At 35.8% G+C, this 70,359-nt stretch overlaps 8 protein-coding genes across 21 annotated transcripts in view; 3 read left to right on the forward strand and 5 right to left on the reverse strand.

Annotated features, from left to right (window-relative positions):
- Positions 1 to 6,772, forward strand: part of Sap47 (Synapse-associated protein 47kD) — a 130,112-nt gene extending 123,340 nt beyond the window's left edge. For 2 of the 3 annotated variants that reach the window (XM_078193484.1, XM_078193486.1), the window contains one exon: positions 5,131 to 6,772. In XM_078193484.1, coding sequence (XP_078049610.1) covers positions 5,131 to 5,309 — 179 coding nt within the window. In that variant the 3' untranslated portion in view covers positions 5,310 to 6,772. Of the gene's footprint in view, positions 1 to 612; positions 2,208 to 5,130 lie in introns of those variants that run through there. The other variant, XM_078193487.1, reaches the window with a different exon arrangement.
- A 7,286-nt stretch (positions 6,773 to 14,058) lies between these two features.
- Positions 14,059 to 18,256, reverse strand: LOC144476304 (protein DENND6A). Of its 2 annotated transcripts, none has more exons than XM_078193039.1 (9): positions 17,285 to 18,253; positions 16,911 to 17,203; positions 16,554 to 16,826; positions 16,294 to 16,479; positions 15,973 to 16,220; positions 15,711 to 15,901; positions 15,388 to 15,656; positions 15,112 to 15,324; positions 14,059 to 15,033 (listed from the first exon to the last, which is right to left on the reverse strand). In XM_078193039.1, exons 2-9 carry the CDS (start codon positions 17,058 to 17,060, stop codon positions 14,833 to 14,835), a joined length of 1,731 nt encoding a protein of 576 aa, XP_078049165.1. In that variant the 5' UTR covers positions 17,061 to 17,203; positions 17,285 to 18,253; the 3' UTR covers positions 14,059 to 14,832. The 2 variants fall into 2 exon arrangements, with proteins under 2 accessions (XP_078049165.1, XP_078049166.1); XM_078193040.1 differs by having other exon boundaries at positions 14,893 to 15,033; positions 15,170 to 15,324; positions 17,285 to 18,256.
- Positions 18,257 to 19,248: 992 nt separating this feature from the next.
- On the forward strand, positions 19,249 to 22,760 carry Ric (Ras-related protein interacting with calmodulin). The gene is made up of 5 exons (XM_078193450.1): positions 19,249 to 19,518; positions 19,593 to 19,649; positions 19,872 to 19,945; positions 20,021 to 20,212; positions 20,274 to 22,760. The coding sequence occupies exons 1-5, from the start codon at positions 19,377 to 19,379 to the stop codon at positions 20,520 to 20,522; spliced, it is 714 nt and encodes a 237-aa protein (XP_078049576.1). The 5' UTR covers positions 19,249 to 19,376; the 3' UTR covers positions 20,523 to 22,760.
- A 619-nt stretch (positions 22,761 to 23,379) lies between these two features.
- LOC144476466 (uncharacterized) lies at positions 23,380 to 27,631 on the reverse strand. Of its 7 annotated transcripts, XM_078193444.1 has the most exons (8): positions 26,503 to 26,717; positions 26,364 to 26,425; positions 26,029 to 26,212; positions 25,403 to 25,703; positions 25,246 to 25,318; positions 24,709 to 24,879; positions 23,758 to 23,835; positions 23,380 to 23,579 (listed from the first exon to the last, which is right to left on the reverse strand). In XM_078193444.1, exons 3-8 carry the CDS (start codon positions 26,193 to 26,195, stop codon positions 23,485 to 23,487), a joined length of 885 nt encoding a protein of 294 aa, XP_078049570.1. In that variant the 5' UTR covers positions 26,196 to 26,212; positions 26,364 to 26,425; positions 26,503 to 26,717; the 3' UTR covers positions 23,380 to 23,484. The 7 variants fall into 7 exon arrangements, with proteins under 7 accessions (XP_078049570.1, XP_078049573.1, XP_078049572.1 ...); XM_078193447.1 differs by lacking the exons at positions 26,364 to 26,425; positions 26,503 to 26,717 and adding an exon at positions 27,553 to 27,631; XM_078193446.1 differs by lacking the exons at positions 26,364 to 26,425; positions 26,503 to 26,717 and adding an exon at positions 26,906 to 26,924.
- A 6,281-nt stretch (positions 27,632 to 33,912) lies between these two features.
- On the reverse strand, positions 33,913 to 43,116 carry Hcf (Host cell factor). 5 transcript variants are annotated; one of them, XM_078193441.1, is made up of 10 exons: positions 43,034 to 43,116; positions 40,604 to 40,732; positions 39,987 to 40,532; positions 38,393 to 39,097; positions 38,176 to 38,327; positions 37,564 to 38,104; positions 35,234 to 37,482; positions 34,906 to 35,142; positions 34,236 to 34,620; positions 33,913 to 34,051 (listed from the first exon to the last, which is right to left on the reverse strand). In XM_078193441.1, exons 3-10 carry the CDS (start codon positions 40,144 to 40,146, stop codon positions 33,945 to 33,947), a joined length of 4,536 nt encoding a protein of 1,511 aa, XP_078049567.1. In that variant the 5' UTR covers positions 40,147 to 40,532; positions 40,604 to 40,732; positions 43,034 to 43,116; the 3' UTR covers positions 33,913 to 33,944. The 5 variants fall into 5 exon arrangements, with proteins under 5 accessions (XP_078049567.1, XP_078049566.1, XP_078049562.1 ...); XM_078193440.1 differs by having other exon boundaries at positions 35,234 to 38,104; positions 38,182 to 38,327; XM_078193436.1 differs by having other exon boundaries at positions 35,234 to 38,104.
- A 6,141-nt stretch (positions 43,117 to 49,257) lies between these two features.
- Positions 49,258 to 53,835, reverse strand: Alphacop (coatomer subunit alpha). Its single transcript, XM_078192703.1, has 5 exons — positions 53,645 to 53,835; positions 52,234 to 53,458; positions 51,222 to 52,169; positions 49,992 to 51,146; positions 49,258 to 49,913 (listed from the first exon to the last, which is right to left on the reverse strand). The coding sequence occupies exons 1-5, from the start codon at positions 53,722 to 53,724 to the stop codon at positions 49,677 to 49,679; spliced, it is 3,645 nt and encodes a 1,214-aa protein (XP_078048829.1). The 5' UTR covers positions 53,725 to 53,835; the 3' UTR covers positions 49,258 to 49,676.
- A 458-nt stretch (positions 53,836 to 54,293) lies between these two features.
- On the forward strand, positions 54,294 to 56,042 carry Creld (Cysteine rich with EGF like domains). Its single transcript, XM_078192066.1, has 4 exons — positions 54,294 to 54,695; positions 54,909 to 55,566; positions 55,629 to 55,724; positions 55,822 to 56,042. The coding sequence occupies exons 1-4, from the start codon at positions 54,528 to 54,530 to the stop codon at positions 56,040 to 56,042; spliced, it is 1,143 nt and encodes a 380-aa protein (XP_078048192.1). The 5' UTR covers positions 54,294 to 54,527.
- A 10,304-nt stretch (positions 56,043 to 66,346) lies between these two features.
- The window catches only part of LOC144476610 (uncharacterized), a 4,843-nt gene continuing 830 nt past the window's right edge, over positions 66,347 to 70,359 (reverse strand). Inside the window, exons 2-3 of the mRNA XM_078193730.1 lie at positions 69,909 to 70,359; positions 66,347 to 69,326 (exon numbers count right to left, since the gene is read on the reverse strand). The exon at positions 69,909 to 70,359 is cut by the window's right edge and continues 228 nt beyond it. Coding sequence (XP_078049856.1) covers positions 66,347 to 69,326; positions 69,909 to 70,359 — 3,431 coding nt within the window. The remainder of the gene's footprint in view (positions 69,327 to 69,908) is intronic.

The raw sequence follows: 70,359 nt of genomic DNA on the forward strand, positions 1-70,359 counted from the left end.
CGATTGTAAATGTGTCAAGAATGTTAATAAAAATTTCGCGAAACAAAATTTGGCAAGTTCGAGCGACCGAATTGGCAGAGCTACGCAGCAACCTAAACAATTTTAATTAAAAGAGTCGGTGCGTGGAAAAAGCTTCGAACATCGCCAGTGAAAGCGAATAGAGAAAGAAGTGGCAATGCACCGGATCGAGCGATCCATGCGCAAGACACGGTGTCCGAGCAAACATCCCCCCCGTGAGTATACACGTAAATTAACGTGACACTCGATCTCGATGTTCCACCTATTTTTTCACGCAACGTTTTAGTGTCTGTGTCACCGTAGTGTCTGTGTCACCCCCGTCTTCTCGAGCAGCTTGTCCAATTTCCTGTCTCAGTGTGCTTCTCTGTAGGAGACCGCGCCGCCTCTTATGATACCAACTTCCTCACCTACGCTAGCCCCGGGGAAACACACCCTACCTGTATAACTCTTGACCTACGTCGCTGACCCCGCTCCGCTATCTAGTTTAAATGTTACGAAACCCTGTTTGTTCCTCCCCGTTGTCTAACAAAAATCTTAATCGTCTGAACTGTGTGTGACTAAACGACCGCTTTTTCGTTCTATTTTTGTCAACAGCCTAAAGAAGAGGAGAGACTTCCCGATAAAAAAAAGCATTATCCAAAGCACACCCCTCAGAAAAAAAAAAAATAATACGACATGCTTCTTTCCCCGTCTCGAAAACCGACGTTGATTTCTCGGTTCTCGTCCACGATCTCCTCGAACCCTCTCCCTCGATTCTCTTTCGTTTCAGTTCTCTCTCTTGTTTCTTCTTTGTTTCCTCTGTGTGTTCTGTTCTATCGCTTTCGTGCGTGATCGACTAACAACCCCCCGTTGTTCGAACCGATACGAGGCGACACTCTGATACGAGACGAACGATAATACCGCTCCGTCGAGCTCACGGTTCGGTCTTGCCCGGCCGTGTGTTTCTTTTTTTTTCTCTTCTTCTTTGTTTTCCCCCCCTCCCCCTCGGTTCCGTTTTCGGGGCTTTCGTTTTCTGCCCGTATTCGGAATTACTCGTCCCTGACGTCGACGCGATCTCGCGGTAACCGACATCGATCACATCTATCCAAGAGGTAGGCGGCGATCGTTTCCATTCTTTGTTCGCTAAATATCGGTGTTATCGACGTGTTTGTTGTCGTCGTTGTCAGTGTGTACCATTTCGGTCGTGCGCGATCGATTTTTTCCGTGATAAAAACCAAGCGTAAAAACCAAAAAAATGCAAAAAACAACGTAAAGCAAAGTAAGAAGAAAGAGAAAATAACTGTCGTATACTTTTTCGGTGGTGTTTAAAATGGGTTTCCAGGGAGGGAGGGAAAGAGAGGAAGGGGTTTCCGCGAACGGAAACGGCGTGCGTTAGGTGTACTTACGTCGGATTTGAAACGTGATAACGCGGTACGAAAAAAAACGTAAACCGATAATAGCGCTAGGCGCCACGCGAGTAGTGAAACGAGATGGTAGCGGGAAAGAAAGAAGGAGAGCGAGAGATAGGGAAGCGGAGCGAGCGAGAGCATGCATGGACGGGAGCGTGAGGGTGGGAGAGAAAGGGAGAGAGAGAGAGAGAGAGCGTGAGAATACAAATAATTTCGTGTGAATGCGAGAGCGACCGTGTGCGCGCGTGCGTGAGAGAGAAGGCAATTTCCTCTAGTAAAACTCAAAGCAACAAGACGAGATCAAGATCGACTAAATGTCTGGATGTTTGTCCGTTTGTCTGTCGTCTGTCTGTCTTCATTACTATTGTCTCTTGTCGATTCTCTCCGTGTTGTAAACAGTTAAGGAACACTAACAAATTAAAAGAGAACAAAAAAAAAACAAGATGAAATAATAAGTAAACATTACTTCGAACTAATATCGTGATATAAATAACGGGCGAATAAGAAAATCGAAAAACCGTGAGAGAGAAAGTGGAAAATACAACAAAAATCATCGAGAAATAATAATTCGGAAGTACCATCGGCATAAAACGGCTCCTAGGTACATTTTTTTTTCTTCGAGGCAGAGAGATAACCATTGGCGCAGGGAAGACGAATCGAAAAACCGGAGAACGGTGATCGGCGCGAAAGAAACAGAGATCTACCTAGGCATTGCGTAAACCAAAAAAAAAAAACATTAAGAGTAAAAGAAACGTAAAAAAAAAAACGATAAAAAAATGCGAGTAAATAAACTAAATAAAATTCGTTGAATGACAATACGTGTTTTAAAAGAGAACAACAACAACAACAACCAAGAACACATGAATAAGATTAAACAATAATTGGGATCGAGGTGTAATTTCGTCTCGTCTCTCGTGGGTGTAGTCCTCGTAGTGATTTCCTTCCGATTTCAAGTATTAACAGATACCGAGTTACTCCATGGATTAAAACGAAGCGTTGTCGTTTACATGCTCGTCCACCCGAACGAACGTCGAGAACGATCGAGGAGCAGGAGAGAAATGGTGGGGAGGTGGAAGGGAAAAAGTCAGAGATACATCGGACCCAGACGGCACCGGGGGGAGGGGGATCGTAGAACGCGACGGGGGGGGGCGTTTTAATAGCGAAAATGAGCTCGACATCTGGAATTAGTTGACGCGAAGCCGCGTTTTCCATTTGGACGGACGCTCAAGCGGCGTACGTACGAACACGCGCGTGCATGTGCACACGCGCCGGTGCATTCGATGCGAGAGGAGCGAGAAATAAAAACGCGTAAAAGATAAACGCGCCGGCAACAGCAGAAAGCGTAATAAAACGATAGAGGGAAACCGTCGGACCGGCAGGTCGGCTTAAAATATAAATTACCAGTGTAAATAATAATTGTTTCCAAAGCGGTCGTCGAATATAACTTCTGTCTCTCCAGTGTTTCGAAATCATATCCCTTTGCAAAGAACTGAAAGCGATCTCAAATTTCGTATATCCTTCGCTTCAACTCGCCCGACAGTTCTTTATAAATCAGAGACGTATGCAATTGTTCGAATCGCCATTTATAGCCGCGCCGGTGTAACTTTTTGTTCCGTGCCGCAGAGGACGCGACTGGTCCGAGAACTAACATCGCGGAAAAAGCGATAATCAAATTTCGAAAGTAGCTATCCGCGGAGTTTGCAAGCAGTTCGGAAATAGCCCGGTTCTTCGGCCTGTGAATAATTTCAAGTAACTCTATTGTCGCGATAAACGATGCCCGCGAGCCACGGTCCATCGCCGGCCACTGCGTTGTTCAATACGCGAACGCGGCAACCGACCCCCGTTTCCGCGACTTTCATTCATCGGATCGCAATCGAGGCCTGGGAATCACTGGAATACAACAAACTAATAACGGGGGCGAGCGAAGGCGAGACAGAGACGGGGGACGACGGAGAAGGAGATCCGCGAGGGTGCGGGAGCGAGAGGGGCGCAACATTGTGGAACCTCGATAGGCATTCGCGAGGCTATCGAACGTCGACTCGACATGGAGAGCGCATGTAAAGACGAATCGATATGTGTGGGGGTGGCATTGGGCGAGCGAAAGAGAAAGAACGAGTGTCACGCTGCCAGCGGTAGGGAAGAAAAAAGGGAATAGCTTCTCCGAGCGTGGGTGGTGGGGATGCAGTTGCGCGTCGACGCGCGAAAATAATTCGTTCGCACCATCGCGTCGACGGGGAAACGGGCGCGCGCTCGCATTTTCGGACGACCCAGGGTTCGAGAGGGTAGATTCTGATCCCGGTCGACGCTCGGACCCCAGCGTTTCACTTAATACCTCGCCGAGAAACGCAATTACTTAAATCGCGCTCCCAGGCAGTACGGTTTCATCCCCCTTCGACTTCGATCGATCGATCCGACTTATCTCGTTGCCGATTGTTACGCTGGGAGTAGAGATAGCGGGCCGACTCCGACGGACAGGGTTGCTATCGACGTTGAAGTCACGGTTCACACCCAACCTATCTAGGACGCTATCGACTCAGATTCGAAAGTTTGGGCAGCAAATCCGATTACAAAATGTGTTTAGAAGCGTCATTGCTTGTTTAACCCTTGACCGGCGGCTATTTCTCGGCGCTCTCAGGCATAGATTATTTTTACGAAATTATTGCCATTGTTATTTCCCTTCTTTACGCCCCATGATCAAAAGAACCAACAATGTAACAAAAAATACAAAAAAAGAATACAAATGGACGAGCAAATGGAGGAACGGAAAAAAAAGATATAAAAAGATAAAAAACAAAAAGAAACAATGGGGCCGTAAAAAGGGCAATATAAAATGCAGTTCATGGCTGAAACAGTGCTGAAAACGAACGCGGGAATTAATTCAAAAACGCAAGCTTCCGAATAAGGCCGCCTATGCCTGAAAGACAGAATTACCGAGAATTATCGTTCTCTTTCTGTTGGAAATAATAGAAAAATGTTTGGCTTTTCGTTCATGTTCCGTCTGTGAGGGGTTAAGTCTACGTTCGAAGGCACTCGAAATATCAATTTCTTACCATTTAAACAAAATCCAGCTTGTCGCGGAGTAATCAATTCCAAACTTTCGAAACAGGACGTGGCGAGGGTCGCGAAAATATATTATAGGGGTGAAAGGGCGGCGCTAGTTAACCCCGGTCGAGTCTGTTTTTTCCCTGCCTGCCTTCCCCCGCCCCGCTCCCCTGATTCCATTTCAACCCACTTTTCTCGGTTCTCCGTCCTTGTGTGGTTTGAGTTTTTGTCCTCTGCCCTTCCCGCTTCGTCCAAGCTGACACTAACACAGAGACACGATTAAATTCTCTCACACATGCACAAACGTACTAATACACACACACACTTACACACAGTACCAGAGAACGCGGAGAAGACGCGTGCGTCGCAAGATCGATGCGAAGAAACAGGGACACCGAGGCTGAAACCTCGGCTAGTTCGGCGTGTGTACGATCCATGATTCTCGTTCGCCCGTTCGCACACTCTACACGAAAACACCGCATACAAACACACCCACACATCCAAAGCCAGAGACACACAGGCACACGCGCGTACAGAGCCGGAAACACGGCAGCAGAGACAGAGAGACAGAGACAGACACACATAGGACACGCGTCGATACGCGCCCCCGCGAATACAAGAACCGACACCCCCGCGTGGCCCGCTTGAAAATAGCTACAACGCTGCTTGTGAATCTCCGCAGAAGAAGATTGGGAACGCGAATTGGAAGCCGAGCTGAAGGATTACGAGGTAGTAACTAGCAACGAGGATAAACCCATCGTCGCGGCGATCGGCAAGGGTACGGCCGCGATGGATGCGGACGATTTGCAGAAGCAGATCGACGAGCTCCTAGCCAACGAGGACGACGAGGACCTTAAGTGAGCTGGAGAGATCCTCTTTGTGATCGGTTAGAGGCAGTCTCTCGTCGCGTTTCAATCGAGATCCTGGAGGGGAGGGTGCGAGGGGTCGCCGACCGGCTTTCTATGTTTTCTTATTTATCGAGTTTATCGAGACCGCGAGCGACAGGATCGTTTCTCGATCCTTTCCGTTCTTCTCTTCTTACCTCCTCTCCTCTTCGCGTCTTCATCGACACGATCGGGACAAGGCCGCGTCTAGAGAAGGCTAGAAGAGAAGCCCCGCTGCTCGGAGGATCGATGGCGTGCGAGGTCGTTGCAAAACTTGAGAGCAGTCCGAGCGAAAGAGTTTTCTTCGAGGTTGTTGCACGAGTTCCTTATCATATAGTTTACATATCTTATCCTAAGAGCTTCAAATTATAATCCGTGCGACTGCGTTTTGAGGTTCAGGGCGACCGAGTATGTGGCGCGATTATCTTGTTTGCACGATTTCGTGTGAAGAAGAGTCGTCGAGGATGTTGAGAATGTCTCCGTCGCGATGTTGTTTCAATTCGATGTAAAACGAAAACTTTAAGACATCGGGAAAATTGATGATGCTCGATACATTTGGAAGCTGCAGTCGAAGCAAGATAATTTACAATACTCAAGGTTATCGCGTCTTTTCCCAGGCGTCGAGATAATAGTCTTGATATTTTCCATTCGTCTAGACTTCTCGACACGTATAGTTCTTCCGCGAAACCCGGTCCTATCTCAATGTAGGACACAGTAGGGAAAGCTTTAAAAGTTTCGGAGCTTATGTCAGACATCAGTAGAACACTCTGAACTTTCATCTTATCTCTCGACTCCCCCGCAAAAGTTCTAGCCAGGAACGAACAACGGGTCGAGATTATTGATTTCCTTAATAATTTCGCTGCGTCTTGTAAAACGTTATTTCACAGTTATTCGCGGATATAGAGCTTTTAATCTTTTCTGTTCAGATGTAGATACTTGTCCAGATATTTGCAATCGTTTACTTTGAACATAATTAAGTTTGTAAAACGGTTAACCTTGATGTTAGATATCGCCGAGACTCAGCTTCGAAACCATTAATTAACAGTGTACACTGCGCGGATTGTGGTAATATCGCAAGGTATGCAATAATCGTTGTTCCATACACGAGAGATTCCAGCTCCGAACCGCTTAATGATCCACAATATGTGCACGACAACATCGGAGACAAATAGTAATTCGATTCCGGCTGAGAGGGAGAGGTAACCTTGAACAGCAAAACGCTCCTGCAACATCCACAAAGACCCCGAGAACTCGGTCAATAGCCTATTAAACGGTTAATCGGACAATCAAGTACTGATACGACCGCACGAGTCAAGAACGCGCGGCTGTTGAGCGGTGCAACATGGGAATAAGAGTTCGCAAAGGTGGGGAAAGAACGAGGGAAGCGAAGAATCCCAATGATAGTCTAGACTTGTCTCGGGAAGCCTCGAAGAAGGAGAAGATGAGAGGGGTGAGGTTAGGTGGTGGGAAAAAAAAAATAGAGTCTCCTGCTCGCTTCGTCTTCCTCGGCGTCTCGACATCACGCGCGTGCTTGCGATCCTTGAGCACGGCGAGGACGTCGAAGAAGGGGGAAATAATGGGAGAGAAAGACTGACAGGGGATGGAAGGGTCTTCGCGAGCCCGTTGGCCGTAGCCATAAATTTCGTTGCCGGTCGAATCTCTTGCTTCTCGAACCTCCGTCGATTCCATCCATCGATGATCTGTGGATCTATAGCGAACGGTGGACGGGTGTGCACACGAAATTAAAAAAGAACGAAAGAAAAAAAAAACCATACCACAAAGGGGGAAACCGAACTCTAACGCCACACTTATGTCAATTGTTAGAACGACTCGTTTTCAGTTACGGAAAACGATCTAAGAATCACAAGAGGAATGAAATGAAAAAAACATGTCAAATTCCAACGTTTCTCGTTTTTAATAATATCGATCGTTAATGATACTCTTGAAAACGACAACGCGAACGAATAATAACCATACTCGAAATGCACTGTGCTACGGAACACTGTGAGACTCGAAATCACGTAGAAAAAAGGGAAACGAATTGAGAAATTTTCAGCGGGTCTTCATCGGGTTTTTGAAGGATCGAGGACTTCTCCGACATTGTTACACTGCCGTGTGCCGAAGGACACCGTTTCGAACGGATCGACGTGTATCGTCGGCTTTATTTTTACAAACGCACTCGATGCTCGGACGCTTCACCACCCCCCGCGGCGGATCCGGGGTGCTTTGTCTTCGTTGCCGCGGACTTTGCCAAAGATTAACTCGACTCGAGCGATCGCGATCTGCCCCGCAACGTCCCGTGCATCCTCGGTGCACGCGGAGAAAGAAGTTTGTCAAAATCGATGGGAAATATTTATATAATTATATTGTTAACGTTGCGTCGTGGCTAGAGCTCTATATCCACCAAAGAAACGCTAAAGAGCTTCTTTAAGTTCTCCGAGTTTCTCGAAGCTTCTCCAGTCAACTTCGTGCTAAAAGAAAACAGTTAGAGAACGTTTTAAAGTACACATTTTGTTCCTGCAAAGAAGCTTCCCAACTGTGTCAACCTAGTTATCGATCCGTGTACATAGATGGCACCGAAATTGCACACTACCAAAGAATCAACGAACAGTTCAGAAATACTCTGAAATAATACGTTTAGTTAAAGACTACGCCAGAAAATGATCAGCAAGACGACTCTTTTTCTGCTTTTGGTGGATGTAAAGCTTTACGTTGTTCTTTCGTTAAACTCGCCAATTTGTTGTGCCGCGCTAATGTTGAGTATACGATTGGTGATCACCGGGTCCACGCAAAAAAGACCAGCACGAGTGACCGTGGCGACCGAATGACGACGATACAGGACGCCTGATGAAAAAGTCGGCGAATCGATGGCGTTAGAGACCGCGTTACAGTCGTTCCAGACAGCAGCAGCAACACTTCCTCGACATGATTTTCTCTGCGCGACATGCCGTCCAATAAGTTCCGTTGCTCAGGACGGAACTGGGTCAAAACAACAATTTGTGGATCGAGAGGAAACCCCGGCCACGATGAAACGTCGCCGCCTACGTACAAATGATCGTTGTTCAAAATTATCTGAATTAAAGTTCGAGCACAGAGCGTCGCAACCGCTTCGCCGTCGTTAACGTCGCCGGTCTTTTTTGCGTGCGCGCTGGCTTAGAAAAAAAAACGGTAACGAAATCCTTGATTGTTGATGTACAGAAGAAAGGGGTGAGAAATTGTTGCGCAAACGAAAGTCGAGAAACGCGGTTAATGGGGTAGCGACCCTTAACTCGAGGGTGGCTGAGGATGGGTTTACCGAAAGCCCGAGTACGACGTCAAGGAATAATTCACGCTAGATTTTCATTGTTGATTAGGGTTATTTTCGAATAAGACTTGCGCGAGTATTCGTAAAAGAAAACGAAGGAATCGTATAAATTAAAATGTTCAATTCTTGATGTTTCAAACAGAGTTTACTTTGTAATGGGATATTTAAACTTGAAATCACGATCAGAAACAAGCTTATAAATTGAATTTCTGACGGATTTAACGATTCGAATGAGTGTGTTTTTGTGATTCGGAAACGTTCAAGTAAAATTCACTCGATCATAGAATGAAACGCGTTCGATAAGCGTTCTATATCACAGCCATTTTTTTAGAGTTGTGAACCATCTTCAGCCAGCTGAAGGTTGAAAAAGAAAAGCCAAAAGAAACACCATTTGCAAGCGAAATCGTTGCACATCCCGTCGAGACGTTCGTTTTGCGTGCGCCGCTATGTTGAGTCCAGATCTTTCGTCAATTCTTCCCGAATATCGACTGTGAACAGTACTTACTTAGAGACGCATCATTCTCGTCCAACGGAGAACGCTATGACAACAAAAAAAAAAGAAACTAAACCGGAGGGAGGAGATCATTTCTCGAGAGAAACTTACTCTGAACTCAACGCGCTGGTTCACCGCGTGCGCGTCTTTTCACCCAAGCTCGCTGTGAAAGTGTTTTCATTCGCACTAGTCGTTAGGTGGATGTATACATGTTATAATAAATATAAATATATATATAAATATATATATTAATGTTAAGGTGTCGCAAATGATTCGGGCCTAAGTTCATCGGAGTCGATGGAAGACCGAGACACGCGTGTATGCCTACAACCGGTGAAGACAGGTGGGCAAAATTTGATTACAATAAATAACCAACTGATCCAAATTCACGAATGAAATTGGAAGCAAAATATCATTTCTCTTGTTTCATTCTCGCAAACGATTTTCGTTATTTGAATAAAAATTGATGTGAAATCATAAAAGATGTTCTACGATGCAAGAGATCAAACTCGAAAAAAAATGATAAAGAATGAAAATATGTTATTCGAAGATGTCGATCGGAATCAGAAATTTTGCCCATCTCCGAAGAAAGTACGGACAAGTGATTAAGAGTTATTTGCCGAGACGATAATCGTGTATTTCTCGAGGTCACTTAATGTCTGTGAGTTTAGTCGCGACCGTTGAGTCTTTCGTTGGCGACCTATTATCTGTTCTATAATTCTGTTCACTGGAAACCTCGTCTTGTATTTCTCTTGGTGGCGTAGCGACGCTGCCGAGCGAAACGACGAGAGAATAGATTTTTCTGTCCTCTTTGCCCCGACTGAGACGCGAGAAAGTACATTCTTCGACGAACAAAACGAGACCCCCGTCATCGTCGCCGACGATGGCCGGATGTACAGAAGAACCGAATCAGGATCTAGTAATGTCGACGAACGAACGTCTTTCTCTCTGATGAAATGAAACTTAACATCAAAACGATTCGAGACGAAACGAATGATTCCGTGGCCAAACGAGATCATTCTATACATATATGTATACATACATATTAAATATATGGTGTACTTCGGCAATCCCCCTATTTCGGAATGACCCTGTGAATTGTGTAATAAAGCTATCCTACGGTACAGTGCATTCACTCGTAAGGATTGAACATACACCCGATACGTATATATAAATGATATATATATATACATATATACATATGAAAATAAATAAAAAAAATATATATGTTGTTGACTCCATTGAAAGTATGATAATATATTAATGAATAACTACCGAGAGTGTAAGGGCGGAAACATTAAAATTCCGGAACTATTAAGAAATTAATTAATATAATTGCGGAATGTAACAATAAAGGTCGTGTACCTCATGAAAAATAAAAGTGAAAGAAAATATTATGGTGGAGCTATTGTATTCGTTGCACCCGGCAATTTCCTTTCCTGTTACGTGGCATCTATTCAACAGTCGCCTTCAAGGTAAGTCGAAAGGAATTGTATAAATAATTACAATTTATAAAGAATACTTTTTAAAACCTTATTTGCAAAGTTCTTATAACATGTCTTACGTTTTTATAATAGTTTCTCAAAATAGTACAAGCAAGCCTATGTCGATTCAGTTTGTAAAACTTGCTTCGTTTTGGAGAAAATCCAATCTGTGAATTTTTTGAGTTCGTAAACCGAATTAGATCTGGTAGATTATGGCCAGACTCGTTGACCGATTCCAATACAATGAAAAAGTAAATGTCTCAGTAACTAATGACTTAAAATTAATATTAGTGGTTCCAAAATGTTTGCGATAATGTTGTGCGTTGATTTCATACCACAGATTGACATAATTCCGTTTATTTCTGGATTTCTTTAAATAACTCGTTCATGGTTCTAAAATTACTATGCATGTTTGACGTTATTAATTATTTCCGTTCCGAAATACTACAACGAAATAGCCACGGAAGTGCTTAATAATATAATTGACAAAAAGAATTCTGGTATATATTAAACATCAAGAAGCAAACAATTTATTAACATTCAATCAGTTTATTAACACAAGAAATTCTCGACACATTTGTGTTTGAAATATTACTCCACAGTCCTAATTTTATCAGCTATTTTCATTAACAAATTAAACGGTAATATTGTGAAAGGGATGCTTGACCATATTTCTATTTCTAACTAAACTTCTAGTGGTCAGTAATGTTCATTCGACTAGTTATTAGTAGTCATTTCTGATCATACTTGTGGTCACTTTTAGTCAATTTTCCAAATATATGTTCCTCTTTATTCAAAAATATTTTCTTTTGGTTAATTTCAATTTACGTTGCCTTCTCATAATTTAAACCAATTTTTCTTCTGTTCAATTTTAATCTTTTACTCTACTTTCTCCTAAGATCAAATATTAGTTTCCTTCTAATTTTGAATCTTTTATTTTACTTTTTTCTTATTACAAAATATTATCTTTAATTTCAACATGAATTTACATTTTAGAAATAAAAATCTCCTACTTTTGTTTACGGCATGCTCTTCTTTCTTCAGTAGTCTTCTCAATTTTACAAGTAAAGTGATCATATACTTATTGCGAATTTTATTGTCTATCCTGTCAGGATATATTTCTCAATAATTCGCGTTTTCCGCTTCAATTTAATTGCCATTTTTTTCCTTTTCGAATAATTCAATTTGTTCACATTCAATAAAATTAATTCATTTTGAAGAATAATTTGAAACTGATAACACTGTTTAGTTAAGATTTTCAGATGAGTGTATATTATTATGTAAATTGTAAAGTATTTTGAGGCTGCAACAAAGATAGGTCTCGTCGTTCCAACAACTATGTACTCAGATAAGTACATTTGCAGTTTACGATAACGTTGCGAATTAATCACGCCTTGCTATAATTAACTTTGAACAGAAATCGAAGCTTTGCAAATGAAATAGTCGTGATTCTTATTTAAATTGCTGTGGTGACTAGCTTCAAAGATAGCGTTACGAACTATTGGGGTTTTGACTTGGCAATTTTCTTAGATTTTTTAAAGTGTACAGACTTATTCTTTGTAGAAATTAAAGTAATCTTTTCATTCGTCTCTTCAGATGCGCACGCCGTAGCCGCAATAAAGGACAAGGTTTCAACAATCAACTGAAATGATCACATTGTGATTTGCATTATAATGTTTCAAAAGCAACTGTCGCGGCATATCTTTGAATTAATTTTAAAGTCAGCGTTGTAAGAAAATTGTGTTGCAGTAGTTGCGTTTTATAGAAATCTACTTTGCCGACGGTAAACGAGAAACTAAAATATTCGCGTTATAGAACTATGAACCAGTGACTAACAAGAACTCTCGTTTTAGTGAATTATTCGTTGTCCTCGGAAAACTAGAAGGATTGTTTTGAAGTAATCTATATTATCGACGTCCAACAAAAAACGGTAATTGTAACATTATAGAAATATATTTAGCTGGAAACAAACAATAATTCTCATTTTTTATGTGTACGTTTCCTTTGTAAAACGAGAATCCTTATTCTATAGAAATCTAGATTATCGACGGCAAACGAGAAACTAACTTGCTCATATTATAAAAATATATGTGATTCGTGACAAAAAAGAATTCTTGTTTTATTGAATTATATGTTGACTTTAGAAAACGAGAATCCTCACTGTATAGAAATCTGCATTAACGACGACATTCACGTATGCCGTCGTTAATGCAGATTTAATTTCCCACCAAAAAGAATAGACAAGCTTCGTCATAGGCCAAGAGTGCCTGAACGTAATACAGAGAACTGTGCAAAACACTCACTACGTAAATTAAGATAATTTTATTTACGACATTCGTCAGTATATGTTAATTTATGCCATTTTTAGCATATACATACATATACGGAAACTCATTACAATTACAATGTCGCCATTGTTTAGATATTTCTTAACATTTTCGTATGAAGAAATAGTACCTTCCGTTTTAAAAAGAGATACTTATTCCATAAGATGCATATCATAAGAAATTATGTACAATATATGGGGAAATTTGTTAACTTCGTTTATAAACAACTCATATTTAAAACCATATTCATGTTCTACTGACCTCTATTAAATTTAAATAGTTGGGCACCGTATACATGTGTATGAAAATGACAATTAAAAACTTCAAAATTTTTAACAATTTGAAATGTATAAAGTATATAAAAAAATGTTGTAGCTCTGTTTCTGCATTACTTAAGATATGTAAGGATCCCAAGTCTGTTGTCACTGACGAGCAAGAAAGAAATTGGTTTCTTTGCAAGCATTGATAGTAAATTAAACGCTGTTGCAGACAAGCGTAGATCACTAACTGACTGTTTCATTTAGACAGAGATCACTATTGCATATTGCATAGCATTTTCTATAGAACCGATAAAAAAATCTTTGAATGCAATGTCTATATGGATCCTAAACCTGTAATCTGTGTTACTAGCCAAAATTATTCATAGTTGATTATTCTGAGGTTTAGGATTTTAATCCAGATAACGTCCCTAGGTAAAATCTGCGACGGATATAAGTAAATTTTTATAAATATCAGTTTCTTGTTTTATTGACCATTCTTGACACCATCGATTAATAATTTATAATATAGTCTTATTAAATATTTAATTTTCAATACCTCTAAAATATTCTTTTAACTTCATAATTACTGTAATTCAGCTTGAGTATATTTTTCATGTCATCATTCTTATTACAAGATTAATTTAGTTCTGGCGTTGCTTTATACATATAAAAGAGGTAATAAAGTGAAATAAAGAAATGAAAAAAGTTTGTAAACTATACATCTATTCTAATACACTTTTCTTTTTTTCATAAGTATTAGAAAATATAGAAAAAAAACTTATTCATACAGTTTTTAAAAAAATATATTTAATTGTTAAAAGTATTGTTGAAGTTGATGTAAATTGTTGAAACAAATCTTGTGTAAATAATGTTACATAAAAGATCGCGATAAATATTACAATAGTATTATTAAAATAAATCTTTATTACATACATCATTCATATCAGTATTTACAGATCTCACATCAAACGCGTATGTACATACAGCAATTTATGCTCTTCCTTTTCCGTTACATTTCGTTACATTAAAAAATATCTTCTGCCTGAGTAAGTCAGAAACAAGTAATCCAAAATGTCTAACAAGTTATGAGAGCTAATGATAGGAAGAATCTTTGTTACATAACATGATGTTCAATTGTAAAGTATTACAAAGAGTGGTACTTATTCGAAAGAAAGTATCGTAATAAACATGTAATATTTTATCAATTTATGAATACTAATATGAGCACGTAAGTCTTTATACAATTGCACCTATGAAATATATCTCGCACCCGTATTGACTTTTGTATCACTCTTTCTGTTACGCATTAAAGAAAATGCACGAGACCATCCTATTCATTTTGGAGTATTTAAGCAGAAAATTAAAATAATTGGAACTTTACAAAAAAATAAGTTTTTATAAGAATACATTAACATAGTTATGTCCTTACAGTGTCACGACTTCTAGATATCTTAAATATTTCATCCATTATTTTTTCATTCGTATTATTTTGTTTACATTTATCGACAAAGAGAGCAATGCTTGGACATATTTTTAGTCTATAGTTTCACCATTTACATGCTTAAGATTTTAGTTTATAACTAAACGGAATTAGTATTAGCGAGTTTTAATATTTATATAGCAATAGTAATGTCAAGATTCATGATTCAAAATATCTTTCAGATCATCGGGTAATGTATGCGTAATGTCATTTATTCGTTCTTGAAGCTTCTCCCTTACTGACTTACCTATAGGTACTTCATCAATATTAGTCTTTTCTAATTTTTGTCGGATCCTGAGTATCATGTCAACTAGCTCTACCTCTTGCTTTCCTTGCACCCATGTCTTTAAATCCTATATCGATTACATTTTGTTATGATAAATTAAATTAAAGTTAGAAATGGAAATAAATTGTAAGTGATCTAAGCATACCGCTTGTGATAGTGCCTCTAGTTGTATAAGTTGTAATTTATGTGATAATTCGGTGTACCTGGTATGAAACCAACCAGAAAAATTTGGAGAACGAAAAAATCGCCTGTACAGTCCTACCCAGTCTCCCTTAATGCCTGTAGTCAACTGTGGTCCAGCACTACTTAGAGTAGCCAGAAAATCATCTGGATTAAATAATTCAGGTATGGGTGTAGCCTAAAACAAGCACAGTTAATATAACGTCGCTTTTTCTTGAATATTACAACGTAAGATAATTACTTTAAAAGGTGATATGTCCTTTTGTAACGGCATAAGACTGGCTATGTATCTTTCAAGAGGTATCATAAAACTTTCTGTTAATTCTATCAAATGACGCTTGAGAAGAGCCGTTTGCACTTCGCCTGGCCTCTTAGTTTGGATCCCTCTAAACAACTTCTTTAATATAGTTTTATCCTTTTGAAGGAATGGTTTATACTGCGTATACACTCCCGGTTTTGAATCCAGTACTTTGAGATTCTCCGACTTCTTTATTTTGTACTTTTGATTTTCTAAAATATGGAAAACATACATATCCTATTTCAATAATGTTTCATTAAACTTACCATTACTAGTTCCATTACTTATCCGGATAATATGAGGCCAATGTTGTAATGTTTTGGCAAAAAATGGATTAGTTACACCTAATATTACAGCTGGAGGTGATGGAGCATCTGTAGTGTACTCTTTAAATTCAGAATCATGGATTGTAAAGTAAGGACGTTGGTCAGCACAATACTTCAATGGTGCTATCATCCTAAAGATAATTTCTTTGTGTTAGTTTTATTATTTTATATCTATTTATGTAAATTGTATCACAATACTCACGCAATAAGTGCTTGCACCATTTCGGAGCAACCAGTAGGTGAACCAGCCATAACAACAATTGGTTCACTAAGTAATACTAACTCCCATAATAGATGTACATAACTTACAACGCTAGCTAAACTTCTAAACATGTCTCCTTCATAGGCAGATGTTAAAATTAGTCTTCGAGATGCGTGGAAATTTGGCGCATGATCCATGGCAGCAATAGTGGGTACAGTTGATTTATAATTTTGATTTGGAATATATGTCTAAAATACAAATCAGGATTAAAGTCTGATACAGTTAATTAAATAGTAATTATTAAAATTGACTAATAATTACTTGAAATAAAACTCCTATAAGTGGTAAGTGTACTATTTGACCAGGTACTGGAGGTGGCCATTGATCAATTTCTCTCACAACAGCTTCCATAACGGCACTACCAACTTCAAAAAACTCAGGTGCAATTAAAGCACATAATTCTCCAAAGAGATTTACAAATGGCAGTTTTGTAATTATAACAATACTCTGAAACAAGAACAAAATTATAGTTGATTAGTTATGTTATTGATTTCTATGCTACTTTGGTCTGTAAAATAAACCTTTTGGAAATATCCTCTTGGAAGAGACTTGTCTTTTACTTGACGAAAATACACGTAACCCCAGTAATAATCTTTATCGCATTGTAAAAATGGAGGTGATCTTCTATCATACTCTTTTAAAGCTTTAGTATCTTGAACTGTGGCTCCATTTTGTCTTATTCTGACATGATATTGAGTATCTCCCATGCAGCCAGAGTTAGAATCAGGAAAAGCAAGGTAACAGACATTAGATCTCTCTTGTTCCGATAACATGATATGACCTGGATATATAGCCTGTCAAGTAAACATATGTATTATAAAGTATTATATATTATATTTAATGTATTATAATTACAGAATATAGGAAATAATACATACCTCTATAGCTTGGCCTAATTCAAGATCAAATGTAACAATACATATACAATGTACCCAATTATGAAAACATTCCCATTTCTCATATATTATTTCTTCTTTCATATTTACATTATCCATTCTTTTGTTTTTCGAAGTAGAGGCAACCGACATGTTTATAAAAATTTTGCTTTAACACAATTGCATATACATACAAAAAAACACATTACTTCTTAATATATTGAATGATTGCTTTAAACATTTCTATTTAGCTTACAAATGAATATATTATAATTCCTGCTAAGGAATTTGAATATCTGAAATAGAAAATTTGCATTAAATATTACCTCTGTATATTATATAGTTTTATTTACTTTATAAGTAATAAAGAAACCTACGGCTTTGTTTACGGTATACATTTTTTTGTAGTCATCGATCATGAATTGTTCTTATTAATGTCAGTAATCTCATAATTGTTCTTAACGTTTGTCTTATGTATCTTTACCCTGTTCAACGATACTTAAAACCATGTATTTTACATTTGCACACTATCTGAGTGTTGCGGAATAAGGTATGTCAGGGATAAAAGTTAATTTAAGAACCAAAGAACTCAGGTGTCAAAAACATTAAGGACATTGCACGTATACTTATTTCATTATCATGTACTATGTATACACGGCCGTTAAAATGCCCACGTGTTTTCGGTCTTTTGATAATAACAATCCGCCAAACATGTCAATTGGATTCTTGATACAATACTGTCGTAAAGGGCATGTTCGTTGATTACGTTTACACCAATATAATTTTTTACCGAGAGCAGCTGCATATGTTGACATTCAATCGAACACACACCGTTCAATCTCGCGTTGTTAGAGAAAGTCTTCATAATGCTCGATGCCTGAAATAATAGTAATAACCTCCGAAACAAAACATGTACGTGCCTTAAGAAACGTAATTTATCCAAACACGTCAATCTTGTATCTGAGAATCGAAACACAAATACACTACTATTCCTGTCCCTAACAAAATCAACACACTTTTATTTTTGCAATTTATTTGCAAAAATTTCCTACCATCCTACCACTGAGCCATCTGAGACCACAGCGGTATGGTATGTATGTACATATGTACAACACGTACAGTACTGAGATTCTCGTCCGAATTCTATATTATCTGCACGCAAATTACACTAGATGCTAATCATTTATGTAACTTTTCAAAATAATTTCTTTTAAAAATAAAGACTTTAATCCATCAAGAATCATTGCCATTTTCTAATACCTTTTATTAGTAGTATCCCTTTGGAAAAAATATAAAATAGTTTTTTGAGACTTGTATAAAATGCATAGAACATTTTGCAAAAGTAAATAATGCCCAAATATCTCCCATATCTTGCTACAATATTTTGAATTCCAATAATATTCTTAAAAAATTGAAATAAAAATCTTATAAGATTACTGTTTTAAAATATTATAATATTCCTAAAATAATTAAAAATATAATTTATAAGAATTACAATTGTACGATAAGAATTACATGGTAATATTTCAATTTGTTATTATACAATATAAAACTGTTTATCGACTGTATATGGATCTTATAGTGATCAAAATTTATGATCAGCAACATGGCTAGAAATGTGGGATAGGTGCACAAATGTGGGCCCCGTTTTTTTCAAATGGACCATATAAATCAAAACTGTATATTTAACAAGCCTTAATATAATAATATAAAGACAAATTATAATTAGTTAAATAGTAATGAATTTATTCTTATTACATGAATTTCTGAATTTTTATCGCTATTAATTGCCTTTAAAATCTCTAAGAACTGACATATTACATAATTCTAATAAATGTGATTACACAAAACAATAAAAATTGTTAAAAGTGTTTTAAACTAAATAAAAATGCATAACGATTTAAATTTTAACGAGGCCTACAAAAATATATTCTTACTGATAGACGTAGCAGTTATTATAAATGAAAATTTACACATTTTTTAGTAAGAATAAGTAAATTTTAAATACAGTCTCCTGCAGTTTTCGACCGTGAATAGACTTTTCGAAATTAATATATTTCTAATTTTGTCCCCAAAATATATATCGCTTCCTGGATCACTGTGCAATAAGACCTATAGATACGCTCCTGAGAACACGACTGCGCGCGTGCTTAATCTTCGCGGCTGTCACATTCTGTCTAGCCCGGTCGACAGCCTGTGCTCATCAGCCATGCTGTGTCCAACTTTAGAAAGTGTAAATCGTAGGCATTAAGTGTCACACAACGCGGTTTCGAGCCACCAAGAAAAACGGCGGCTTGCAATCGCGATCAAACATGTACCGTATCTTTCCCGATCTAACAACCGATACGGGTGTGTCTACGCGCGTGTTCCGATACGTGACCAAGTATGTCAGTTAGTTCGTAAAAGTGCGACGTGTGCCATAACCGTGGCAGGCATTAGGTTACCGGTGAGCAGGAATATTCTCCGACAATGTCAGCTGATATCCTGCAGGATAAGAGCGTAGCTTTGAATGGCAAGAATGAAGTACCGGCGGGTCCGCGGCCCACTACCAGACGTGGACTCAGGGTTTACAAGATTGTCGTTCTGGGTGACGGTGGTGTGGGTAAATCAGGTATTTCAAAATTAATTATTCATTGCTCGAGGGATATGTTTGAACACACGTGTATTACAGAAATGATGTTTCAGCTGTCACCTTGCAATTTGTCAGTCACAGTTTCATCGACTATCATGACCCAACTATAGGTAAGATATTGTTTTGTATAAGATATTATAGTTAGTCAAGAGTTCTTGAATATGAAATGCAACTCCTTCTTATACTGGTCCAACTTAGAAATTAAATATCAGCAGTTCATTGCACAATATTTGTGTGAATTATATTGCTGAGAACTTTACTTATCATCACTATTTAAAATTATAAATTGTATTAGTTTACCAAAACATTAAATATAATCATATAATCAACAGAGGATTCATATCAACTGCAAAGGGTTATAGATGGAGAGGCTGCGCTCTTAGATATATTGGATACTGCAGGACAGGTCAGGTCCTATCATCACACAATAATGGCAGTTTTTGAAGATCAGAAATATTATTGTTTATTTTATTATGTATAGGTGGAATTTACAGCTATGCGAGATCAATATATGAGATGTGGAGAAGGTTTCATGATATGTTATTCTGTAACTGATAGACATAGCTTCCAAGAAGCTTTAGAATATCGAAAGTTGATATCGCGTGTAAGGGCTAATGAAGATATTCCATTGGTGTTAATTGGCAATAAGTATGATTTGCAGCATAAAAGAAAGGTAGAGTGTTTATATATAAATAAGTTTTATTAATTTGATGTATATGACAATTACATTGTAGGTAACTACAGAAGAGGGGATGGCTCTTGCAGAACAGCTTGGTTGTCCATTCTATGAGACATCTGCTGCTCTTAGGCAATTCATTGATGATGCATTTCATTCATTAGTGAGGCAAATTCGAGCTAAGGAAAGGTCACGAAATTCAGTGCGTAAACACAGTCGGTGGTGGCGATTGCGATCAATTTTTGCCTTTATTTTCAGAAGAAAACAAAGACATAACAACAGTCATCATTATTCGCCGCGAATGTGATCAGTCTAATAGAAGACCTTTTGATAGCGTATATATTTTAAACGAATGAAACACAAAAACATAGTTTGAACTTCCATAGATTACAACGAAAACAAAATTTTCAATAATTTTGATTGTATTTGATAGTAGTCTCCCTATTTAGAGACTTATTAACATCTCACTGCCTTATCTTCAACCCCATTATATTTTGATAATAACAATGGAGATGCAAAACATAGACTGCAACTCATATTTTTTATCATAGATTCTACAAAATTATGTAAAATTAGAATTAGTTATCAACTCAAAAAAGGTAAACTATCGTGCATTGTGAACGTGTAATAATATGCTTGTTTATTAGAGTCCAACTACAGTGTGGTGTAGTAATACTATTTTCATGACTCTTTGTCTTTTAACACAATGATTCTCTCGTTATTATTTATCGAAAAGGCTGTTAATGTTATTTATAGTATATTTTAATAAGAAAACAAAAGAAATTCAATGCCTAATTATTATAAAAATAATTTATTTATCTTGTCTAAATCAATATAGTCACTTCCAGTTGGTGCTTTTTCTAGACAGAATTTACAGATTGATTAATGCAATATAACTATTAGACCATACCACCAAAGAAGTTAGCATTCATTGCTGAGGTAATATAAGGCATCAAGTAAAAAATTTGTAAATTTGAAATACTTGAAAAGCTTTATATCACTTTATAGCACTATTGTTATCTCGTCCTAATTAATTATATGAAGTTAAATAATTGATTCTTATTTATATTAATTTAATTTTTACAAAAAGAGGATTTATACGAGATTTTCTATTACATTAAATGTATATCACTATAAAGTATATTCGAGATATGTCATTATTTTTAAAGTTTACAGATTCTATATATTTAAAAGTCGCACAAAATGTAATTTTTAAAAAGATATTTATCGATTTAAAAAATCTGACAAGTATGTAGTATTTACTGCGTACAATATTAACAGTGTGCAATATTATTATCAGTTGTTAAAATTTTATGTTCAAAAAAATGGCTTCTAATAAAATAAACATTTTTATATTAGTGCTAATACCGTAGCATATAATAAATTCTATTTTCACGATTCATAATTTTTAATATTTATTAATTATTGATATTATTTTGTGCAGCTTTGAAACGTGCAGTTCTGTTTCTAGGGAGTGAAGAAGTATATGTATAGTTATAGTTAAATCGTGACAATGTAGGGATATAATAATACTCTAAAATGCTTTAAATAGTTGCCACGCAATAGAACATATTAATATTGTCAGATAGTCGTAATATAAAATAGTTAAATTTAAGTTTATATACAGTAGAACTTCGTTTATCTGGAGTCTGTTTATCCAACATAATAACCTATTAACCGACGATTATTGTTAACAGTCCGTATGACATACTCTTACTCTTTTATTCAAAGTAATGTGTAGCTAAATCCAATTATTTGAAACTTAGCTCCAATTATGTGAACGAATAAAAGTCAAGAGGGAGGCTAATCGGTGGAAACCTACTGTACAACAGATTCAGTTATCCGACCAGTCTTGTCCCCAAGCATGTTGGATAAATGGAGTTCTACTGTAAAAATCTAGTCGTTACTTAATGTTTCCTAGTCAAATTTTGCATTTGTACACATAATAATTTACAGTTTAGAAATGAAATTTGAAATTTTGATTGAGCACAATCTACCATGTTTGTTTGTTTGTACATTTGTCATACTACATAAATATTTATACGTATTAGTATTATATCCTGGTGATTTACATGTAATCTACCTTATCATATCGTGACCATGATAACAGAAACTATTTTATTTTTTCGAACATATATGTATAGAATATGTATAATATATTATATATAAAGTAGTATTATCAAAATGTTGATAATAAATTACACAGTATACACAATAGCTTTGTACTGATAAAGTAAAAAGTATTACTAAATACGAATGACCTACATGTAGTGACTCAGTGTATAAGAAGTTTGTATAATATATGTAATATGTAAAATATGTTTTATCTTCAAACACTTGTCACCAAGAAAGAGTGTTACTTCGTTTCCGTTAACACAATTATTATGGTTTTCTATTTGGGAAGAAAAGAACAGAAATTGTTGTAAATAAGAATTATAAGATAACTGCAGTTGAAATTATACGTAATTTATCAATGTGGAACAAAAATTTATATAACTGTTTTGTTATAGTACTATGTAAAATGTATTAAAAATTTGATTGATTACATACATGTTAATTGTTAGAAATATCTTGTAAACAATGTAGCAAATTCGAATCAATTCTGTATAATACAAATATGGAAGGAACACATTTCACAATGACAATACGATAAAATAATACATAGATTATGACTTCAAAATGCATTGTTAAACAGAATTTTCTAACCGTACAGGACATTTAAAAAATGCACATGATAAATCTGTTCATTTTAATATCAAGCAATAAATTTCATGCAATTGGAATTTTATCTAAAATTAATGTCGTATATAAATTGTAAATGTGACATGGCCATTGAATATATCAAAATGTAAATTACAGAAATATTTAAAATACATTGTCCTAATCTAAAATTATAACGGTCTGCAATATAAGTTTGAGCACAAGCCATCTTTAAATTTTTTTTAACAGTTTTTAACTATATTAAAATAAGGAGTAAAATTATAGTTTTATTAAAAATATGTTCTGTTTCTCTTAATTATTGTAATGTTACAATTTTGTAATTCAGTCATAGTAATTGTTACATTAATTGTAATTCTATTCTCCTGTATAATGTAAATAGGATATATATAATATTGGCACTTAATATAGTGTACAATTTCAATTAAAGTAAGAAGAATAGACCATATCTTAACGAAATTTTAATATTATCATTTATAAAATCTTGTAAACAATAATGAAAAGTTATAATTTATTAAGTTTAAAAGATATATCATAGGTAGTCCTTTGCATTATTTATTACTGGCTGGTGCTATCATTTGTGCATCCCTTTCGCTTTCTACTATATTGCCATCTGTGGATCCCAGATTTCCTTGTTTACTATTTTCTATATGAGCAGTAAAAAAAATCAATACAATTTAAATTTAAAATCTTTTTAAAATCATTTCAAGTTATTATCAAAAATATATAATAACTCTTGTGTTATTAAACAATGATAATCAATAAATTGCATACTTGTAACATATTTTATAAAATAATGTATTTAAATCAAGACATTCTATTACCTTCATCTTCTACTTCTGTTGTATCTGGAGTGTTCTGATCCACAGTACCCTTGTTTGCTTGTACTGGACTTGCCTTAGCTGAAAGGCATGTAAACTACATTACTACTATAAAATAAAACAGTAAAGGTGTTTCTGAAAGATTTTAATTACAGTTCATTGTAAGTACAAATAAACCATTATTAGTAACATTTTAATAGCCCTTGAAATTAGTTTATCCCTCGCCAATTAGTCAACATATGTGACAATGACAGGACAGAGTATTATCTTCCAATCCAGACATTTGTATTCGAAAATTCGCATGAAACAATGCTTAGTATATGCATGTCGTAATGTTCTTATATACATACACATGAAAATATATTTACTTTATTACGATCACAGAAAATAAAAATTTGATACAATATATATTTATATATCTAGAATTTATAATATTCATATATCTTTTATTTCTTAGTATGCTGATACAAATACATAGAGTAAAATCTGTGACTAATATCTTAAGTTTTATGCCAGTCTATCAAATTTATGTATTACGTGAATTTATAAAAATAAACTATAATTAGATCAGATACAGAAATGGTTTTCAATGTGTTATCAATGTAAAATGATAGAAAATAGAAGATTAAGTAACATTAACGACACTAACAAATAATAAATAAGAGATCATTCGTTCCCAGTAGAAAAATTTAAAAATGATTGTGGTTCTACAGATAACATGTATTGTTTTACCTTTGTTATGCTAAATGATATAAAAGAAATGATATTTTTCTACACATCAAATAAGTAAGCAGTGCAGTGTGCTCATTACATGTGTTATCTGTTTTGTATAAACAGAAATTTGATGAAAGAAGCCCAGAAAATACAACTTGGTACAGTGTTACTGTAGGAATATAATGGTTTACTGTTCGGATAATTTTCTTTTCCCTTGAGACAGGAGAAAAGTATCACTACCTTTCAGCATTGTAACTGAGAGGCGAGGACTTAGGCGCACAGCGCCAGGTGGATCTCTTGGAAGAATTGGAATTCCATGGTACTTCAAACCACGCTGACCAGCTACAGATACTTTTACAGCCGACTCCGGAACTGAACCCAATTGAGTCTTGTTATTGGCTGTTCTTGTAGCTAAATTGACAAACCCCCAGAATATCTTATAATATTAAGTAAGTTGATAATATGAAGAAAATTAAAGAAAATGGTATTAACGTTACTACTAATACCCCAAGTATGTTAGAATTTCATAGGAAACTATTATTGGAGAAGCTGTTATAATTTGGTCGATTGAGATAAGTTCCTAACTTGAAAATTTTAAATGTCAAGTTAACAACTCAAGTTACAAGGAATACCATTCATTACGTGATCCAATTTGTGACTGTAAGCAATATATTTTAAGTTATTTTAATTTTGTCTTATACTTTTGAAAACGTATATGGTTCCAAAGAATATAAAAATATAGAAAATAAAATAAAATTGGAGAGTAATTCGACTTACATTGTTGGGTAAGTTCAGGAGTCTTGTCAAGTTTATTATATGTAAGCTTTATTTTGTTGAGTTCATCCTTCAACTGCAAAAAGCATTCATATGATCAGTACAATTATTTTATTGAAATATAAAGAGCAAAATCGTTTGTTTCCAATAGAAATTATACCTGATCTACTTCTTCCTGTAACTTTCTATTTTCTTCCCGTTTTTCTTCTAGTTGGGCATTAGAATTTTCTTTTTCTAATTTTAACGTTTCTAACGTTTCAGATTTTGTGTCATCTACTTTACGTAAATTATCCAAATCAGTCTTACATGTCTGGAGAGATTCTTCCATATCATCATTTTTTTTCTTCAAATCTGTTTGTTGCTCGAGGCGAACATGAAGTGACTCCATTTCTTTCTCTGCATTTTTAAAGCTTTTCTCTAGGTTCCCGCGTAATGTTACACATTGATCTCTTTCTTCAGCACTAAAACAATAAACACAAACAATCATGAATATTAAATTGTAATTTATTAATACTTGAGCGACTTGTTAATAAAGTGACAATCTTGTACCATGATACATAAAAACAACTCTTCGATACTTTCAAAAGCGATGCTAACAAGATGAAAGTAATTTGTATTTTCAACATGTTTGATGAATAATTCACAAGAAATTAAACTAAATATTTCACAATGTTATTAATAGTTTCATAAATTCATAATAAAATATTTCAAAATTTTTTGAAATTTATGTTGTGGTATGTGACATGTAACACAAAAATAACGTCATAATATATCGCGTGAACATACCTGATTTTAAGTTGTTCGTTCAATTCATCAATTTGTCTAACTAGTTCAATATTTTCAGACGACAAAGTCCACCAGTTACAAATCAACATTAAACAAGTGACAAGAAGTCCTCCGACAAGGAGGGGAGGACATCGGCCTCCTCCGACTCTCATACTGTCAATTCCCATTCCTTATTTATTGTATCCTATATTTACAAGAATACATGTATTTTATTATTATCCATATAAATGAAAAATCAATTTCTCTTACATGTCACTTGCGTTTTGTTCGAATGAAAAAAAAAATGAGAGATGTAAGTAAATGGTTCTTATCAACTGCCACGATGCATTACTCACGATCGATGTAAGAAAATAAAAGAAACAGCACTTTTTTAATATCCTTTTCACGGATGTGGATTCTGTTTAAACAATCTTCACGTGATTCGAACGAAATAAAACATGTAACGTGTCGTGGGCGTATACTGATATACACTACCGGTAATGATAACGATGTAAACGCATTTTATCACGGTAAATATTAGATCACGTTGCGTTTCGACGTGCCAAGATCCTTAACGCGTGTCACAAAATTATGTTTCTTTGAGGATTGCCGCGACATTAGCGTAAAAACAGTTTAATCAATGCGATGCATTCATCGTGCTGGGATAACTAACAGTGACGACTGGTGACGACGACTAACCACGGCAGTCACATACACAGTACCACGTAGTTCAACGTGTACGCGTATATGTACACACACATATCTAATAGAACCGCATGCATATACATATATTTAAAACTGATATGTATTTATCAATGAAGAACTGACAAAAACTATCTAATATATTTGCATATACATGTATATATTTATACAAAGAATCACTATTTTTATAAATTACTTCTATGCTCAGTTCAATATATTCAAGAAATTTTCAATGCCACTTTGCATCCAGCTGTTGGAAGGTCTGGGATGAATTACTATTCTTTGTTAAATCGTGTATATTAATGTGCAGAGTCTGAGCTATTTAACCAGTTGCCAACTGTGAAAACATGCGTTTTCGCGTTGTTATAAATCAACTTTATCTCCTGTGATAACTTCTTTTCACAGCGTATCTTTTGCAAAAAGATCAATTTTGAGCGAAAGATAAATCATCGAAAAGTGAATTTTTAAATGTTTAAACGAAGTATCCTACCGAATGCGTTGGAATAAAAAATAGTAAAGGGTACAGTCATGAAGTAATACAATACGCATAAAAGTCACATTTATTCTGCTCTATTTACGAGCAGACGATATACATTTATTTAACACTGTACCATTGAAGAAAATTAATAGCTGAATAGAGTGAAAAGTATCATGATCATACAATGAACCGAAACGACAAGAGACATGTATTTAGAAACCCAACGTTCAATCTATACCGTGATACGATTCACCGAAAGATAGACGGATTTAAATAGAACAACGAAAAATTCAACTAATTCATTGTAACGAGTAACATAATATAGACCGGTAGTGGTATGCGGATCGTAAACTTGTAATTCTTACCAGTAGGCAAGGTAACTTCAAGGTATACACTACTCAAGTTTGTTCGCTTATGATTCACGAAAAAAGTATAAAAGAAAACAGATTCTACATATTGACTAATCACGTTGATTGTTAATAAATGTACAATAAAATATGAACATTCGCCAATTGTGATGCCAGCGTTAAAGATTATTTAATTCTAAACGATATTATCGTGTTCGAATGGAAACACGGGAATCGCATTCATCGTTGGTTCTCCCTCTCACCATTACGTGATCTCACAGTAATTCGTATGCGCATTTTTAACAACGGATCGTCTCCAATCATAAACGAACGCCCCATCCTGTATACGCAAATTATCATCTACATCGTTATGGTTTTATTTTTCGCGTGCAGCGACCTTGACTGCGTGCGAACTTAAATAAAATATATGAGAAATTTAATATATGTATACATATATATGTATATATAATATAAGCCAGCGCTGTCCAGCGGTGAGGCTCCTCACGCGCATGTTTCCCTTTCCAATTGTTCTCTTGCAGCATACCGCCGTTACCAGCATTTGTTGTCACTATACGTAGTCCGTTTTTCAAAAGAAGAGATACCTTTCTCTCTCGCCCACGCTTTCTTTTTTCTCCTACTCATCCTTCGTTTAGCTTACGTAGAAAATAATTACTGCGACATGGATACAAATTATTTCTATGGATTCATTGTAAATTAGAAGTTAATAACGTTTAATTGACCATTTTCTATTTCTATAAAAATTTGCAATAACAGCTAACATCCTATTATCAGTGTGTTCATTTACGATATCGTTGAAATAATTTTTCAAACTTTATATACTTAGATTGCCAGACAATATGTCAGCAGTCATGATTGTCCGCTCCACCTTAATGATTCTAGGCTGACAATATATGGAAATAGTAGTGGGGTAGATAACTATTATCACCTTACTCGCGAGCATCAGATCTAATCTTTTGAAAAACAGACTATAATTACAGCCTGTAAGCTTCTTTGTCGTCGAAGATGCTATCCGTAGCTGCCTCCTCAGCGTCGTGTGGTTTCTTTGACGATGCAGACGGGAGTGGGAAATCCCGAAAGGGCTCGCACCCTCGTTTGGATAGCGCTGATGTAAGCGGTAGAACACATCGGCAGCCATTTTGTATGTTTACGTTCATGTTATATGTATGTTATGAAATTGGAGAAGAAGGATCGCCGATGGTAGCTTCTTGTTAATGACTGAGATAGACACCCTGACAAGGGAAAGATACCGGGATCGATACCCGATCGGTCAATTCTTTTTCTCTTACAATGAAGTGCTCAAGACATTCGTCGACATCCGGTCATTGTTATGCAAAACATATGTCCGAACAGCCACATTTACTTCCTAGATCCGGCTGCGCAGATGTTCGCTACTGATACCAAACATTGGAGCTAGACATCAAAAAATAATCTATCGCTGCAAACGTCTGACAATGAGTGTTATGCGCACTCGAGTGTAGTCTGCACGCCTAACTTTATCTCTAGAACGATCGACGAATACGCTGTTTCGATAAGTAGACATTGTTGTTGCGAATTTTAATTACTTGAGCTCGAGCCAATTATTCTGGGAAAGTATTTGTGGGAACAGATGGTAGCTATATTGTTCAATTGTTCTTGATAATCGTTATTGTTATTATGTAAACTGGCGTTAGAAACATATCGTTATTTTTAAATATTCGACATTGAAAGTTGTATTTTAAGTCAAGGATAAGTTAGGAAGATAAAGAAAAGCGACGTTTTCAGTATTGTGAACGCAACATAGTGTACTAAAAATCGATTTTTCTTCGCTCTTACTATATTACTACAGGGCCGAAATAATTTGCATACGGTGTAGTTAATTGCAACTTATCTCACTTTTATATGTCATAATACAGGGCACAAACTTTATTCACTACTGTATACAAAGAAATATGTAGTTTGATTGTGTGACCGATGAGTCGTTCCGCGCAAGTTTTTCACAGTAATTTGTATCGTGCCATCATCGAAACAGCGTAATCGACGCCTAATAAGTTTGTAACATGGTTCGAATGAGAAAATCAGGTGGAACGTTCCATATTCTAATATCGAGATACACGTAGAAACGTTGCACTTTCCGTGAAAAATATACTCGGTCAGAGGTACACAGTTTTCTTTGCGACACTATCTGCGAAAAATCGGTAACTTCTCGTCGTATCTTTCACATTCGAAGTATAATAATATGTTCACTCTTCTTTTTTTCTACAATATGCGGGTTTCATAGAGGGGAAAGAAAATCTCGAAGATACCATTTTTCTCTCTCTACAATATAGTTACATCCATACTGACTACTATGAAATAATGTTTACGTCGACTCTTGCGTACATGAATATTGTCTTCTCGAAATGTTCGGTACTTTCTCAATCGGTATGATGTTTACTTGGGATCACTTTTGTTTGCGTTTCGCTTTCAGAGTTTCTTTGTTCGGTTTTTCGGGTATTCAAATAATTCGCGTTCTCGGTTCTTGATTTCATTTACGAAGCTGAGCCTTCTTCAAAAGCAATCAAATCTGCTTCAATGCACCAACGTTAACTAAGTCGTATCTTACGGTCATAAATAACGTTTGAGAAAAAAAAAACAATTTTGACATACAAACGAAGACGTCGAACGGTGTCTGAAATATAGTGAGATGATGTTTCACTAACAAGATTAGAAATAAACCTGCATCGATAAAGGGTACGGTCCGTTCTTCGTTGAACAGCGCGTCATTATGTTATACTCTTTCTGTTTTATTTCAATCGCAGACCTTACACAAAGTTCATTATCTTTAGAAATGATAATATTATTAGCTATACAAGATGTGGTGTCGTCCTTAAAAAAGTACATTGATCTATATATGTAGCGTTTTTGATTATTAACAAGAATCGTTTTACAAGATTACACGAACGTAAATTTATATCGAAGTATAAAATTCGAATTAGCGAATATTGGTTTCCTTAAACGATACCTGGGTCTGCGATCAGGCACACTAATTTTGTAGCTGTGGTGTTTTAAACATTCGAGTATATCCGACACGTTTTAAATGATTTATTTACAAAATTCGGTAAACTTTCAGAAGATATGTACGAGAAGACGATTCCTGTATTTTTCTTTCGTCTGTAAGTTATTTCTGCAAAAATCGAGGCTTCGTTTCACGAAACATAGAGTTATCCTTCTCGTATGCACCGTCTCAATTTTACCCTATTTATATTTTAGTACCTTATCGGAAAGGATCAATTACCTACGAATCTTCACTTTTCTTTTTATTACTAAAAAACAGTTTTAAAATTGCTCGCAGCAACGCGTACGTTGAGACCGCGAAATTTCGTCGAAAAATACAAACTGTATATTATTCAGTACCATTATAGGTTGAGTGCAGTGTAATTTGATCCGTCTTATGGCGCCAAACACGCTGTATTCGCAAAGAAACTTTGCCACTGATGCATCGGCAATTTTTTTGCGGCAGCGTCCCTTTACTCTCTCATTCTTTTTTTAAATTTTTCTACTGCGTACAATTCACTTTGTATACGTTCAATATTTTACGTACGTTTCATGCAAATTGTAAGCATACTAAGGCTTTGTCTTTTTAAGTTATAGTTACGTAGGAAAAGAGTCTATAGTAAAATCGTGGTCCGATGTTACCGCGTTACTTTTTTTCCCCTAATGCTTCATCACAGAACGCGGTTTTCAAACTTGGGATGTACGAGTTCACGAGAAATCAATCTGATCGATCTGTTTGAACATTCGTATGTGCCAAGAGAACGAAAGTCTTAATTACAAGACTTCTTTGCATCGTCCACTACAGTCAAGCAAATTAAAAAAAAAAGAAGATAACTGAGCGTGTTAGTATGAACATTTGCTTTCGTTACTGCCAAGGATTGTATTGTAATAGAAATGCAAGGTATGAAATTCTCACATGTAGTCAAATAAACTATACTACAAAATTGATGTTGCAAGGAATACACTCATGTTCCAGTCATTTCGTTTTAAATCGTTTAAACAAATTTTTCCAATTGTTAGTATAATATTATTAATATCGTTCTTTAGAGACGATTGCTCTCTTTGAGGCTAACATTAATAAATAATGAACAAAAACTTCCTATACTAAAATTAATAAAAACCTAAAATACATGAAAAGAAATTCTGTTTACTGTGATTGCTTTACATTGTATATAACTTTTCATTTAAAAGTGTCTGGTATGTGTGTAATAGACAGATTATGACACCCTTACTTGAATATTAAAACAAAATTTGTACCTTTTCTCTCTGTTTTCTTAATTTTAGTATAGTCACAGTTTTTAGAGTTTCATTTATCTACTTCACGAGAGTATGTTTTTATTTGTAAATTAACCTATGATGAAATAACGAATATTTTATGTAAAATGTATTTCTATATTTATTTATAGATCCTTTCAGTATATTCGGATATTGCATGGAAAGTATACATGCATTAAGAATTACTTTACAAAGAACAGAATATAGTATCCCATGTACGTACATTTCACAATGTTTTATCTGCACAGTATTATAATAATTATGAATGGATGTTCCAGTATGGTCTAGTGTCATCGCCTGTCAACACAATTTACAAAACAATAGAAAAGAACTAATAACTTTTATCAATTACTTGTACAAATATTTTTATATCCAATGGGACACATGTCTTATTATTACATTCTAATGTTAATTTCATAGTGATATCATATATTGAGCATATTTTTAATATACAACGAAATCCAAATTGTACATTAAATTAATTGAAAGTTATTAGTTCTTGAGATCGTTTAAACTTTTCAACACATTTCGAATATCTCAGTTCGTAAAGGGTATTGTTAATGTAAATTTTAACATAATATATTAAGCATTTTGAATGCTATGTTAATGCTTAAGCTACAAGCAAACAACAAAAAGAATGTGTATTCATAACGTAAAAGTAAAATGTGCGCTTAAATTATTGCATTTCAATAAAATTTGAAGCGACCAAAACAAATTATGAAATTTATTACCAGCTTCATCAGTATGAGTTTTAAAAGCTCCTAGATGGTTTAATTAAAATATATTATGCTCAATACAAATAATGATGATATTACCTTAATGCATTAATGCATGATTGTTTTATTTCCTTCTATATAAATTCTTTCTATGCTTCCTATATAAATTCTTAGCATCTTAAAAGATTAAACTTTATATTAGACATAATATATTATAATGATATACTATTCGAATAATTATTTCGTTGCCATCTAAAAATATTCTTAACTTTCTTCAAATTTTGTATTTTCTAAAATATTAACGCCATCGAAATCAAGTTATAATCTTTTACGAACAATATGTGCATTTCTACTAACTTATATTCCTTTCTTTCAGTTTTCTTTACAAAAGGTCTCTGTTTTGTTATTGAAAGCAATAACAAAATTACAAAGGTAAATTTGTATCGCACCCATTATTAGAGAATTTTACACTACGTGTTCCTTTCTCTTATTGATTCCGTGCTTTCTTAGCAATTGGCAGTAACAAAAGTAACCAGATTAAAGTGTAGCATCGATCGACTTCTAAACAGAAAGAAAATTGTATGATCAATTCTGCTTCATACACTTGCATCGCAAACTACGAATTTTTAGGTAAATTTCTAGACAAAATTCTAAACAAATATTTACAATAAATATTCAAATGTAGCAAGAATTTTTCTTGACTTCCAGAATCTATACGAAATTCTGTACGTATTTTTACACAAGTAATAATAAAAACCTTCAAGTATCATCAATAAAAAAAAATATAGAACACTTCCAACGGAAGCTTTACAAAAATTAAATAAAAATTCCGTTTCACCGTTTTTATCATTCTATATTTATATTTTAATTTATTCTGTAGAAAATTAAAATGAAGGTGGTCGATATTTGGATAAAAACTAATGTAACCTGGATAAGTGATGCAAGTGTAACCATCGATATGTTACCACATTCATAGAAAGCAGTATAAACATGAAAAAACTTGTTTAACTACAAAATAACCACCTTGCCATTTATTAACAGTACTCGTGTTATCTTTACAGAAAGATGTCGCGGGTTCGCGAGGGAATAGGAGAATAACGGTGAGTCAGAAAACGCGGTACAGAAAGACCTTGTACTCGTATAGAACACTTAAAATACTTCTTTTTTTAACCCTTATGTTTATACCTCAATCTAGCTGTGGACACTTCTTTCATCGCTCTTTATCGTGCATTCACTTCTTTCATTTACTCGCATATATCACGTCGCTTACTCGAACGATGCACTGTTTCTCATTATCGTTGTTAGGCGTGTGTTCCAGCGGGAATTAAATAATGAGTAAAACTTTTGTTTTCTTAGAGAGTAAGAAAACAGGCTCACGAGAAATTATCACTTGGCGTCTATTTTCATCTTTTTCGGCGTGGAGCTCGCCTGTGCGCGTGTGTCCGAAGCCGATCTCTTCATCTGAGGATTGCTCTTTACAGCTGTTGTGGGATCTGTTGGTAAATTATTGATTGGTTATTCACTACTTATAAAGAAATTATTTTAAAGTTATTCCTATGAAAATCTATGGTAAAAAAATTATGGTTTACTGCTGGCATCAGAAAATGTTTACACTAATAAGGGTTTGTTGTATTAGTTATTTAATAATATAATAAAATAAAAAGAGTATATATTAACCTTGCAACCACCTCACTTGTGTCGCTGGCCCATATCCTTTATCGTTTCGTGCTGCTATTCTAAATATTATGGCCGGTTTTGTAGTAGTGTCAACGTGAGCAGAACTAAGAGAACTGTTTGTCACCGAACAGGAGTTATTCGAACCGCAATAAACTCTAATAAAGGCTAATTGATTTGGAGTCGACAGAATTGTTCTTGGTTCCCCATCGTTATTCAACGCGGTACTAGCACTCCGAACAGCTAAGTAGACAGAATATTCCAAAATAGGTCCAACGTTGCTGGATGGTGGTTCCCAGGAAATTTGAGCACCTTCAGCGGACTTAGAGATTTTTATAGCACTAGGTGCTCCGGGGTAGCCCGGAAGACACGTTTTGAATGCGGATACCTTGAAATATGAGAAAATTTGATATAGTAAATTCTCCTCAATTGTTCTTCGACTTATAAACAAAAATAAATAACTTGGAAAAAGAGGATACGATTATTCCAGCATTACAGCTCGTTTTTATAGTTTACAATTACCAATAACTACAAAAACAAGTTGCAAGGGTCGAATAATCATATCCCTTTTCCCCAAGTTGTCCATTTTTGTTTACAAGCTAAGGGATAATTGGAGAGAATTTATTGTAGTTATTATTGAGTTTTTTAGAACATTCGCAATTATTTTATTTACCTCGCTCCAAGCACTTCTTCCACAACTATTCACAGCAGCGACTCTGAACTTATAAGCTGTCCCAGGTTCTAAAGCCACTTTGGTTCTTCCCTTGAAAATATCCATATTCAACGACTTCGCTGGAATATCTAAATCTATCGGCTCGTCAGAAGTTAGATAATAATGTTGTACAGTAAAACTTGTCCCCTTTATTATACCCACATCGTACCATTCTGCTTCTTTCTTTTCCTCTTCACTCTACAAATAGTTATTAAAGAATTTATTTCATGATCATTTTTTTCATGGCAATCAATGAACTTATTTGTTAGTACTAAAGGTATTATTTTACCTGTTCAGTTTTTATTTTAACTGGTTGTTCGGCAGAACCTAAGGCAGCTGTAGCTAGTGTAGTCAATGCTGTAGAATCATCCCCACTTTCTGATCTACTGTCGCTTAATTTATCCTGCTTTAAAGTTTCTTTCTTAACAGGTTCTTCTTTCGCTTCAATTTTGATCGGTATCATTGGTTTTGGAACATCCATTTCCTTCTCAGAAGGTGAAACACTACTTGTGGATGATATTACTGGTTCCGGCATTTTTGCTTGTTCCATTGGCTCGTCGGGTTGTTCTAATTTAATATCTGGTGTTACAATGGGCGTTGTTACTGGTATATTTACATCGGCGGGAGTCATAGAAGATTCCGCAGCCATGGATTCATCATTATCTTCTAATTTTTCCATTGAAGAATTTTCCTCAGGGAGGTCCATTGATGGTTCTGAATCTTCATCTTTAGCTTTCACTGCATCTTGACTATCATCTAATGAAAACTGTGATGCACTGTCTTCGGGTGACAAATGTTCAGAAGCTGGCGATTTTTCATAATCCTTCACGTCATTATGTTCAATTTGTTCGGTTTCCTCGTTCTCCGATGGATCTACAGCGTCCGGCATAGATGTGTCTTCTAATGGAGTTCCCATAGGTTCTGGTGTAGCAGAGATTTCAGTTTTGATCTGTGTTTCGTCTAACGATGAATTAGTTACAGTCGGCATGTTACTTTCAGTTACTGGTTCTGCGTCATTGGTAGCTTCTTCAGGTATTTCACTTTCATCTGGTTGTGAGTCGATTGAAGGTTCCGGCTCCATTTGCAGTTCTTCTGTAGTGCTAGTTGAAACAGGAACTTCAGAAGCAGCCTCTGAGGTTTCAGGATGTTTTGCATCACTTTCTTCTATATGAACATCGTCGGTGGTTGTAGCACCAATATCTTCTTCCAATTCCGCAGATTCAACAGTAGGAGTTATCTCCTCCTGTTCTTCCGTTGCGGGATCTTCGTCTACATCCATTTTATCGGTCTCCTCATCTTCAGATAAAAGAATATCTGCTTGTCCATCCATTTGAGGAATCACAAAATCACCATTACCAACGACTTGCATAGTTTCGCCGGCTCCCATTTGAGAAACTAAAGCTGCTGCCGTGGTGGCTTCGCTACCATTACAACTATTATCTATTTTACCATCTCCCGCCCCAGTATCATCTGTAGCCACCATAAAAGACAAACTACCTGAAGGTTCCTGAACTGGATCTATTAGACCTGCTTCCGCTGCTAATGCAGCTAATGCTGCATCAGTTGTGGCAGGACCATCGGTTGTAGATGCTAAAGTAGCTGATGGTTGCTTTTGCGATGGAACAAATAACATCTTACTGGTATCTATCGCATCTGATGCACTTGAAGTAGTGACCACTGAACTACTCGTGGGCATCAGAGTAACCGTTTTCGCGCCAATTCCTCCAGACATTTGTAATGTTACAGGTTTACCAGACACTGTAACAGCTTCCGGTGTTTTCTGTATTTGCGGAACAGTAACGATTTGGTTCTTTCCAGCGTTAAAAATGGCTTGTGGGCTTCCTTTTGTCGCAATCGTTACTGTCTTTGGTACACCACCCTGACCTGGAACCGTAATAGTAATAGGCTTCCCAGCAGTTCCACCTCCCATTGCCCCAGATGAAACTACGATCATCTTCACTCCTTGTTGGTTTGTTACGTGATTAGTAGCTGACAAAGGTAAAACATTTACGGGTGTAGTAATATTACTCGTTTGTCCGTTACCAGCTTGAGATGTAGTAACAGCCTGTACAGCTCTTAAACCAGAACCTGTTGTAACTACAATTATTTGATTACGACCAACCAGGCCACCATTATTTCCCGGTTTCGTAATCATTATTGTTTGCTTGCCACTAATATTTTGTCCTTTGCTCATTGCGACGATGCTAGATGTTTTCATGGTAGTAAGAATCTTAGATCCTGTTACAGTATTTGGATTTACTAGTCTTAATATTGTCGGTCCTTGATTAAGAGGTTTTGCACCCGTTGCTTGAACGGCCTTACCAGGAATAAGACTAACCTTAGGCATACTGGTTACCATTCCTTGCCCAGTTTTAAGAAGATGTACAATTTGAGGTTGACCAGCGATATTCTGACCTGGTTTCTGAAGAATGATTTGTTTGCTTTGCTGCGGAGATGCAGTTCTCAGTACTGTAGCTCCAGGTGCAGCAAAACGTATTTGTTGACCGGGTTGAGCGTTTTTCATTCTAATCGTATTGGCTGTAGTTTGCGGAAGGATTGGTACATTATTCATACTTATTTTGGGAGTTGCAGCAGCTGCTGCGGCCAAGGCAGCAATACCTGACATTGCAGCTGGTGTTTGACCCGGCGCTGTTGTATTGGTAGGCGGAGCCTGCTCCGTGGTCGTTGGTGTTGAAGTAACGATTGGTGAACGAATTCTAATAAGATTTCCAGCTACTCTCGGTGTCATTGGACTCGTTGGTTTTGTTGCAGCTTGTGCTGGTACTGGTTTTTGAACTGGACTTTGTACAGATGATTGTATTCGTACTGGAGTTTGCGCTATGGATGGTCGTACAGAAGTTGAAGTAGATGGAAGAGCGGCAACGGTAGCAATGGGCGGAGATGTAACAGGAACAGTTGCAGGTGTAACCACTGCTGGTGTAGTAGTTGTTGTGGTAGTAGTTTGTGTGGTAACTGTTGGAAATGTGCCGGTTGTAGCCGGTGGCATATCGTATTTCTGAATTTGCAATATATAATATTGCGCTGATGGTGTTGCTGTCCAACTAACTTCCAATGTTTGAGTAGATGCCCTTACTAATTGTACTCTGGATGGAGCAGGAGGTATACTAACTTCAAGATACCATAAATCTTTGCAGCAGACCTAAAAAATCATGTTACATTAAAAAATAGATAAAACTGATCTCGTACTAACAAGTAATTGTACGAACTAACAATAACCTGATTGTTCCAAGCTTTGCGATATCCATCCCTACCAGACCATATATAGAGTCTGCTATGCACTCCAACTGCACAGTGACCAGCACGAGCACGAGGAACATTATCTTCCATGGTATCAAGTGTTAATTCCTCCCATGTCAATGTTTCTAAAACAAAATTTACATAATTACTTCCTTAATTAATATGTGATAATGCACATATACTAACTTACCTAAATTTAAACAAGCCAATGTACTTGTGCATTTCCATTCCTTTTCATGGGTTGCAACTTGAACATCCTCAACAAGTGGTACCCAACCTCCGAAAACATACATTCTATGACCAATTAAAGTGGCAGTGTGAAGAGAACGTGGTAATGGAGTAGGTCCATGAACTACTGGTTTGTTCCAAGTCATAGTATCAATATCAAGAAACCATAAATCACCCAAGCGACAACCACTCATACCACCATAAATTACCAAGCTTGTTTTTCCTGTTTTCCGATCTGTATAAGCTACTCCACTATGGGACTCTCTGGGTGGTGGTTCAGGCCCATAAGTGTTTGGTATATCCCAAGCTGTTCCACCATCCAGGAATAGCTCAAGGGTATACAGTTCATTTAAATATTTCGGTATGTGATTTTTTGGATCATCACTTGCATTTGATAAACCTCCAAAAACAAAGACTTTATTACCAATAAGGGTAAAACTATGCCCCAAACGGGGACGTGGAACAAGACCCTGCTTTGGTGGTTTTGGTCTTAATCTTTTCCATTCCCATCTGCTTGCTTGAAGTTCATAAAGTTCATTAGAATATTTCCCATATTCTATCATACCACCAAATACCAAAATCCTGGTTCCATCAACAACAAGTCCAAATGCTGCACATCCAGGTGGAATATCACCTTTTGTCAATGGTACAAACCATTGATTAGTTGCTGTAAAAAGTACATATAGAGGGTACTTTTTTATTTACATAGATTTGCATAATAAAGAATGTTTATTTAAACTGGATTAAAATTACTAATTAAATACAGAATAATTAATAAATATTGCTATAATAACTGCAGTATAAAACATTGCTCATTCTATTAATATTGGAATTAGTACTTAAACTTAGTTGATAGTTTATTGACTAACTCATCAATTACTCTAAGGAATAAAAGATAATATTAAACATTTTGCTCAATATATTTCAAATTATACTTAGTAAACTCTTAAAACTTTAGAGACTAATTATATGAATTATATCAATATATTATTCTTATTTAAATAAACGCTTGTATACAGAGTATATCATATTTTATAAAAATGTTTAAGATTAAATTCATAGTGCGCGCCAAAATATGCACCCGCATAAGTATTAAAATATGACAAGAGAGAAGAATGCAGTGGGCTATTATGATACGAAGGGGATGTAAAAACGCAATCCGAAAGAGTGGGAGGAGAAATAGGAACGGAAGGAAAAAAGACAAGGAAAGGTGAAACGTGAACGTGGAACGACAGGAAACACGGCGTATCAGTGGTGGGGCGTACAAGACAGCAATGGCCGCTCCCGTAGAGTATACACATGAAAAATGACAGATCGCGCCATTTCTATGTATGAAACCCTTTCGAAGTCTGTCATATCAAACTGAAAAATCCATAGCTGGGATACAATCGAAATATATGAAACACATATTAAGAAAACATTTGACGCGAACGAAATTCGTGAATTCCTCGGTGATCCGGCCGGTGACCGTCTTGACAACGTATGTCGCCATCTTTGATCGCGGGAATCATCAAGAATGGCGCGCACAAAAGACGCACAGCAGCGATGCTACTTACCCGTGTTATAGACATGAAGCTCGTCAACAATGCCCTCGTTTCCACCGCCGAAAACAACCATGAGGTCTTTAATAGCGACCGCCCTGTGTCCATGTCTGGGTCTTGGCTGGGGCCCGGTCGTATTTGTGATCCGCTTCCACTTTAGTATGGGTGCCGCCATGATGACCGTTGATCACATCATTTGTTCATACCGCGCGACTATGAACCACCGAGTTACCCCTGGAGCAGTAGGGCGCTCGATGGTTTCGTAGATAGTGCGCCCTTCCTTATCTTGGAGCTTTGTCACCTTCACTGTTCACGATTCGTTTGCCCCCAGACTTGAAGGAATTCGAAAGTTCACACACTCGATGAAAACGTACTACTCTCGATTTTCTCAACACCGTCGATATCCGAACTTTTCGATTATAACCTTCCTTTATTGGTAGTATTTCGCGAACTTTCTCTCCAACACTGTCCAAACGAAGGATTCATAGGGACGTGACGCAGAGCGATAAACTTCCGATAAGAGTTTAAAATTACGAAAATTCCATACGAATCAGGAGACGTCTGTAACGCAACACGTATGTACACTGGCGATCAGAATACTTTTCCACTCCCACTCCAACTACCAAACTTACCAACGAAAATCCTTGCCCTTTCTTAAGTCGTGATACTCAATGGCCAATTCGCAGCGCCATGCTTGTGGGTGGCAAAGCCGACAATTTATTCTCACGGTGCATGTTCAATTCATACGTTCTATGGATAAACTGTACACAGATACAACATTATTTACATATTTTAATGATTTTATATGTTTTTGTATAAAAAAAAACAATTAACTGATTACAGAGTATCATACCATGATTGTAAGAATATACAATAAGAGTTTCTTTAATAAACTGTAAAGAGATCTTAAAAATTTCTTTTCTTCCCACTTTGTTTATTTGTGTTAACTATTCATGTGTTATTTCATTCACACATACAATGAAAACAAATGTAAATGCAACCTCAAAATATATAAATTTAAATGAGTCAAATGATATACACATGCATATTCCAAATTAGCGAATGAAAACGTAACAGCAGACAAAATAAATAATGCTATACCTAATTATATTTAACCTTTCGGTAGAATTATATTCTTCTCTTAATTATGTATGATTTAAGTGCCAATAAAATCTAAATTATCGTTAAAATAGAAAACATAATTTGTCAAAAAATCGGATGAATCGAAAGCGCGCCAACAAGACTAATTAATTATTGTTTCTGTCGTTCTCTGTGTTTGGCTCTGCAAGTAGGTCACTGAATATTATGATATAAGAAAAAGATACTAGTATCTCTGTTGCCTGTTGGTAGTAAGAGTGGGGTGAAGAAGTACAATACCGTCACGGAAAGGGTCTGCGTGGCGCTAGTGAAACGGAGCCACCTTATAAAGGTTGTGTAATGTCATATAAACGTTAATCCTATAAAGATAGACAAAACTTCCTCCAGTTTTAAAGAGTGACTTGTACTCAAAGCGCCACCTAGTGTTTTACGAATCACAAGATAAGAGCAAAAAATATGGATTACTTCCAATTATTTGTATTTATCGTATAAAAGTCAGTCAGAGTATTTGGAATGTATTGAAAAGATTCTTTTAGAAAAAAACTAAAATCCTATGAATTAGAACTGCTAATGCAAATCTGGCAATAAAGACGCACTTTCTTTCGTAGATGGCGCTTTTAATGCAGCTAGTTGGCGGAGTGTTACATTGACTTCAACTGAATTTACATGCCCGAGGTAGATAGCAGAGTGTATAGAGTAAATAATGTTGCTGCCACTACACAGAGAAAAAAAGTAATGATGCGATTTTTTTGCATTGTAAACATGAACTTTTTTAGTAATACTGCTGTGTAAATTTTAATATGTATTTTACAGTCTAGTGGAAATTTATATTTAGTTTAGTATGGCTAAAGCTTTATTCGCCATATGCACTCGCTGCACCAGCGCCACATGAATCTTGTTAGACAGAGTACTATACTACTTACTATCCATTTGACTTAAGATTGAAAGAAAATACAATAAGAATGGCGACGTTTGTAATTATATGAGAAACTTTTTATTGACTCATTTAATGCCGGGTAAAATTGTTTCTGCTGGCAGTATGTTTAAGTAAAAACACTTAATAATTCTATCATTTTTGTAAAGAACAATAATTACAAATCTAATTGAAAACAGAGACTAATACATAGTTTAAAGATCTTTAGTTGTTGGCACGCACTATAGCAAGATATGCATAAGAAAGTTGTGACGGAAGTTCTCCTCAATTTTAAGATAAATAAACAACGGAAGTGCATCTAAACAGTAGATTAGTTTAGGAAAAGACTGGAATTTAGTTCTTATTCGCCTAGTCGTATTAATATTTCGGCAGTGTATTATCTGTCCTACTTGAGATTAGAGCAAAACACAACAAAACCACGTGACTTTTTCAGGAACGTAATGTGACACTAGAGTGTAGATGAAATAAATTAACCTTATAGACCAATAACCATAATACATCACGTTTAAATAATAACTATCGCATTAAGAAACAGACAAGAATATATGTACAATCAGATATACGATTAAAATACACATGAATTTTGCGCGTCGTTTTCTTACAAGAATGAAAGTCATTAAAATATTTTAGTTTGACGTACTATACGTAGATACGGCCCTGCTCAGCACAAAAGAGGCCAATGGGAGAATCGTCACGTGACCGCCAGTACCGCCATTGTTGTTGTGTTTTGCTCTAATCTTAAGTTGAATAGACAATATATATTTTTCACGTTGCACAATCATCGTTAGAATCAAATAGGGCCCTGATTATATACTCGACTGGAGGTTAATCTACTAACATTCCTCGTGTCTGCTTCAAAACGAACACAGCTTTATGTCTGCTTTGAAACTTCCGTCAAACTGATGAAAATCGGCGCGATTAAAGATTTCGTAATGTACTAATAATTACTTTACGAATTACGATGAATTCCCCTGTATAGGCGGCTCGGTCTAACGTGACGAACATTCAACAAGAGGTTTTTAGTACTTGCCGAAAAAGCTGTTGCAATCAGTAGTTTGACGGCACGCACAAGAGGCCTCCGCAATCTTCGTCCACCATTGAACACAACTTGCGTCGGTAACGACCGCATATCTTACCAACATACATTGTTCTAGGGTTTTTTGTAAGTTTATTCCATAAAAGAACGTTACGCACGGTCACTATTCAATAGCTTATGACTTACGATGTCTGAATTACGATCACAGAATTTTACTAAACTTATAGCATTTCTTATCATTTTAATGATAAGAAAAAAAGAATGATTTTATTCCACTGCACATTCATCGAATGTAATTATAAACAGTCGGGTGTAATCGATATAAATACATATGTACAATAATAGATCCTGCTCTTGCTCAGCTGCAGGCCGCAGCTCGATTCGTTAGCGAGGATTAATATAGAGATTTCTTTACTCTGACTGGTTGGCGATTTACTGGTGAAACAATTCTGTCGTCATAGTCAAAGAAAAAGAGAAAAAGTAGCAAGTGAGCAAGACAGCATAAAATCAGCAAAACTACATGTGGAACAAGTTACACCGAAGAACGATGTATAGTAGTTTGTTTCACTCTTCAATGCTTGCGGTCTTACTCTTTACGCACATGCACTCAGTTGGCGCTCCATCATAGGCACGCGGCGCGAAATTCGATTTTTAAAGAAGCTCCAAATAATAGAATCTGTTCCTTCATAGGATTCTCGAAAACATATTTGCGAAATCTATTTTTACGTCTATTTACTATTTAAAAGATCCATTTTATACTGACACTAATTCATAGCCATTACCTCCATGTAATTATCGATTTCGAATTAGCTATAAAACGAACGACATCCGATTTACGGAAGATTGGAAATCGAAAATTACATTGATTGCCTGAGTCTCACCACGTGAAGGTTGCTGGACTGTAGACTCGGAAAGAAGTCAGAACGAAGCAGAATTCGTTATGGCTCCCTTTCTTACAAAAGCTCGTAATATTCCTGCTCGTAAAGTTTGTAGCATGTTCATTGCTATTGATTGCTATTCATTTGCTAAAAGTTTCATGCGAATAAAATAAAATAAAATAAAATAAATATAAATAAAAAATAAAATTATTTAGAATTAGTTAATAACTAATGAACATTTGAATTTTCGTTACTCATGTACAATTTGCAATGTATATTTTACTAATGCACAAAAGCGATGATCTCCCTCGACGCCAGAAAGCCACTTAAACCTTATGTGATAATTATTCTCCTACAGAAATACCATCACCAACCAGGAAAAAGAGTAGAAAATTTTGGAAAAGTACAAGACTTTTTTTATAAGACAATTAAAAGACGAAAAATTATTTCTTTAAATACAGGCTCAATGCGTTCAAGGTGAAAGATGCGTTCTAGTTTTTTTCATAAAAAGAAGAACGTTACAGAAAACAGTTAGCAAAAAAGAGTCCTAAATCCACTCCAACATTCCACCCCATGATTAAGTTTAATGAAATTTACGCAATGAATTTTTGAACGAAATTGACATTTATTCGCAACGCGTAGAAAAACCCCACGCAAGGCTATATTTTTTTTGAACTCACGCTGAATATCTACATTACACATTATCTACCTGCCTGAACGTCGTAAAGCTAGGATAGATGCGTCTCTTCGTTCAAGATGGGTTCACAACTCGCAAGGTATTAAAAAAATCCATTGAATCTGCCCGCACTGGATATAGACCAAGATCTAGTAGCGCTGTTTTTTGTTCATAGAGATGATGTTTCACGGTCTTATAGTGCAAGGTCAGGTACCTCCGGCTATCTCGTTTAGATAAACGCGATTACAACCGCAACGCTGCTAATTACTATTTTGAGAACTCAAACAATCCGTTAAAAATTGTTATGGTAATTCAATCGTTGTTAATTCAACTCGCAACTCTAAGAAAACATCGCGGATGCCAGACTGCGGAGCGTTGCAGCTATAACAAGGGCCCTGAAAGATAAATGTAGCTACTGCAACGCGATCATTCCGCAATGCTAACTTTGAAATTGATTCAAAGACAATACTCTAATGCAAAAATCGCAGTTTGCATGGGCGTCTGGAAAGACGAAAGGCAAGCTACTGCAATACGACTATTTCAACGCAAAGCTAATACAACGAATAGAAATACAAAAGATTACTTTAAGCCTTATCACTCCAAGAATTTTACAGAACGCTGGAACGCTGGCTTAAGCTTGGCAGTATTACTGCCGATTGGAGTGATAAGGATTAATATTTAGAGGCAACTAGTCTGTTGACTTTGCAAAATCTAGGAAAATTGACAAAGTAGAAACGCGATTAGTTCGCAATGCCAAATTTGAAGGTATTCTACTCGACAATTTAAAGAAAAATTTGGACCGATCTCAACGTTAACTTAAATTTCTGTTCAAATAATTAATTATAGCAACGCATGATTAATTCGTAACGTTATGGCAAATCGCGGCTGCGCCCACCCGAGCCGTTTGTTGCAGTAGCAGCATGGGCGCCTGAAAAGTCGAAAGACAAACTACTGCAACGCGATTGCGTAAACGCAACGATAATTCAACGAACAGACATTCAAAAGGCTATTTTTCGAAAGCAAGTGGACTTTAAAAATCTCAAAAATTGATGAACACAACGCGAAATCATATTTATTCGCAACGCTACGTTTAAATCTATTATGCACAGCAAACAAGATGAAATCGCAATTATTTCATTCACAACGCTGCGCTCTAGAGAATTTATTTCAATACTAATGGAAATTGTGTCTATTTTATTTGGAACGCTAATTTTTGCCTCCGTTCAAAATTGACTACAGCAATGTTTGGTCATTTGGCAACGCTATTTGCAAACCGAGAACGTACTTATACTATTACAACAACTATTATATTATTTTAACAAACGGGTACAGTCATTAAGTGGTAACGAAAATAAGGTGACCTCTCTCGACAGTTTGTCGGAAAGGCCTCTTCGGCATTTAACCTTTTTTTTTTCGACGATTCGCCTGATGAACCTAGGAGTCTACACGTGCTCCGTAGCTAGAAGAAGACCAACAATTTCTGAAACAAAGAAACAATGTCCCGAAAAAAGCCGATGATCCTGCAGGTGCAATGGAGCCGGTATCGTTTCGTTTCGAAAGCTCTAATACCCGCGCGTACGCGACCGCGATCACGGAAGCTAAGAGGATTTTCAAAAGATCGATTTCGAACCATGCATGGAATGTCATGCACCGTTCAAACAAAGTTCGAATTGAATCCTTTGAGCCCTACCGATAATTGACCATCGGGCAAATTGCGGCCTACCCGAAAGAGAATGACGGTCAGCCCCGGCCGTACCTAACAGTTCACACATACATGCTTTAAGGCAAGTTACCTATTCTACCTATTGTTATATTTCGCGTATGCCCATAGTGGCGAGGTCGCATACCTGAGTCACCCTCGCGGTGACCAGGTTTAGAATAGTAACTATTGTTATATTTAAAAATTGAAAAAGCAATCATACCAATACGCTCGCTTCACGATTGACACACACGCGCTGAGGTGCTATACCCTGTGGAGAACATCCAGAGACACCTCTGACACCCCACATGATCACATTCATTTACAACTAAGGTACATTTCAGTTATTGAAATGGTCTGACAATGTTAGGTATTTTATAATAATTGAAATATATTTTCCCGTGATCCTAATCGACTAGTTGTTGTAGAGTAAATGCCATTTCGTTAGAGTTGCATTTGACTCTTGTGAGCTTTTATTAGAATCGTGAATGAACATTCTATACATATTCTATATAGATACACATTGATTGACACTAATCGCATAAAATATGTTCGATTCGAGTTAATTATGATTTTAAAAAATTGATTAAAAATCCACTGTCTAACTACACATATACATACACAAGTGAAAATTACGTCGTGCACGATACGCTAGGCATTGTCAGTTGCTATGTTTAACCCTATGTTTCACCCTTCCGAGTAATCTTAGGCACTCAGAAGGATTCAACGAGCATAGAACCTCAAATCTCTGAAAATTCTATCTAAAAAGTGTCATTAATTTTGGGGTAGAGATACTTTAAATACATTAAAAAATGATTACGTTTCTAAGAATAATTTCAAAGTATGTTTAAATACGTTTAATTATTTGATAATAATAATTTCAAAATGTGTACAAACATGTTTAATAAAAATTTCATAACAAGAGAAAGTCGAACTTTATTTTGAACTTTAGCAAATATGTTTTACTTATCGGGGACCGTCTTTCTGCACGTGAGTTCTAATACAGTTAATCGGAAGAAAATTGTTTAATATATTGGCACAGTAAATGTTAAATTATTAAAACTTGAAACAAACGTAGAGAATCGCGGCGTGCAGGAAGACCTTAACTAACTAAAAAAAGGGGTTTACCACTCAAAGGATTACCGGTACTATACTCATAAAAAATACTACAATTTCTACGTAATAGGATAAATTATCTGTCTCAGGATCTGTAATAATAGTAAGAAATTCGATCAAATACAATCGCAGAAAAATCCATGCTTTGGTTTAGTTAAATTCTTGAATAGCTCAGAAATTTAAATATTTCAACAATTCAAATAATCAATATGACCGATTGACAGAATGACCGAATAACTAAATAACTAATTAGACAAATGATCGAAAACCGCAATGATTAAATGTACCGATTAGATACTGCAACAAAATAGTACCTTGCATTAGAGTGACCGACGAGTAACACAACCGCTGCGTTCTAATGCAGCCGAGTAAATAAATTCAGGAAAGTCAAATTGATGGTTGCGGATTATCACCGCACCATGGTTAGTGGTCGACCTCAAGTCAACGATAAAAATTCTTGAATACACAAATCCATTGTGCGTATACAAAATCGAATTTCTTGCAGTAATAAGTTCTTTTTATTTCTGGCATCTTAATATTTGAAACCATACTTCACTATGTTCTACGGATCTCTTGGACTAATACATTTAAATAATCAAAAAGCATATACGTATATGTATATCTCGATGTGGATAGTTAATGTTTTTTATTTTAACGAAAATTTTTAATATTGCTTACATTTATGAATTATGTTAATGAAGTTCTGCCACCATCTAAATGTTAATTAAATCTTTATTATTTTCTACCAACGTTTCTACCAACGTAAATGTTAATTAAATCATTATTATTTTCTACCAATGTGTAATTCAATTCATAATAAATCTTTGTGGAGAAATTACGTATATACGAAACGGGAATAATTTATTTATTAGTTTGACAATTCCGTATCGAATACTGATTGAAATAGTAAGTATTGAGTAGGAATACTTAAATCGTATAGTTTATTTATACAAAACCTTTTCGGTACATTGTTTTTCGCTAATTACTTTTTGATTTTGATTAGGTGCAATTTGTATTTTATTAGATGAAAAAATAATGTATATTCTTCACAAAACAAAGAAACATATAAAAGCTTATAATAACTTATTAAAGAAAAATGAAAATAATACATAATTCATTTTCTAAGTATTAGATTTATATATCAATCTACAAATCATTCTTTAAACTATGTTTTATTATATTAGGAAATTGTTTTTTGTGTTCTGATATAATTTGTAGTATATATATATTGTTTTCATTTTTTGATAACATTTTATTATATTCCTCCATAAGCTTAATCCCACGTTCAGTATCATTGACAACTTTTAATTGTTGGATTGGCGCTAATACAATGTTAACCTTAGCAGGATGCTGTGAATTCGTCAAAACATTTACAAGGAACATATGTATTTACATAAAGTACAACAGCTTTCGCAAATATACTGGACGCAACAGATTTCATTTATTTCAAAGTTGCAGCTCTTTACAAATAGAATTCACGCCACGTGTCTCAAATAGTACGCCAATCGAACGAATGCGCGGGAAGAGTGAGGCCGCAAATACAGTAAAGTAAGCCAAGTTAAGTTTTCTATCCATGTGCACAATACACATAGACTCTAATGGATATCATCCTGTTTCTCTACATCGTATCTAGATGCGCAGTAAAATGGTGGGGATGTGCGAGCCAACTTAGGGAGCACGAAATGTGTGTAGAAATAGGATACGTTACTGTATTTTTCGCATTATCTTCCAACTATGTACATATGTTGCAATTATAAAAATCTTATGATAAGATTCTGTGTTTACACGCGAACTTATCTACAAAACTATAATAATCAGAGATAATTAATAAACAACATTCCAATTAATTGCGAAAAAACATTTATTAAATATGCACAAGATTAATTGTACAAATCAGAAATTTCTAAAATAAGCATACAAAATTGTAATCTTAATATCTACTGAAATTCATTAATCTCTACCCTCATTTTCAAAATATACTTTATATTGTTCTTGTATGAAGTAATAACAATATAAACATAGTAAAATGCATCACTTCTTTTCCTTGGTACATTATTGAAGGAAACATTTTTTTAATATCTGGATTCATATATTCATGTTTCATGATATTTACAATACTTTTTGGAATGACATAATACCTTTCACATCTAATACAGTTAACAAATAGAAAAATTGATACTACATTTATAATGTATTTCTGTATTTAATTTTTAGATGGTGATAATATTTCGATTGCTAGATTAATTAATATAAAAATATGGAAAAAAATTATCGGAATTGTACAGGACTTATTCTTAAACCAATACATTCTTTACCAATTAATGCAACTTCGCATACTTTACATACTGTGTCTTTAAACTGTGGCAAATAACTTGCTCCACATAGTGGGCACTTAACTTCTGGTTTTCCTTTATAAATTGGAACAAATGTACTAGCACACAATGAGAATGGATTATGTTCATCATACGCCAATTGGTGTTCATCCACTGGGTTCTTGTCGCATGCCTGGAAAATAAATATAATTGAAAATATATTCTAATACAATTGTATATTCGTACATTATATTCATAAAGAAATACATACTTGTAAAATTTTTCTAACTTGTTGTGCTAAATCTGGTTTAGGTCCTAATTCAAGCAATTTTCTACCAAAAGATGCAGCAGTCTTGTAGTTCTTTAATTTGAAGAACATATTTACAGCTATCCGCAAAGTGAGAATTTGATGAACCGGTTGTAAACTGCAATGCGTAAAGTAGGCTGCCATTTCACAAATGCGTTTTTGTTCTGCTAGAGTGGCTTTAGGTAGATTTTTCCTTTCAGTTTCCATCTTCAAACCTAAAATGTATTCCCTACAAATCTGAATTAACTGTTGTGCTTCTGCAATGTCTTGTCTTGAGTCCACAACCAATAGCGGCACGCTAAGTAATATTGCTTGGAACTTTTCTATTGCTTCTGGGAATTTTCCTCCAGTAGTCAAGTGATAACAAATTTGGAGCCTCTGGACTAAATCTGTAAGATGTAATCCTACTGCGGGCAGACCACTTTTCGGATTTGCTTCTTTCCAATTTCTTTGAGGATAAGCGTATAATGAAGGTATACTGGGCAATGTATCAAAAGCTGTTCTAGCTCGTGCAAAAGTTGTCATAAAGAGATTCTCATATAAAGCAAATTCAACAATGCCAACTTGATCATTTAGTAATCTAAATGCTGTTTCAAATGATCCAGCCAATATATGGTCAACAACTAATTGGGAATTGTTCATCCAATGTTGTGTCGGCGGTACACCTTTTGTGGGTGGTGTATAATAACCATCTTCTGTCGCAGTGGCTGAGGCTTCAAGTTCTGGAGGTAGATCCACTTCTTCAACATCCCATCCAGCACTTTCTTCTCCCTCAGGTAGTTGTTCCACTTCACCACCTTCTTCATCATCTATTCCTAATTCTTCATCATTACCCCATCCTTCAACGGGTACAGCGCTATCATCTTCCGGAGCCAAAGCAGCAGCCACTTGGCTCTTTCCACGTGACAGCATTGCACCCTCAAAGAAACCTTTGGAGACTGTTAATAGTGGCCAGTTATTTTCAGCTTGTTGGATAGGTACAGGTGGTCGTAGATACACTGCTCCTTTTTCTAGAGATGAAAGTTCTTCACTCATCGAACTGTATTGCTCATCGTCTTCTGGAGATGAAATACCGTGAACCTTCTCTGTTACATAAGCTAGAGATGCTTGACCAGAATTCTAAAAATAAGAAAATAAATTGTAAATACTGTAATAATCAATTAAATCTTGATTAGTAATTGTAAAAATACAAACCCTTAAAATCTTTGCACGTTCATAAATGTCACCAAGTAACAAGCTACCTTGATATTGACCAGAGACATCCTTCCTAATTTCTGCGATTTTTATCATTTTACGTAATTTTTCCAAATTGCCAGTAATGAGATAAAGGAATGATAACTTCTCAAAATTCTTTGTTCTTTGGTAACACATCTCTACAACTTGATGATTACCTTGCAACAAGGCTGCTTGAGCCAAACTTTCCCAACAAGTTTTCTGATCAAGAGACCTTGCTGCCTCTAAAGCAACTTCGATATTTCCGCATTCAAGGGCTAGACCGAATCTAGTTTTCTCATCTTTAACAAAGTGCAGAGCAACTTCAGGATATCCCTTTTGTTGCAAGTATGCAATTATAGACTGACCAACAAGATTTGCATTTCGAACCATGTGCAGTACTTCTTCATATTTTCTATTGATCAAAGCCAGTTTGAATTTATATTCAGTTGGATCTATTCTAAGAATTCGTGTTCTGGACTCTCTGTCCAGACAATAAACTTGATTGCCTTTAACTCTGGTTACGTATATTGGTAAATCTAATGTGCGAATGATTCCGTGATCACCATTGTTAATTGCATACTTAATGTGATTACTAGTGGTATATATAAATACTCCAGAATCATCCCATGCTCCAGATTTAACTCTAGTATTTTCATGAATGGAGCATAGGGATTCCAATCGTCTGTTACAGATATTAACTGTATGTTTTGCAAGCAGAGCAACGTGGGACATGTCACTAGACCACACAACGTATCGGCATTTAGAAATCTTTACTTCAGCTAATGTTCTCTTCTGCTGAACATCGAAGAGTGTTACTTGATCAGCATCACGTAAAAGAAGCATTCCTGTACCAGCATAGAATATTTCATCACAGTTCTGAATTTGTACCTTCTTAGTAAACTCATTCTTCAAGTTCTTGATGATCAACTGCAATAAAATAATATATTGATTACACTTAAATGTTTTTAATTATATTTTACATAATACATACCGAATAACCTCTGTCCAACACAGCAAAACGATTTCTTGCAACCCAAATAGCAGTGACACCAGAATCACGTTTTGTGTCTGCCTCAGTGATTGAATCACCCTCACGAGGTATCATACACAAATCATAAGTGCTGTTTTCAATATTATTGGGTGACCTTGTACAGATTAAGACGGCATTCTCAGCCTGATTGTAGGACATACTGTAAGGACGTGTCTTTCCACCTCCACGCAGTTGCATAACAGAAGTATCTTTTGAAGTAGTAAAGTCTAATTTTCTAAGAAAACGTTCTTTTACATAGTAAAGAACATTCCCATGTACAGCATATGCTGGACGTTCTCTCTCAAGTTTGAAAATAATCATTCCAGAGTCATGACCAGCAGCAAAGAGATTTAATGTAGGATGAGCTGCGAGAACCCAGAATCTTTCATGTTCTCTTCTAAATGTGTGTAAACAACTACGTTTTGTCATGTCCCAAACACGAATACTTTTATCCTCTGAATTTGAAAGAATTAAATCTTGTCTAGGATGGAACAAGACACAAGACACATTGTTGTAATGACCACGACATGTGTCTACTTCCCATGCTTTGGCATCATTCATTCTCCACATTTTAATTTGCCTATCATCAGCTCCAGAGACAATCAAGGGCAATGTAGGATGAAAAGCTGCCCAATTGACGCCACGATCATGCCCTTCTAAGACATGCTTTACTACAGCATCAGCTTGACCAAACAAATCAGTTGCACCAGGATTTTTTAGATGATCCTCCAAACCTCCTGGACCAGGAGCTACATTCTTTTTTCTTAGGCCCGATATGTCCCATACTCTAACTGTTTGATCTAATGACGCTGATACTATTATGTCTTCTGTAGGATGGAATTGCGCACACATGACATAATGATTATGTCCAGTTAAGACACAAATGCAAGTACGACTTTGCCAGTTCCAAATACGGATTGTTTGATCATCTGATGCACTAAGGATCCATGGATATTCTTGATGAAATACAATTGTCCTGATATAATCTAAATGTCCTAGTAACGTAAATATGCATCTCCGTTGTTTGTAATTCCAAACTTTAATTTTATAATCATCACCACCAGATACAAACAGTGGTTGTTGATTGTGAAAACAGATTCCACGAACAGGTCCATCATGTTCATCGAATTTGTCTAATAAAGTGCACATGCGATAGTCCCATAATTGTATAACTCCATTGTGTAAACTGAAAAAAATATTTATGTTACAGCTTTGTAATATTCCTTTACTTAAATTATAAGAAGGAATGAATTATTAGTATTATGTTTTAACATAGTTTTTTATTTCATTAATTAACTTCGTCCACAATTTGTGTAAGTAAAGATGTATATGCATTAAAATAAAAATGATGATAATGAAAGTTTGCATTTACCTTGCAAGAACCCAAGGTCGTTTCGGATGAAAAGAAAGTCCTTTTACACGAGCGGACTTTGTTTCAAATTTCGTCAACATCTTTTATTAAGTGTCAATAAAATAATATATTTAAACACACATACGCTTCCTAACCTTTGAAAATTTGACACGACTGAAGACACGTCACTACTGCCACGAAATACACTATTGTAATAGATACATATTCACTTGGTACAATTTTGACAGTACTTGATGGCACCCGATGCTACCACAGAAAGATAATTATAGAAGAATTATATCTAATATTCGTCATACAATACGTATTTTAATGAAAGGTATTTTATTTCAATTAAAAATTTGTCGTAGAATTTTATACACAGAAATTTTTATCTTATCTGTAATGTAAATTTAATAGATAGACAATGATACCACAAATGGAGGTAAAATAATTGTTCTAACATTATTGAAAAAAAGTTACAAAAAGTTATAATAATTACAGTATCCAATAAAATATTAAATTGAAATTGTATGCATCAAAAATAATTGCGAACATACAACGTGAACGCACATCTTTCAGAATCTGGAAGAACCATGTGCCACATTTTGATTGGTTCAAAATGTAGACATATTGTTATAACGCGCATGCTCATTTATAAAACACTGTTTTGTCGTCTGGTCTTTTACTATCAGTCTAGAAAAATCTGTGATCTGTTCACGTATTTTGAAAGTATTATCAGAATTTTTTATAAAATTATGATTCTACGTAACATATTATGAAATAAATTATTTAAAGTTCCGATTTCTTTTTATTTTTAAAACAGAGAGAAGAGGATTTTATATATAATATCTTTACGTATTTACATGTTGACGTGTAGTAGTGGCCGGCACATTCAAGTAGAATAATGCGAAAAACTATTGATGTTGTTTTTCTTCATTTGTTGAGTTTATTTATCATACTTTATATCACTGTCCCTGTCGAGTGTAACAAAAAACAATCAAGTGAAGAACTGAAAGCACAACAATTTCCTCCTTGTGCAGCTTGTAAGGTTTTAATAAATAGTTTTAAAAAGGTAAGTTTATTACGTTTTACGTATTTGTATGGAAAGGAAAATATAGTAGAAAATATAAATCGTTGAAAATTTATTATCAATGCTTTGTATATGTAAGTACTCTGGATAATTTTATTTTTATTCATAATCATATTATTCATAACTATATTCTCGTTTAAATATGTCATTGGAATGGTGTTTTCATATTCTACCAATACAATTTTTGTTTTATAGGGTATAGAAAGAACTAAACGTGAAAAATTTGATGGAGGTGACAGCGCATGGGAAGAAGACAAGTTAGGTTCATATTCGAAAAGCGAAACCAGATTAATAGAGATACAAGAACACTTGTGCAAAGAAGTTGAACGGGGTGAGACTCAGTGTCATGCATTAGCAGAAGAATTGGAAAGCAAGATAGAAGATTGGTGGTTTAATAATCAAAACAAACATCCAGATATTTTTGATTATATATGTATTCAAGAAACAGAACGGTGTTGCTCAAAAGATCATTTTGGACCACAGTGTATACCATGTCCTGGATTTCCAGATAAAATTTGTAATAATAATGGTAAATGTAAGGGAGCAGGCACTAGGAAAGGAAGTGGTGGATGTTTCTGCGATAAAGGCTATCAAGGGGATAGCTGTTCTGAATGTGATATTGGATTTTATGAATCTTATAAAGATGAGAACAAATTATTATGTTCTGAATGTCATAATGCTTGTGATGGTCCTTGTAAAGGAGCAGGACCAAAAAGCTGTGAGAAATGTAAAGAAGGTTGGCAGATGATAGAAGGGCAAGGATGTGTTGATATTGATGAATGCATAAATAATGATGAATATTGTCCTGGCAATCAATTTTGTATCAATAAGGAAGGAGGTTACACATGCTTAAGTAAGTTATATAAAATATATTTCACTAAAAGTTGAAGAACTAATTTTTTTTATTTTATGTAGGTTGTGACAAAGCTTGCAATGGTTGCACTGGCGATGGTCCAGATATGTGTATAAAATGTGCTGAAGAATATCATAAGAAGGATAATTTATGTATAAGTATGTTTTACAATATATATATAAAATAATAGATATCCTTTAATGTAGAAGTTGCAGCATTATAAATTATTATTATAATATATTTTGTTTCTTATAGATTCTGATCTTCTGGGTCGCAGGAAACAAGAAAATATTGCCAGATATGCTACCTATTTTGGACTTTGCGTAGCAACATGTATTATCTTTCAAAGAAATATTTATATAGCGAGTGTAATTGGATTATTAGTTGGACTCTACATATCAGTTTCTGAATACATGATAGCTCATAGTAATGTTCAAGATACTACAGCAAATTTGGATATTCTCGGTCCAGCCTAAATTTGATTCTGTTTTATTTCCTAATTTATGAAATTGAATATGTAGCTTAATTTAATCATAAAATAAATAATTTTTTGTTATTAAGAAACCTGCATTGCGTAAACTAATTACTAATTTGCGTTTCAATGTAATTATGTAATATTACGAATGAAAGGAATATATACAGCAAAATATTAATTATTTTTTTATACACTTGTCACTATTAAATTATTAATTTATGTAACTGAGGTATTTTATACACAAAAGTTATTCAATATATAAAAAGTGAGATGCATTTTTGAAATTATAGTATTGTTTCATTATATTTGTGACACTATCCAAAATATTTAGCAGCATACCCTTTAATTTATTTTAAATTATACTATTTCAACTTATTATATATCCATGATAATTCTTTACATTTTATGTCGGAAGTATTAGTTTTATTCTTATTTTGACTTTCTTTAAGTGATATTACTTAAGCATTAATTTCTTCTTTTTCTGCTAGAGGGCTTTACGATCAAACACTTTCTCGCTAATAAGAGTTTGCTATAGCATACATATATACATCAGTCGTGATTTACTAAGTTGTAATACTTAAATTCATATCCATATTTAATTTTTGGGCAAAGCTGTGACAGTGCAAAGCTTTCTGAAGTACGTTAGAAAAGTAATTATTACCGTATTTTTGTAAACTATTTCATTTGGCGGTCGGACGGTGATCTAATATTGTTCTTCCTGTTTGTTGCGTAAACTGGTTAATGAAGAACGTTTAAGATTTTTATGTAAAATTTTTTTACTTGAGAGGTAGTAATAGTTGGAATGTTTTTTTTTCTGCGTTACAGTCGCATCAACCACCAGGTGGGTTATTAGCGACTCAAGACAGAGTTAAAGTTTGTGATACAGTTGGGACTGCTTCAGGAAATGCAGTAACTTCTCGATTGCTTCTTTGTTCTTCAGTGTGTTTTCTAAAGGAGGTCTAATATTGTAGTGTTGTCTTTCCCATCGGTAGATTTTGCAGTGTAGGATGATGTGCTCAATTGTCAGAGGAGTGTTGCATGTTCCACAGATTGGTGGTTCTTCTTTGTTGAGGAGGTATTTGTGGGTAAGTTTCGTATGTCCCTAGTATTATCCTTGAAACCGCGACTTGATCGTGTCTTGGGAGTGTGTGAGATATGCTCTTTTTGAAGAAGTTATCTTTTAGTGTTCTTAGTCGTGGGGAGGATGAACTTTTCCATACATTGTTCCATTCGTTTTCAATCGTTGATTTTAGAATATTATTTAGAGTCTCGGGTGGTAGGTTATTGTTAGGTATGTTGGAGGATGATGAGTTGGCTGCCTCTTTGGCCGCTTTGTCAGCTGTTTCGTTTCTAACAATCGTGTTGTTTCTTAGGGTTGCGCCTTTGTATGCTTTTTGCATTCTTGGATGATGGAGTCGTTGGACCAGCGGTTTTTGATAGCTGTGATGGCGTTCAAGGAATCGCAGAAAATGGCGAAGTTCTTGCCTTGCTGGGAGGAAATGTTTTCCATGGCATGTTTTATTGCGTTGATTTCACAGAAGAGGGCTGGTGCTTTTGGATGGAGTTTGGTTTTTTGGATCGTTTGACCACTAACAACTGCATATCCAGAGCCAGTTGGGCTACTGGAGCCGTCAGTATATATTTGGGTGTGGGTTGGTAGATTGTTTTTCAGCTCTTGGAATAAGGTTTTAAGCACTACATGATTTTTCTTCTTTTGGTTATGCTCTAGTAGTGTGGTGTTGGACTCGATTTCTGGGGCGGACCATGGAGGGATGCTATGGATTGCTCTCTTCGTTGTAGTATGGATTTCTAAGTTGAGTTCTTTCAGATAGTTATCTAATCTAATGTAGAACGGAAGGGGGGTTCTACTTTTCCTCGATTGTGTACGGGGAGTGCGGTTCTGTTTAAAGACATTATGATATGCAGGGTTTTACGGGAAGGAAGCGATTTTAATAGCGTATTTGACACTAAGGTATTTTCTGGTCTGTAACGGTGGTTCGGAAACTTCGCTGAGAATGCCGTTTATCGGAGTGGTACGGAAGGCGCTTACTTAGGTTAATCTAAGGGCGGTATTGTTAATCGTGTTTAATGTTTTGAATATGCTGGGGTTGGCAGAGTTATAAACGATTGATCCGTAATCTAATTTTGATCTAATTCTTGTTTTGTATGACAGTAGTAGTGTATTTAAATCTGCACCCCAATTGTTTGCAGCGATTGTTTTGAGGATATTAAGTCTTTAGTTGCAGTCTGTTCTTAATTTGTCGAGGTGGGTCTTCCACGTCAGTTAGCGGTCGAAGATTGGTCCAAGTAATTTCATAGAGGATGTTTCTTTTAAGATCATGTTGTTAAGGTTTAATCTTATGTTTGGGTGTTGTCGGTTTCTGTTGAAGATAATTATTTCCGATTTAGTGCTGGAGAATTTGAAGCCAGAGGTGAGCGACCATTTCTGCAGCTTGTCGAGAGTTTCTTGTAATAATGTCTGTATGGTGTGTGGGTTTGTTCCTCTGCAGATTAGGGTTAAGTCATCGGTGTAGAGGAATCCTTTGACTGGGTTTGATACGCTATCCAGTATATCGTTAATGGCTATCAGGAATAGGGATACGCTGAGTACAGAGCCCTGTGGAACGCCATTTCCAACGATTTTTGTAGTCGAGAGGGTATTGTTGGTTCTGACTTGAATTAATCTCTTAGTCAGGAAGTTATTAATAAAATTTAGGATATTACCTTTTAGACCATGTTTTTGGAGGATGATGACTATTCGGTTTCTTCATGTCATATCGTAGACCTTTTCAATATCAAAGCATACAACAGTTGCATACTGTTTGTTAATAAAGACGTCAGTTATTTGGGTCTTTAGGTTAACCAGAAGATCATACGTTGAATGAAATTGCCGGAAACCGCTTTGGTAGCTACAGATTAATTTTTGAGATTCTAGGAACCACCGAAGTCTGTAATTTATGATTTTTTCTAATAGTTTGCACACAGTATTTGTGAGTGCGATCGGCCGGTAGCTATTGGGGTCCGTTGAGTTTTTGCCTGGTTTCAAGATGGGGATCACTGTGGCTATTGTCCATCTAGTTGGAAATAAGTCGTGTGTCCAGATGCAGTTGAATAGGGAGAGCATAAAATTGAGTGCTTCTAGAGGTGAGTTGATTAGGAGAATGTTGCGAATTCCGTCCGGTCCGGGGCTTGTGTTTGTGCATTTGCTAAGAAAGTGTTGTAATTTGTACATTTGGTTTGGCATGTTTATGGCAGATAATAAAGTTGGATCGAGTTCTGTACTTGTGGGTGTTGTCGGACTGGATTCTGTTCGCTGTTTATAATTTAGAAATTGCTCAGTGTAATTACTATTGCTAGAGTTTTTTTGGAAAGTTGTTGCTAAGGTTTCAGCTATTGTATTGGGGTCAATGGCGAGTGCGCCATCCGCTTTCATTAAGGATGGTATCGTGGATTGTGAATATGATCCCTTAAATGCTCTGATTTTCTTCCATATTTGTGCAAGTGGGGTTGATAGGTTCAGTGACGATACGTATGCTATCCATGACTCTCTCTTGCTATTTTTTATGGCTTTACGGGCTATGGCTCTTAGTTTTTTGAATTCAATAAGGTTTTCTGTGGTTTTGTATCTTTTGTATTTATTGAAGGCATGCTTATAGTCCTTAACAACTTGTGAGCAGTGCTCATTCCACCATGGGGTGTATTTGAATTTAGGTTTATTAGTGCCTTTTGTCTTCGGAATGGCTGAGTTCGCTGCATTTATGATGCATTCTATGAAGAGTCCGAGTGCCGTGTTGAGGGTGGTCGGGATTGTTGGGTTAGGTTCTGAGATTTGAGGAATTGATTTGGATAGTAACTCACGGAATAAGGTCCAGTTGGCTTTTTGAAATATCCATGTTGGGTGTTTTGGTGGTTCACATTTGCGGTTAAGTTTGTAGGATAGCTTAATTAGGTAGTGGTCAGTATCATAGAGATCGTTGAGAGTGCTCCATGTGATGTTTTGAGTGATTGATGGACTGCATAAAGAAAAGTCTATTGCACTGAAGTTTCCGGTTGCTATACTGAAATGAGTGGGATCGCAGTTATTTAGTAAATTTAGGTTGGTTATGTTTATTATTTTTTCAATGGTGTTTCCTCGTTTATCGGTTTTTTCAGAGCCCCAGATATGATTATGGCTATTAAAGTCACCGAGTATAATGAAGGGTTTGGGTAGTATGTGGATTAATTGTATAACTTCCGTTTCCTCGAGCTGTCTACTGTTCGGTATGTACACGTTGCATATGTATAGGTTTGTAGGGCATACAATTTTCGTGACAATTGCCTCAATGTTGGTTGTGATTTTAACTTCATCGCTGTGTATGTTATTACTGCCGTAGGTTGCTACTCCCCCGCTTGCATGGGTGGTAATGCGGTTTTTGAAGAAGGGTTTGTAATTTTTAATTTTGCCTGAGTTTTGGTGTTTGAAGTTTGTTTTCTGTAGGCATATTACATGTGGTTGGTTTTCGTTAATTAGTAATTGAAGGTATTCACGTCGGCTATAGAAACCGTTTAGGTTCCATTGTATGATTTGCAGATACATGGTGGATGGGGGGTTAAGTTTACTGTTTCTGGATTTTGTTGAAAAGGATAGATTGTAAGGCCACAGGGGTTGAGGGGTCGGGTTCTAACCTTTTTATTAGACGGTGGAGTCTATTTTTCATGCTCGCGTCTTGTAGTATGGGGTGGACTGCTTTAAGCATAAGGATTAAGGCTTTTATGTCAGAAGTGTAGTCAACGGCGATGTCATTTGGGTTGTCGTTACCGATCGAGGTCTCCAAAAAACTTTTTAGTTGAATGAAGGTGAGTGGGAAGTTATTGGTGGGATCTTCCAGGATCATTTTGGCTGGGCTAAGGTTATTTTCCATTCCTTCTATAATTCTAGCCAGTGATTGTGTGCGCTTCGGTTTTTTCTTCGGGTTGGTTGGTGTGATCGAGTATAAAATCGGGTTGACGTCTTCGGTATTGAGACTTGTAGATACAGGTTTAGGTTCGTTATCTACCCGAGTCTCCGAGGAGTGTGATAGTGGTCTTTTTGTGGGGGTGAAGGTTTCAGTTTTATTTGGTTCGAAGGGTACTTCGGTGGTTGTAATGGAGAAATCCATGGATTCAGTGGCCTTGATGTCGAGGGTTTCGTTATTTTCACTGTTCCTTGGTTTAGTTGGAATTCCGGTTGGGTTATTTTTGGGTTTCTGAGAATTTGACGCGTTTGTTGGTTGATCTGATGGTTGGTTAACGTTGGTTGGATTTGGTGCTGGCGGTTGTGCTGTATTATTGCATTGTAATGCAATATGACCTTCTTGCTTGCAAATGAAACAGCTGACTTTGTCGGTAGATATAAATATTCTGTATTGTGTGTCTTCATGGGTCATTAGGAACGAATCTGGAATTTTGGTGGCATTGTCTGGATTGATATAGATTTGTCTCCTGAAGCTCATTATACGAGTGAAACCAGTCTCTTGGATTCCAGCTCGAAGGAACGAAAGTTTAGATGTCAGTCTGATATTATAGTCAGTTAGGAATTTTTCGATAAAACTGTGGGGTATTGTGGGAGAGACATTAGATAGTATTATTCTTTGCGACGGGTTTATTAATGGCCGGACTGAGGTTGTTGTGTTGTTAATCGTTAATGTCTTGTAATTGGAAATGAGGCGTTTTGCTGTAATTTTGCTGTCCAGGTAGATACAAATTCTATCGTTGGCTATGCGAGAGACGAAACGAATAGCGCTGGCTCCAGTGATTTTTGCTACGGCTTGTGCATAATCTGTCAGTGTTAAGCTATCTAAAGCATCAATAATGATGGCTTGTTCTTTAGTAGGGAATGGATTGTTAGTAGTGGCTGAGGCGTAATATTTTGCAGAATGAGTGGATGAAATGATCGGTAGATTATTTATCGGTGAGAGATTTGGTTCCATGTTGAGATTATGTACAGGTCACACACTTAGAACTTTCTATTGTAGTGGTGAGCGGACCATACCGCGGCACAAACACAGCACGATAGAAACAATAGAACGACGGCACTCGCGAGCCGATACAAACACGTCCGATTGGTTTGACTGTCCGAGAATAACTCAATTTAATTTTACTGTACGCTATGTAGTGCAATGATAATCTATGCTTTGGCAAACAATCCCACCCAACGTCTCGTGCGCGTCGTTTTTGTTTCTGTGTCAATCGCATGACGACGTACGTGCCACGTCGTTGTCGATTCTGTGACAAAAGCATTACGACGTGCGTGGCATGTCTTTCCAGTGCAAGTGGTTAATAATGTATAATGAGCTTTGTCATCAATTTCTATAATTTTATTTCTTCCAGTAAATGTGAAGTGAAAGGTATTACATGTGATAGTTGATAATAATGTCTTTCTTTTATCATGCATAGTACTTTATTTAACTGTTCGTAAAACATATATAATAATTGGATTTCTACGCGTGTTTCCTTATTTCAGTATCTCATACATGTAAAAGAATCCTTTTTTATATAACCTGTTGTATTTGTATGTCCAAATTACACTATTGAAATCAGTCAGAATAAAAAAGAACTCCGCGTAATTTTTAAAATACAAAAAAGAGTGATTCGAATTGTGAATACCACGCGGAAAAAAAATGGAACGGATCGGTCTACGTTTTGATACAGTCAAAGAAGTTATTAATATTTTCTGAGAAAACAGTTTTAGAATACATTGCATATGTAAATGATTTGTTGTAATTTTCAAAAATGTCAATTATATTAGAAGAAGCCGTCATCCATTGCAGCCCAAGATGAAAATTTATGACACTTGGATATTCAGATGTTAGTTCATTTAGATGGTCATCTATTTGAATATAAAAAGGTTTTGCTGCACGAGGTTTTTCGGCAAATTGATTTCTGTATTTGGTTGACCAAATGTTTTCAAAAACAGGATATTTCGGAAGTATTTTAATTTTTAATGCATAGGGAGAAGCTAAATTTGATACATCGAAAGTTTAAAATCAGTTCCATAGCTTCACCGCAGATACTCAGTACAAAACATGATTTGAAGGCTCCGAGTGCAAGTCTTAATTCCGTGTTATGTACAGAGTTTAGGATATTTAGATTATTATGCGATACAGAATCATAAATAATGCTTCCATAGTTCAATTTCGCCCTAATACATGCTTTATATGTCTTTAAGAGTACATATTTATTAGCACTCCAGTTACGCGAGTCAATAGATTTTAAGGTATTCATTCGTCTTAAACAAACACCTTTAAGATATTTTAGCTGATGTGACCAAGTTAGTTTTTCGTCGAAGGAGAATCCTAACATTCTTACAATAATTAATTTCCTTAATTCTTCATTATTTACCCGTAGTTTGGTCAAATTATTACAGAAACTATTCCTGGAGAAGTTTATATATTCGGATTTGAATTTTGATATTTTGAATCCGAAGTTTCCCGTCCAATTCTTAATTCCGTTTAAGTTGTCTTGGATGATAGCTCGTATGGTGCTCATATTTTTCCTTTGCAGATTAACGTGATATCGACGGCAAATAATAAAATTTTATATAGCGATGATACTATTTTCGAAATTTCATTCATGTCCAATAGGAAAAGTGTAAAACAAAATACCGACTCTTGAGGGAACCTATTTTGAACTTTAGTTTGCTCCAAGAGGATATCCCTGACCTTTGTTTACATAAATATGCGTTAGAGAAAATTTATTATAAAAATAAGCATGTTACCTCTGATACCAATATCAAAAAGGATTTGAATTATTCTGTCCCGCCGGACTATGTCGCGCGCTTTCTCCAGATCAAGGCATACGGCTATTACGCGTTCACTTTTAACGAATACTTCGTGTACATTAGATTCTAGATTAATGAGGTGGCCAAGTATCGATCTCGATTTTCTGAATCCACTTTGATTAGATGAAATAACTTTTTTTATCTCAAAGAACCATTGGAGTCTTTTGTTAGTTGACTTTTCTATTAGTTTACACATCGTGGAAGTAAGAGCAAATGGCCGGTAGTTGGTGGGAAGACTATGATCTTCATCAGGTTTGGGGACTGGAATTACAATAGCCTTGTTCCAACCAGAAGGAATTACATCCAGATTTCCATACATCGTTAAATTGTGCAGTCAAATAGATAATTCTGGCTTGTGGAAGTTTTTAAAGAAATATATTGAAGATACCGTGGAGACCTGGACTAGAATTTTTAGTGGTTGAGAGGACAGTGTATATCTCTCCAGTTTAAAAAAATGTATCGATAGAGAAATCCAAATCAGATTCATCAACGTTAGATGTAGGTTCAGCGAAGGATATGTTTGAGTTATTTTTACGGATAAGGAAAGCTGTTTCGTAATTCTTATCACTGAAGTTATTAGCGAACGCGGGTGCTAGTAAGTTTGCTATTTACTTTGGATCGGAAATTGTAGCTCCGTTGCAATTTATTAGAACCTCGATTTTCTTCAAAATTGTAGAATCTTTTATTTTTCTTATTCTGCTCGGATTATTTGACTAGGTGTAGAGTTACTCATTGAAGATATAAATGAAGTCCATGAAGCTTTTTTATTTTCCTTGAATATTCTTCTAGCATTTGCTCTAGATTTTTTATGTAATATAAAATTGCTAAGTGTGGGTTGCTCCTTTATATCTGTTGAAGCCTTTATTTGCTTCTATGCGAGCGTCTTTGCATTCGCTATTCCACCAAGAGACAGATTTTTGTTGTTGTTCGCCCGATGATATTGGAATCAATTCCTTGGCGGCATTTAGGATTAAATTGATGAAACCACTAGTCTTATATTCAATAGTTTGTTGGTCCATAGAAGGTTCTGAGTTTAAAGTATGTAGATTACTTTTAAGGTAGTCTTGATACCAACTCGAATCGGCTTTGTTGAAAATCTATTTTATCGCATGGAAATGTATTACTGGTTTCTGAAAATTGTGTGAAGATTGGAAAGTGATCACTTCCGTGAAGGTTGTAAGAAGTGGACTAGTTAAAAAGATGTGACATCTTAGCACTACATAAAGAATAGTCTATTGCACTGAGTGTATTGTATGAGTTATTTATACGCGTTATCTGCTTTTTATTCAGTAAAACTATATCTGGATCTTCGAGCAATAGTTTAATTATTTTTCGTCATGAATCGAGTTTGTAGGATCCCTATGTGGGACTGTGGATATTAGAATCTCTAAGGAATAAGTATGGTTTTGGAAGTTGACATAAGACATCTTTGACTTCATTTAAAAAAAATTTTTAAGAATGTGATATATAAATGTTACATATCGTGTTTTTTTTCAATTAGTAGAAGGTTTAATACAATATAGGCTCCTAGATTTATGTTTAATTGAATTTTTGTAGAAAGAAAGATTATTATTAATGTACGACAGATCACAGCACAAGCACAGTTAGAGTTTGATCTGCAAATATATTTTTGTGCGCCATATTCTTATATCTGGACTAAGAATGTTAATATCCAAAAGTTTTATCCATTTAAGTAGTATAGAGAATGGAGAAATCAAAAATTCTTGTGTCCAACGCATGCTATAGAGTATAGCGCGTGATGATTATTGTCTTGGATTTCTCAGCAACGAAGACGGAATAGGAAAACTTTCACTGTTTCGCAGGTAAAATTTGGGAAATGCTATCGTTGATTTTCACAGTTAGAATCATTTTTCTCCGCTAGATGGCTAACAAAAATCATATTCTCTCGTAAGTAAAATCATGTTCTCTATAGTACATATATGACGATAGCTGTAAAGTAAAATTGCAATATCTAGAATCTAAAATATATCCATATTAATAATTTTTGGAGCCGTTTGTTGTGATGACACACGATCATCCATTAATAATATCCAAAAATAATTTTGATTTGTCTACGACATCAAATGTTAAATACATTTCCATGTATATCTAATATTTTCAGAAAGCAGAATTTATCAGATTGAAAATATTTTTTCTACATTAATTATAATATTTTCTTTTTTTTATCTAGTATTTTACTTCGCATCAACTACACTTGCGGTTATTAGCGACGACTTTTAGTTGGGGATATTAGAGTTTACTGTATAGGCTTGAATCTTTTAGGAATGCATAACTTATCTTATTTTCTTGCTATTATTAAGGTTATCGTGGAGGTTTAGGTTCATTTTGTATTTAGCGCGGAGTTCTGTGTACTTGGAACAATTTAGAAGAATGTGTTTTATCGTTATTTGGGAGTTGCAAATATCGCATAGCGGAGGACTAGTTTTAGAAATTAAAAAGGAGTGAGTTAGTTTGGAATGACCTATTCAAATCCTGTTTATCGCTACTTATTGTTGTCGGTTGAGGTTCACTGTGAAGGAAAGTTCCTTGAAGAATCTCTCGTGGACTTCTAGAGCGTGCGGCCTTGCAAAGTGCTTCCATTCGTTGTTCCAGTGGGATAGGAGACGTTTTTTGAATACTTTTTGAAGATCGGCTGGGGTGGTTTTATGTGCGATTCTTGGTGGTGACAGGGTGGTCGCTTCTTTTGCTGCTCTGTCCGCTTGCTTATTTCCAAAAATACCGACGTAAGATGGTATCCAGGCGAGGATAATTTCTTTCCCTTTTTCGGTTGCTTCGTGGTTTGTTTCTAAAATATCTAATGTTAGATCATCTGTTCTTGTTTTATTAGTGACCGATAAAATTGCGTTTTTGCTATCAGAGAGGATGATGTAGTGTTGATTGGAACCGTTGGCGGCGATCTTAAAGGCTTGCTGGATTGCGATTGTTTCGGCAGTTAAGATTGATGTATCCTGAGGTAATTTTTCTTTATTGATGATGCCTTCAGTAACGGTAGCGTAGCCTGAACCCGCTTTAGAGACTGAACCATCAGTCAAAATTTGGGTGTATTGTGGGAATTTATTTAGAAATTCTAAGGTGAGTGTTTTAAAGTGTTGTGGGTTTGTGTCTGTTTTGTTGTGGATTTCGAGGTCGATGTTCGTTGAGATGGGGTGTAATATCCAAGGGGGAAAATTAGCGAATCGGTTCTGAAAGACTTCTTTTGGCCGTAGGTTTACATTGAGTTCCGACTCAATGTTTTTGAATCTTTCGCTAAATGGTACTTGTCTGTTTGCCGGGAAGTTCGGATTACGTTGGTTTCGAAACGCGGTCGTAAAGATGGGTTTTTGGTTGGTTGCTGCTATTTTTATGGCTTGCGTTATGGAGAGCCATTTTCTTCTATAATGTAGGGATGGTTCTTGTGCTTCTCGTGCTATACTTGAGATTGAACTGGTTCCGAACGCTCCAGTAGCGATTCTGAGTGCAGAGTTGTGAATGGTGTCTAGAGGTTTCAGTGATGAAGCTTTCGCAGAGGAGTATATGATACAACCGTAATCCATTTCATATCTTATTATGGCTCGGTAGGCATTGATAAGGACATCTTGATCAGCTCCCCAGTTATTTGCAGCTAGTGTTTTCAGGATGTTGAGCCTGCTGTTGCATTCTTTTATCAGGTATGAGATGTGTGGTTTCCAGGTCAATTTACTATCAAAGTATATACCTAGCAATTTTACTGAGTTGACTTCTTTCAATAGGTAGTTGTTTAGATATAATTTGGTGGGGGTGTGTAGGTGGGTTCTATTGAAAGTTATGACTTCTGTTTTTGCTGTGGAAAAGTTAAATCCGGTGGTCTTGGTCCATTTTTGTAGTTCATTTAGTATTTTCTGTAGCATGCGTGCAATGGTCTTGGGTTTTTTTCCACTGCAAATGATTGTGAGATCATCGGCATAGAGAAAGGCTTTAGCAGGTGAGATGATTGGTTTCATTATGTCGTTTATAGTGAGCAGAAATAAGGTAACACTCAATACTGAGCCCTGTGGTACTCCATTTTGTATTATGCACGTTCTTGATGTCATATTATTGACTCTAACTTTAATATGTCTTGTTTTGAGGAAGTTGCCAATAAATGTATTTATATTGCCCGTAATGTTGAGTTTGTTTAGAGTTGAAATAATGCGTGGCCTCCATACCATATCGTAAGCTTTTTCAATATCCATGCATATTCCTATTGAGAATTGTTTTTTTGCTAAAGCGTTGATAATGTATGTTTCGAGGTTGAGAAGTTGGTCATAAGTGGAGTGTAATTTCCTGAAACCGCTCTGAGTGGCTGAGAGTATGATATGCTGTTCTAAGATCCACTTTAATCTGTTGTTGATGATCTTTTCCATAATCTTACACGTGGTGTTTGTCAGAGAGATGGGTCTGTAGCTGGAGGGGATGGTAGGATCTTTGTTTGGTTTCAGGATGGGTACGACCACGGCTTCGTTCCACTGCTCTGGGAACACTCCGTATTTCCGGATGATATTGAACAATTTCATTAGGTATATTTTACCGGATTGTGGGAGGTTGGTAAGAAGTGCATTTGGGATTCCGTCCGGACCAGGGGACGAGTTTCTGCATTTTTTAAGTACTTCTTCCATCTCTTCAAGTTGTAAGGGGTTGTTTATCTGAGAGTACTTACATGGGTTCTCAGTTTTTGTGTGGTTTTTAGTGGGTAAGTTTGCTTGCTTGGTTATGTAATCGGTGAAGTTTTTATCATAATTATTGTTGCTTGAGTTCATTTGAAAGTTGGATGCTAATATGTTAGCTATTTCTTCTTGATCGGTGGTAAGTGAGTTGTCTGGTCGACATAGAGAAGCAATGATGGAGTTATGAGATTTGCCTTTAATTGTTTTGATTTTGTTCCATATTTGTTTTATAGGTGTGTTTTTGTTAAGAGATCCGACGTAATTTATCCACGATTGGCGTTTACTAGTTTTTATAGTTCTTCTGGATATGGCTCTGTATTTCTTGAATATTATGAGGTTTTCTAAGGTGCGATTTTTCTTGAACTTGTTGGAGGCGTGTTTGGTTTTCCTGATTGCTTCTTCACATTCGTCATTCCACCATGGGACAGGCGTATGGCGAGGTGATGCATTTGGTTTGGTTTTGGGTATTGTGAGATCAGCTGCATTGCGTACTGCATTGAGGAATTTGTTTAATAATTCATTGATTTGGTCGATATTGTTGTTAGATGGTTCTTCAAGTGAGAGGATTAGATTGTTTAGTTTGATTTTGTATTCACTCCAGTCAAGTATTTCAGTTTTCCACCTCGGTCTTTTGATTGATATCGTTCTGTGTTCGTTGGAATTGTATGAAATACGGATAGGGAAGTGGTCGCTATCATGTAGTTCATCGGATACATTCCATTCTGTGATAGGTGCTACATTTGCAGAACAGAAGGATAAATCTATGGAGGAGACGGTGCCGCAAGATGGGGAAAGATGTGTCGGTCTATTGTTGTTTAGTAATATTAGGTTATGGTTGTCTATTATTTTTTCGATGATTTTTCCTCGTGCATCAGTTTTGTTGCCCCACCGTATGCTATGACTGTTAAAGTCTCCGAGGATGATAAAGGGTTTGGGAATCTTGGAAATAAGATCTAGAAGTTCACTTTCAATGAGTTGTTGACTGTTCGGAAGATAGATATTACATATGTATAGTGGAGATGGCAGAAGGGTTTTGTCTATTATTGTTTCAAGGTTAGAGTTAATATCAATGATTTCACTATGTATTGATTTATTGACGTAGATTGCAACACCTCAGCTGGCGTGGAAGGTGTCGCGATTTTTGAAGTACGGAGTAAATCCTCTTATATCTGCTACCTGTTCGTGTTTGAAATTAGTTTCCTAAAGACAAATAATATCTGATTTCCAGTGGTTTTTTAGAAGCTGTAAGTGGGCTAGACGTTGATAGAAACCATTCAAATTCCATTGCAAGATTTGTGTTGTCATAATAGTGTTTTCGTAGAGTTAGTAAGTGTCGCTATCTGTTTCAGACATCCAGTTGAGAGTTTGGTCAGATGGAGTATTATACAGGTTCTTGTTCAGTTTTTTAACCAGTCGGTGCAGTCGATTTTTAATACTTCTGTCTTTGAGTAGGGGATAAATATTTTTAATCATTTCAATTAGGGCCATTATGTTGGTTGTATATTCTTTCGCTATTGTCATTGGATCGTTTTCTCCGAAGGTGTTTTCTAGGAGACTCTGAAATTGATCGTAGTTTAGAATGAACTTGTTGTCAGGTTTTTCAAAAGCTAGCTTCGCAGGTTGTAGCATATCCCCAATTTTTTCTATGGTTCTAGATAATGATTGGCTACGCTTGGGTTTTTTGGGGGGTTTTATAATAGGGGAGTTTTCCAATTTTTTTGACGGTTCCACGTTGGGATCTTGATGTAATGGTTTTGATTCGTTAGATCTTTTAGTGGTAGAGTTTTCGGTAGATGTGGATAGGAGTCTTTTGGAGCCAGTAGTTTCCAGAATTCGAT

Source organism: Augochlora pura, chromosome 10, assembly GCF_028453695.1.
Source record: "Augochlora pura isolate Apur16 chromosome 10, APUR_v2.2.1, whole genome shotgun sequence".
NCBI classification, from domain to species: domain Eukaryota; kingdom Metazoa; phylum Arthropoda; class Insecta; order Hymenoptera; family Halictidae; genus Augochlora; species Augochlora pura.

Coding starts and splice junctions, on each gene's coding strand:
- Ric (XM_078193450.1), top strand. CDS start 19,377: ATGTCAGCTGATATCCTGCAGGATAAGAGCGTAGCTTTGAATGGCAAG. Junction 19,519..19,592: donor CGGTGGTGTGGGTAAATCAG/GTATTTCAAAAT, acceptor ATGATGTTTCAG/CTGTCACCTTGCAATTTGTC. Junction 19,946..20,020: donor TATTGGATACTGCAGGACAG/GTCAGGTCCTAT, acceptor TATTATGTATAG/GTGGAATTTACAGCTATGCG.
- Creld (XM_078192066.1), top strand. CDS start 54,528: ATGCGAAAAACTATTGATGTTGTTTTTCTTCATTTGTTGAGTTTATTT. Junction 55,567..55,628: donor AGGAGGTTACACATGCTTAA/GTAAGTTATATA, acceptor TATTTTATGTAG/GTTGTGACAAAGCTTGCAAT. Junction 55,725..55,821: donor GAAGGATAATTTATGTATAA/GTATGTTTTACA, acceptor TGTTTCTTATAG/ATTCTGATCTTCTGGGTCGC.
- Alphacop (XM_078192703.1), bottom strand. CDS start 53,724: ATGTTGACGAAATTTGAAACAAAGTCCGCTCGTGTAAAAGGACTTTCT. Junction 53,459..53,644: donor CGACCTTGGGTTCTTGCAAG/GTAAATGCAAAC, acceptor TATTTTTTTCAG/TTTACACAATGGAGTTATAC. Junction 51,147..51,221: donor AACGTGCAAAGATTTTAAGG/GTTTGTATTTTT, acceptor TCTTATTTTTAG/AATTCTGGTCAAGCATCTCT.
- Hcf (XM_078193436.1), bottom strand. CDS start 40,146: ATGGCGGCACCCATACTAAAGTGGAAGCGGATCACAAATACGACCGGG. Junction 39,098..39,986: donor GCTTCATGTCTATAACACGG/GTAAGTAGCATC, acceptor TACTTTTTACAG/CAACTAATCAATGGTTTGTA. Junction 35,143..35,233: donor TTAAAATAAAAACTGAACAG/GTAAAATAATAC, acceptor AACTATTTGTAG/AGTGAAGAGGAAAAGAAAGA.
- LOC144476466 (XM_078193447.1), bottom strand. CDS start 26,195: ATGGGAATTGACAGTATGAGAGTCGGAGGAGGCCGATGTCCTCCCCTC. Junction 25,319..25,402: donor TACAGGAAGAAGTAGATCAG/GTATAATTTCTA, acceptor TGCTTTTTGCAG/TTGAAGGATGAACTCAACAA. Junction 23,580..23,757: donor AACAGAAGTAGAAGATGAAG/GTAATAGAATGT, acceptor CTGCTCATATAG/AAAATAGTAAACAAGGAAAT.
- LOC144476304 (XM_078193039.1), bottom strand. CDS start 17,060: ATGTCGGTTGCCTCTACTTCGAAAAACAAAAGAATGGATAATGTAAAT. Junction 15,325..15,387: donor AGGACATATCACCTTTTAAA/GTAATTATCTTA, acceptor TGCTTGTTTTAG/GCTACACCCATACCTGAATT. Junction 15,034..15,111: donor TAGAGGCACTATCACAAGCG/GTATGCTTAGAT, acceptor TAATCGATATAG/GATTTAAAGACATGGGTGCA.